The sequence below is a fragment of the Pistacia vera genome, unplaced genomic scaffold, assembly GCF_008641045.1.
Source record: "Pistacia vera cultivar Batoury unplaced genomic scaffold, PisVer_v2 Contig230, whole genome shotgun sequence".
Taxonomy (NCBI): domain Eukaryota; kingdom Viridiplantae; phylum Streptophyta; class Magnoliopsida; order Sapindales; family Anacardiaceae; genus Pistacia; species Pistacia vera.
In genome coordinates, this window is record NW_022196036.1 from 317,772 (window position 1) to 378,952 (window position 61,181).

The following is a 61,181-nucleotide window of genomic DNA, read 5'->3' on the forward strand; positions in this document are numbered from 1 at the left end:
GAAATTTGCCAAGTCGAAGAAAGGAAAACCTACTCGACTCCCAAAACTGGCAAATGCCAGCATAGTGAAAAAATAAAAACTTTGTCTCGTACGCCCCAACATTGCTAGGGTAACTGTGTATTCCCGCCTCAAACGTAGATCGCTTCGAGAGATAGAAAGAATCCTTGTCCTTACTCTTCTTTAGGTAATACGAGCAACCGAGCTTTAGCGCGGTTAGCTCGCCCAAACCATTCTCGCCGCATGCGATATACATAGCCATGACTATCATATATGTGTTCAACGTAAGCTGTAGCGGTGTGACCCCGAAGTGATCAAGGACCGACCTAACAAAAGGGTGGAAAGGTATCAACGCTCCACTCTTAAAAATGTTCTCGAAGATCGCAGCCATCTCTTCTGGTGGATTCCGAGCTGTGTACGTCCTATGTTGGTAGACCTCTACACTGAGAGTGTATTGGTCTACAGTTTTTTGAATTTCCTCTGCGGTGGCTATCGATAGAATCTCCTAAGAGGGACCCACTAGAGCATCCTACATTGGCGAGCAGGTTCCCTCATCTATCCTAGTCGTTGAAAGGTCCATTCTTCTACGGTCTGAAAAAAGCGACATGCAGGAATCACTCAATCGTCATATACTGTTTCGTACGATGATGTGGAGGAAAAAGTAAATGCTTCTCCCTTAAACCCTAGAAAAACCCTAAAAGAATCCTTAGGAGCCACCCCCCAATGACTCAAACCCTAGGAGACAGCTTATTCTCCGATCAACCACCAGCAAACATTCACCATTATCGCATAACCTTCTCCAAAAAACAGAAAAAGGAAAGTGATAAAAGAATCATCCTTACCTCTTAAGTATGAAAATTGATCCTCCTGCTCTGAACGTCAAATGCGCACCAGTCTGAAAGACGAAAAATCGAGGCTCACAAAAGCTTCTTGTTCTCTCTGAAGAGGTGAGTATTGTGACATTGCTTAAGGTGAGCCTGGGGTTTTATAGTGAAGGAAGTAGCACTTGGTTTTCCCGGAGTCAAACGACGTTTGAACGAAAATTGTCTCTCACCGTTGATCGTGACCACATGTCGTCAATCAATGGGAAAGAGTAACCGTCACACTTCGAGAAACCAAATCGTTGTTTCTCTCCATTGTAATACTCAAGCGACGGCTCGCTTCTCTCCTCCACATTAAATGCGCTGACATCCGCATTTAATGTTCTGATAGGGAATGTCGTTTCAGCATGATTCGCATTTAATGCACATGGCTGGCACTTATTGCACATAGGACACGTCTATCAGAGCAAAAGGTGTTTCATTAATGTATCCACTGCCAAAGCTCAGCGGATAACATCTAAAGAGGTCGTTAGATAAAACACTCTCCATCATGTGTCAGTCGTGAAGCGACGTGACTCTTTGCCTTCAACAAAAAATACGCTAAGTATAATCAAGTCGTGAACCTCGGTCAAGACCGGAATCATTGCTATGGCATTGAATACGGTCTAGTATAGGTCGCAGACCTTACGAAGAAAGACCATTTCAGGTCGCCTATCTGGAAATGTTTCGCGACCTCTTTGTAACCAAGTCGGATCGACCAGCGGTCACTCAGCACATCAAATCAAGGCATGATTTTTGTAGTTTTCAAGGTTCGATCCTCAAGAACTAGGGGACTTCTATTATGCCTAAGAAAGTAGGGCTGATGCCGAGCCTTGTCAACATGGGTGGTTAGAGCTTGAAAAGGTTCTACAACCACTCAGATACAGCCATGTCGCTTGATGACGTGAGCAGCATGCTCCTACCAATGTAGTGGGTATGCACCAGGTTGGCGAGAGGCTAGAAAATGTCCACATGTCCAATCCCTGCACAGGTCAAGGAAATCACTCGGGCAGGTGAGTAATGGGACGCAGAGAAGGATTTGCACGGCATCTGCCCCACTCACAAATTTAGTAATCATTACATTAATTCATCCCACTATAAATAGAAGGCTCCTCTCCCGTTTGTGGGATTAGCGAATTTTTCTCTGAAATAGCATACATTCTCTCTCTCTCTCTCTCTCTCTCTCTCTCTCTCTCTCTCTCCCTATTGTATTTCTTAAGCTATAAATCAGCTCGTTGAACGTGGCCTGATTTCACTCATTAATACAATATTAGTGGACGTAGGATTCGCTTGTTTAAGCATCTGAACCACTTTAAACATTGTTCTTCATCTCTTACTCAACCCAATACCCCCTTATACACATGTGATCTCTGAGTCCACTCAGCATTTCCCGCGTGCGATTAGTTGGTGTCAAAATCAAGCATCAACAATTCCCATCCGGGGACACCATGTAAGCACGCAGACAAGCCATGTGTCTCATGATTAGTCGAATACACATGTACTTATTTCACTCACGACCTACAATGATGACCCAATCCAGTACTTAAGAAAGCAAGAGCTCAGGCCTTGATTTTTTTATAGAATTATTTACAGTACAAGATGGCCTTACAACTAAGGATTGAGACCTTGTAACAAACATTTTGATTTTAGAAAAACTCTCGAACCTTAAAAAAGCTTTTCGATATCTGCTCAACTCAAATTTTTGGGTAGGCTTTGATCTGATTTGGTTGTATTTTACCTTTTATAATTGCTAGGCCAATTGCCAGATAATATGGATGTTGTAAACTAAGTCTAATTGCACGAACCCAAACACCAATTACTCAAACACAAATAGACAATATAGAATCAAGAATCAACACAACAATATACCATGGTTTACTTGTTCAATACGAACAAGCTACGTCCACGTTGAGCTCCAGAATATGGAGACTCGCTGCACTATGATTAAAGCCTCAAGATTACAGATTACAATCAAACCCCTCTCATAGCAATCAACACAATCATTAACTCACCTTTTCCCCTTTTACACCGCAAACCTGAAAATCACTAGAGAACTCACTATCCTTGAAGGAACTCATAACCCTCAACAAGACTCTAGACAGATTCACACAAGAAGAACAAATCGAGTGACAAACCCTAACAACCAGGTTACAATCGTGTTTCACAGAGAGAAGAAAAACTGAGACTTATGCTAAATGACAAAACAGAGGTTCTTTTATACCATTGACTGCTGAGTGAACTAGAGCTGTCAGATCATGCATTCATCGAAGGGTTGTGCTTAATTTGAGTTTACTGAACAAAACGGCAGCATTTCACTTGACTTTAAACAGTGTTGCAGACTTCACCATTTAACAATGGATTATATATTTGTTCCATTTCGTTCAAATACATATAGTTTTTTGACTGACTTAACTCTAACAATTCTCAAGCTAATGTAAACAAAACCATCATGTAATTTTCTCATTGTTTGTGTTTTCATGGTCATATTCCCGCAACCTTGTAATTTTCATCTGCATTTGTTTATTACTAAGTGACAAAGAGATGAAGTATAAAGTTCCTTATGCGACATTGAGTCCTTTTAGTACAAACTCTTCCACGCTTTTCCATTTGATCTTAGAGACTCTTTTCATGGAGAAAAATTTGCTGCCCTTCATTTTTTTGTTATCATCCCCCAGTTTGCTACATGGAAATCTTGCTCTCACTTCAGGGACCAATGATGGGTCTGAGAACAATGGGGATATGTTGAAGTTCGACCAAGTAACACATTCTTCAATCTTTCTATTTACAAATTCTTTTCTTGCTGTTAATTAAAGTTATTATTATTCATATGATTACTGTTGCAATGCAGAAGCTCACATGTTTTGGTGGCTTTATAAAAGTCCATACAGAGTTGAAGATCCATCCAAGCCATGGCCAATACTATTATGGCTCCAAGGCCCAGTGAGTAATATATATATATATGGTCATGGAACAATTAAAATCACAATATGATTAAACCTTGAATCTAAACTGATTCTGATATCTTATTTCAGCGCAGCTCTGGTGTTGGGTTGGGAAATTTCATAGAAATGGGACCATTAGATGGCCATTTGAAGCCTAAAAATTTTGCATGGCTCAAGAAAGCAGATCTTTTATTTGTGGTAAATATTTGTCACTTCATTTCTTTAATTTTTTACTGAATCATATCAACAATTTAAGTAAATCTTTTTCCTGATTTAAACGGAATTCAGGATAGTCCAGTGGGAGTAGGATTTAGCTATGTGGAGGACAAGAAATTGCTTGTTAAAACTGATGAAGAGGCAGCCTCTGACTTAACTATCTTGCTGAAGGAACTCTTCAATGAAAATGAGACCCTTCAGAGAAGTCCCTTGTTCATTTTCGGAGAGTCATATGGAGGACGATTTGCAGTTACTCTGGGAGTATCAGCACTAAGAGCCATTGAAGCTGGAGAATTGAAAATTCAACTTGGGGGTAACATTATGTTTTCAGTAAATTTATCTAGATTGTTAATTTTCGTTCTTCTGTTCAGGAAAGAACTTAGATAATACATACTGGAGTGATTTAACAATATTTAATTATGTGATTATGTATCTGCACACAGCCGTTGCTTTGGGTGATAGCTGGATTTCTCCTGAAGATTTTGTGGTATGTTCTTTCTTTGTCAGAAAATTTCGAAGTGCAATTTTTTATATGTGAATTTATGTCTTGATATGCAGTTTACATGGGCACCTTTTCTCAAAGACGTGTCAAGAATGGACAACAATGGCCTGATAAAATCAAACAGGTTCGGATTAAAGTTGTCATCTATAAGATTAAGTACACTAAAAAGCAAAATCAAATTAATTTAACATCATCCATTTTGCAAGAACAGATTAGCTCTAAGGATTAAGCACCAGCTTGCAGAAGGTAAATATGAAAACGCGACCACATCGTGGATTGCACTCGAGAATGTAATTTTCAGGCACAGTACCTATGTGGTATCTTTCGATCTCTCAAGCAAGAAAATATGTAAATGCACACAATGGTTACATAATTTTTAGTTACATTGTATCAACTGGAGTTTCAGGACCTGTATAACTTCTTACATGATCTTGGAAATGACCTGATTATCGATGGAATGACATCCAAGGAATTCAAAGGACTTGGAGTATATAGATACTCAAAATATCTTAGCAGCAAGAAATTATCAACAACTGATATGAAGAACCTGTTGACCTTGATAGCTTGATGAATGGACCTATCAAAAAAAAGTTTAAGATTATTCCTGAACACGTATTGTAAGTTTCTGCTACTAAAATGGTAAAAGAAGAGTTTGTATCAATTGATTGTCACCACTTTCCTGAACTGTGTTTGGATTACTCTACAATTTCATTTTTTTTTTTTTTTTTCTTCCTGATATTACCTGTTGTATTGCAGATGGAAAGAAGAAGAACTGTTAGTTTTTCCACCCATGATTGGTGATTTCATGAAACCAAGAATCAAACAGGTGGTGTTAAATTATTTTTGTATCGATTCTGCTAATTAAAATTAATATTCTGGGTTCAATTAACTTAGATCTTACTTTAAAGGTGGAAGAGCTCCTGGCCAAGGGAATTAATGTGACGATATACAATGGACAGGTAACGTTTTTCACAATCTGGAGTTAAAGGAAAACATTGAATTATTTTATTTTCTTTACAGGACCGTCCCGACCCTCCATATTCTTAAGATCTGGGTGCTCCTAAGTAATTAGGCGGCCAAGACAGATTCTGTGGGATAGGGAGGATCCAAACGGGTGCTGTCACAATCACAACCTGAAACTGAAATGGTTTGGTTGAATTTTATGATAGCTTGATGTGATATGCTCAACCAAAGGAGCTGAAGCTTGGGTTCAGAAGCTCAAGTATGGCACTCATTTCCTTTTTTCAGAATAAAATTTTGTTCTCATTTTAGTGTTATGTTGTCAATAAATTGGTTCTTCTACTTCAGGTTGGATGGCCTGGAAGATTTTTTAGCTTGAAACGTTTTCCTTTATACTGCGGAAATGATGAATCAATCACCAAAGGATTTGTCACTTCATACAAGAATTTGTTTTTCTATTGGATTCTTGGATCTGGTCACTTCGTGAGTACTCTATCAGAAGGTCTTTAATGGTCTAATTTACCTTCAGTTTTTGGTGTTAAATCAATTGATTTCCTCAGGTTCCGGCAGAGCAGCCCTGTGTTTCTCTACAAATGGTGGGGAACATAACTCGGTCTCCAAATTATTAGTCTTAAACATAAAATGCAGAAATACCATCACTAGAGACATTGCAACGCAGAGTTAAATAGCTTTGAATTATTTACAGCGACTCAAAAGATTCTTGAACGTTAAAAGCATTTGTCACCTTAATTGTTTATTAGAAAACATATATCTCTGTATAAAATGGAATTTGTACTATGTAAATGAGTTTTAAAGATTTGTTGCAGTCGTGTTTATGATTAGTGAACAGTGTCTTTGTCATTATTAACTCACTTCCAAAAACTCAACAACTATAGGGTGTCACATGCTTAATCTTCTAATAGATGGGATTCAATAGATCTCACTTTCCAAAACTAACTCAAAGAAAAAGAATGTCCAACCACATATATACATCATAACAATCCAACAATTATATGATGTGAGATAAATTTAACTTCTAACAGTCACCTTTTATTAGAGCTGGTAAAACCAGTGTTGACACGCCAACCTGACATGAACATGACACAATTTAAACGGGTTGAGTTGACACAAATAATATTTGGGTCGGGTTCGAGTTTGAACACTAAACATGATTACTGTTGGGGCCAAAAAATGGCTTGGGCCCTATCAAGCCCGAATGCGAAACACCTTCTATCTGGCCCAAAGCCAAGGCACAATCCTGGTTGGATCCACGATAAGATATGCATAATGGGCTAGCTCATTTCATGAATCAGGCTATTCGTAGATTGGGCCTGACCACTAAAGCCTAAATCCGATTAGGCCTCGTCATCAATTTATATGGGGCCAAGCCCATCAATACAAATCATTCTCAGAATCCAAAGTTTATTCCGACTCTAAAGCCATCTACTTCTTATTTTAGTACAGTCCTGATATTCCTAGAAGACCCATCAATATCCTAATTCCTCTAAGATCCTGGATCTTACATTGAATAGGATTCTAACTCCTTCAAAGGTAGGAAATCAAGGATTTTCCTATTCACTAAATCTCTATTACCATGGACTCATAATCCTACTAGGATTTGAAGATCCTACAACCTCTCATGAGGCATTCAACCTTACACCTAAAAATCCCCCTATTCTCACTCTTGAGAGCTATACATCGCCGCCGTAGTTCTAATCTTCGACTAAACTATTGGTAACCCTCTTTCTCCCTTATCCTCACTAAATTAGCCTCTTTCAATCGGAGATGAGCGTCAAAGTGCCTAAGGCAAACGCCACCCTAGGTGTTTCCCATTCGCCTCATGCTTGTTTCTTTATGTGTGTAGGTGCAACGAATTGCTAGTGACCTCAATTTCACGGGATTAGATACCCTTTTTCGTAACCGTAGATTTCACCATCTACAGTTGGAGTTGAGGGTTCTCAACCCACAAATACGTTTATGACACACGAGCCCATTTATAACATGCGAACTCATTAATTATTACTAATAAGAGCTTGAAAATACACATTTAGTTAGTGATTTATGGGGATTAATTGTGCGAAATTAGGCTTAATTTGATAAAGTTGCTTAATATTTTCATAATTGTCTTTTACGGGATCACGTGTGTTTTTGAGTGTTTTTCAGGCTACTAGTGCATAAATGTTATGCTCAAATGAAGAATCATGTCGACAACGGAATGAGTGACGAGTGGAAACAAACGGATCAAGAATCGGAGTTGAATTGAAGAAGTTACAGAAGTTAAAGTAAAGAGAAGATTCTAGATTACGTTCCAACTTGAGCATACCTCGGTCTTTTGAGAATATTTTCAGCTGTAGAACTCAGATTAAGATAATTCTTTAACTGTTGGAAATCTGATTCAAAGGGCTACATTTCATATGTTTACCACTTCTCCAAATTTTATCGTTATCGAGTTCAAAAATCATCATCTCTGAAGAACAGTGGAATGATGCGGGAACAAGAAGAGATTACTGTGCTGCAGCACAGTGCCGTGGCATAGTCACAACAATTAAGAATTTGTTATCTGTTTGAAGGTAGAAAAATATGGTTAAGAGTCCTAAACTAAATAGAATATAAAAAAATAAAACCCTAACCCTTGTGGGATATAAATATAAGTCTTTTAGCATTATTTGGGGATTCTTTTAGGGAGAAGAAGAAGAGATAAATCTGCATAGAAGAGAAGTAACAAAAGTTCTGGAGCTTTGATTGACAATATAGAGAAGTATTTCTTGTTCTTTTCCTTATAAACTCATGATGATTGTTTTAATAAAGATGATTGTTTCTTTCATGTTTATTATGAACTAAATTTATTCTCTAGGGCTAAGATGTAGCCCAATCTCTTGATTATGTATTGATTTTTGCTTGTTAATTTTTATTAAGAATTCTTCTTAAGTTTTACTATTATACCTAATGCTTTTGATTCTTAAGGGCCCAAGAATTGAATGAACTAATGGACTAGGTTGAGATCGAGAGATGACACTTAGTTGGTCTACGGTAGTAAAACTATAAGTTGAGAGAACGCTAGAGATAGGTTACCGCAACTTGTGAGATTCTGGTAAACTCCATAGAGCGTAATGATCTTCAATTGCTTAAATCTGATTAGAGATAATTCGAGTTAGTAATTAAGAGTTAATTCGATAATTGTTCGAGAGAAATTTATTGGAAAAGAATGGGTTTGACTTGTAGGAAGAGCTTAATAAAATTAGCATAAGAGATCGATACATATGAATAAGAGTTGGTGTGAAGTCTATGCCTTAGGTCTAGTTATCTTGTGTTTACCCAAAGGTTTATTTTAATTGTCCTCTATTTAGTTCTCTTTTTAATTTCAATTGTTAATTTAGTTTAGATCTTCCTTGATACAATTTGGATTGATCAAATAGTAATAGGATAGTTTAATTGGTAATTGATAATAGTAATTCCCTTGGGTTCGATATCCGTATTTATACATTTTATTACTTGCACGATTTCATACACTTGCAAAAATCTACAACAAGTTTTTAGCGCCGTTGCCAGGGAATTAGTTTTTTCAATATCATTACGAACTATTTAGTTGCTAGTTTGATTTGTTTTATCTTTGTTCTGAAGTTAATTTTATTTATTTATTATTATTATTTTCATTTTTGTTTCTCTTATTTTGTCGTGGGTGTTTTTTGTTTTAGATCCTGGAGAGCTTACGTTCAAAAGGTCGTGGTGATCTTAATCCTTTCAATTCTAAGATAGAGAGAACAGCTAAACAGTTGAGAAAGGAAAAGAGGCAAGCTAACATAGAAAAAGCAGTATCTGATAAGGGAAGTATAAATCAAGACATGAGTAATCCAGAAAATGAGGAAGTCCTAGAGGGCAATGGAATTACAGGAGGGTTAGTGGTTCAACGAGCATTGAAGGACTACTTTAGTCCTACTGTTGGAGGGTGCTATTCCAGCATCAAGAGGCCACCAATTCAAGCAAATACGTTTGAAATAAAGCCAACAATTATTCAACCGATACAACATGCGGTTCAATTTGCGGGGTTACCTAATGATGATCCCAACCTGCATATCGCTAACTTTCTAGAGCTCTGCGACACATTCAAACACAATGGAGTATCCGATGATGCGATTAGGCTTAGACTTTTCTCATTCTCTCTTTGGGATAAAGCTAAAACTTTGTTGATTTGTTTGCCGTCAGGAAGTATTACTACATGGAATGAGTTAGTTCAAGCATTCCTTACGAAATACTTCCCATCTGTCAAGTCTACTAAAATGAGGAGTGATATCACAAATTTTTCCAACAAGATATAGAGTCACTCTATGAAGCTTGGGAGAGATTTAAGGATCTCTTACAGAGGTGTCCTCGTCATGGGCTGCCAATATGGTCGCAGATACAAGTGATGATTAGTGTTGCAAGTGGGGGAGCTTTGAATAACAAAACACTGGAGGAGGCTTATAATCTTATTGAAGTGATAACTACATGAGGCCTTCCGAGAGAAATTCAATGAGGAAAGCAATGGGAGTGCACGAAGTTGATGGTTACACCGCATTGGCTACTCAACTCTCCATCATTCAAAAGTAATTGGGAGTTGCCCTAAAGGTAAATGCTATGAATCATCTTCCCTAACTTGTGAACTTTGTGCAAGAAATCATTTATCGAAGGATTTTCAAAAAGGAAATCTATTTGCTCAAACGGAACAAGCTAACTATATCAACAACTTTCAACGAGGGCAAGGGAATCCATATTCTAGTACATACACTTCAGCATGGCACAATCATCCGAATTTTTCGTGGAGTAACGATAATGAGCATAAACGACCACTGGGTTTTCAACCTTAAGAGAAGAGATATAATATGGAGAATGTGCTCACTAAGTTCGTGGAGGAGTCACGAAAAAGATTTGACAAGAATGAATCCCAACTCCAAAATTATGAAGTGTTGTTACAAAACCAATCCGCTTCCATCAGAAATCTTGAAACTCAAATAGGGCAAATCCACAATATTTTAGCAGGAAGAGTTCAAGGAACATTGCCAAGCGATACCAAGAAGAACCCGAAGGAGAGAGTCAATGCTGTCATACTGAGAAGTGGTAAGGAATTGAAGGAAGTAAGGAAGGAAGAAGAAACAAAGGAAAAACTCGAAGAAGAAAAAGAGGGTAGAAGCAAGTGTGCCGCAACACAAGGACAGAAAATGTCAAAAATGTCCAGGCTTTGATAAACAATGACTTGACACTCTCGTATCCTCACAAAGTGCAAAAATAGAGATTGGATAAGCAATTCGGTAAGTTTATGGACATGTTTAGATATTTACACATTAACATTCCTTTTGTAGACATATTGGAGCAAATGCCAAAGTACGCGAAGTTTCTGAAGGAGATTATCACCAAAAAGAGGAGATTTGAAGAACATGAGACGGTGATGCTTACAAAAGAGTGCAACGCGTTGCTATTGAAGAAATTACCACCAAAGCTCAAAGATCTAGGAAGTTTCACAATTCCTTGCACAATAGGTAATGTTCATTTTGATAAAGTTTTATGTGACTTAGGAGCTAGTGTTAACCTCATGCCATTTTCAATTTATAAGAAACTAGGCCTATGGGGAAGTAAAACCAACCACAGTCCATCTTCAATTAGCTGATAGGTCTATAAAATACCCCAAAGGAGTAGTAGAGGATGTATTGATAAAGGTAGATAAGTTGATTTTCCCGGTGGATTTCATTGTTCTTGACATGGAAGAAGATCAGGAAGAACCTCTAATTCTAAGAAGACCCTTTCTAGCTACGAGTAAAACTTTAATAGATGTTCACCAGGGGAAGCTAATCTTAAGAGTAGAGGATGAACAAGTAGAGTTTAATGTGTTTGATGCCATGAAGTAGCCATCCGAGGGAGACACTTGTTTTCAAATTAATGCCTTGATAATGTCATTGCCAAAACCATGGAAGAAAATTACCCAAGCTCCCCCTTACAGAATTGTCTAGTTCACGCGAGGACAAATGAAGATGAAGCGGATGGAGAAGAGTTAAAAGGGTGTTTAAGTTTCTTAAACTCTCTACCATCAATGAGATCCCCACCCACTAAGAAGTTCTTTGAGATTAATGCGATAGAAAGTCACTCCAACTCATCAACAAAGGAGCCTTTGCAACTTGAACTCAAACAACTGCCATCTTACTTAAGGTATACATTTTTAGAAGATTCAAAGTTTTATCCTATTATTATTAATGCTTCTTTGAGTGACGTAGAGGAAGAAAGGCTATTAAGGGTGCTACGGACATACAAGACAACTATCGAATGTACAATTACGAACATCAAAGGTATAAGCCCCTCAATTTTCATGTACAAGATTTTAATGAAAGAAAGTTACAAGCCAACGGTGCAACCACAAAGAAGACTCAATACAGCAATGTAAGAAGTGGTGAAGAAAGAGGTTTTAAAGTTGTTGGATGCAGGAATCATTTACCCAATTTCAGATAGTGCATGGGTAAGTCCGGTCCAAGTTGTACCAAAGAATGGAGGAATGATCGTGGTGCAAAACGACAACAATGAACTCATTCCAACAAGAAAGGTTACAGGGTGGCAAAAGTGCATTGATTTTTGGAAGCTTAACTCTGTGACACGCAAAGATCACTTCCCACTTTCATTCATTGATCAAATGCTAGAGAGATTAGCAGGCCACGCATTCTATTGTTTCCTAGATGGATACTCAGGATACAATCAGATTGCAATAGCACCGGAAGACCAAAAAAAGACCACATTCACATGCCCATATGGAACATTTGCATACCGAAGGATGCCGTTTGGACTATGCAACACACCAGTCACTTTTCAACGTTGCATGATGTCCATCTTCTTGGATATGGTGGAGAACTCTATCGAGATTTTTATGGACGACTTCTCTATGGTAAGTAATTCCTTCGATGCTTGTTTATCTAACCTTTCTTTAGTTTTGTAGAGATGTGTGGAGACTAATCTAGTACTAAATGGGAGAAGTGTCACTTCATGGTACAAGAAGGAATTGTACTAGGCCATAGAATCTCTATCAATGGGATCGAGGTGGATCGAGCAAAGGGGTCATCGAGAAGTTACCACCCCCAAATTCTGTGAAAGTTATCTGAAGCTTCCTTGGACACGTAGGCTTCTATAAAAGATTTGTCCAGGATTTTTCTAAAATCTCTAAACCTCTTTGTGATCTATTAGCTAAGGATACACCTTTTAATTTTATTAAAGAGTGTTTAGAAGCATTTGAGTGCCTAAAAGCTAAATTTATATATGCTCCTATAATTGTTGTGCCCGATTGGAAATTACCTTTTGAATTAATGTGTGATGCTAGTGACTATGCAATAGGAGCTGTATTAGGGCAACCAAAAGGTAGAATTTTACATGTTATTTACTAGCTAGTAAGACATTGAAAGGACCACAACTGAATTATGCTACGATAGAGAAAGAATTTTTAGTTGTTATTTTTGCAATTGACAAGTTCCATTCTTATTTGCTAGGTACAAAGGTCATTGTACATATCGACCATTCAGCTTTGAAATGCCTTCTAGCAAAGAATGATTCCAAGACAAGATTGCTTATATGGGTGTTACTTTTTCAAGAGTTCGACTTGGAAATCCTAGACAAGAAAGGAACCGAGAATCAAGTAGCGGACCATCTATCTCGATTGAAAAGAAGGGAAGAAGATCAAAATGACGAAAAGCCAATCAATAAACATTTCCCAAATGAGCAACTATTTGATGTGCAAGATGGACCTTGGTTTGCCAACATCGCCAATTACTTAGCAAAAAAGGTGCTACCTCTCGGAATGACACACCAAGGGAGGAAGAATTTTTTCTCTGACTTGAAACACTACTTTTGGGAGGATCCATTCTTGTACAAGTAATGTGCGGACCAAATGGTCAAGAGATGTGTGCCAGAAGAAGAGGTGGAGAATATACTTCAACATTACCATTCTCTTAAGGTTGGAGGGCATTTTGGAGCAACACGAACGGCCGCTAAAGTTTTTCAATCAGGATTTTTCTGGCCCACTCTCTTTAAAGATGCATATAATTATGTTTGAGCTTGTGATATGTGTCAAAGGGCTGGGAATATTTCTTGTAAAAATGAAATGTCTTTTAGCAACATTTTAGAAGTGGAAATATTTGATGTATGGGGAATAGATTTCATGGGATCGTTTCCATCTTCTTTTTCTAACCGCTTCATTCTTGTGGCTGTAAATTACGTCTCAAAATGGGTGGAAACTGTGGCACTACCGACCAACGATGCTCGTGTTGTAGTCAAGTTCATAAAGAAAAGCATCTTCACAAGATTCGGCCCGCCTAGAGTTATCATCAGTGATGGAGGAGCTCACTTTTATAACCAACAATTCGAGGCATTATTAAGTAAGTATGGAGTTACACATCGAGTTGCAACACCATATCATCCGCAAATAAGTGGGCAAGTGGAGGTATCTAACAAGGAGTTGAAGAGAATCCTAGAGAAAACTATGAATGCCTCTCAGAAAGATTGGTCCACCAAATTGGATGATGCACTATAAGCATATAGAACGACTTTCAAAATGCCAATAAGGATGTCGCCATATAGGTTAGTTGTAACGCTCCACTTGAGGTATGTACTTAAGATTTGCTATATTGCTTAAGTGTTCATTGATTCAGCTTTAATTGAGTCTGGTTATTGTTAATAATATTTAGTTGGCCTTGGTTGAGTGGTTGCCTTGCAATTTGTAAAACTTGGCGAAGTTTTATATTACAGACTTCGTCGCGGCGATGAAGCCCTGCAACCTACGGTGTAGGTTCTGTAATTTTTCGCCGCGACTAAGGGCTTGACAAAAAGTGTATTGAGTTTCTAGAGAATTCTTCCTTTGGGGCACAATGACCATTCTACCCCTAATTAGTAGGAAAAGTGGGGAGTAAAATATAAAGAAATTTCATGGAGAATAGGTTAGTGTGGGGGTGTGAGTGAAATGAATCAAGGGATATAGATGAAATTTTCAAAGAAGAGCAAAGGCAAAGTTGGGAAGTGATGGTTATCTTGTGAGTTAAAAAGGGTTAAGTGAAATAAACCCTCCATTTCATTCATTTCCACCGCCATAACCATTCTCTAAATTCTCTCAAGTTTCCTTTTAACTTTCCAATATTTCTAAGGAGTTTTAGGGAGCTTTTGGGGTAATTTTAGTAGAGTTTGAATCTAAAGCATCTTAAGGTAAGGATTCTTGCTTTGGATGTGAGTTTGTTTATAGTTATATTGAAGTTTTATGTGGTTGTTATTGTTCTTGTTGTTGTTTTGAGTTGTTGTAGAGAGAAGACAAGACAACAAGGGAAAGGAAAAGTACTAAAGAAGTCACTTTTTCACAAGGAAAGTAAATCCAAAACAAGTGGAGAATTAAGAACTCATTTGAGTAGAGATTTATGTATGTATGTGTATATCTTATGTTCATTGAGAAATTGAGATGAGATGAGATGAGATTATAGTTATTAATGAGTATTGAATGTATTGGAATATGAGAAGTGTTGAGATTTTATGGTGTTGAGTTGAGTTTGATTGAAGTTGAAGGGAGTTTGAGTAAACTCTATAGAAGTGTTTGTTTCATTGACAGGAAATTAGAATTTATGAGAGAGTTTTCTCCCATATTGGGAAGGTTCAAGAGAAGAGAATAGTTATTGTTAACATAGAGTTTTATATGCACATGAGTTGTATGATGAAATGCTCAAGAGAAGTATGAGTAAGAGTAGAAACCCTTAATTATTACTACATGGCATAATCGCATTTCATTAGTGCATTAATGAGCATGAGTCATCCATATGCATTAATTATGCATTAGAGAAAGAGTAGAAAAAGAGTAGAGAACTTTGAGTGTGAGCTTTAGTAAAGAGAAAGAGAGATTGAGCACTAGAGAATAAAAGAGAGAAAAGAGCATAGAGTAGGTTATGCGATGGGGAACCCGTGAGTAATGGGTAGAGTATTCCCGCATGTACGCCGCATTGAGAGAGCGGCATGAGTATGAGAAAGAGAAGTGGTGTAGCCCGTAAGAGTGCATGCGGATGAGGGCTATACCCGAGAGAGAGATTATATACTCACATGGCCAAGGGTTTCGAATCCATGCATAACCAAATTCGATCGACTAGAATGTGTATAAGTCACATAGAGCGGGAACGAGTCCCGGCCATGCCTCCAGTAAGATGAGGTCGTGACTTACTAAATAGAGTTAGTAGAAAAGAATTATGAGAAAGAGAAAATAGAGAGAAGTATAAGAGAGAGAGTAAATGAGAATCGTAAGGAAAGAATTAGAGACAGAGTTACGGGGATGGATGAGTAGAGGATTTACTTACTGAGCATTAGTTGTGCTCACCCCGTTGTTTTCTATGTTTTTGCAGGACCTAGGTGAGGATACAGTCGTAAGGGTGTCGGCAAGCGAAGAGATATGACTACACTGTCCACCATGTTTTTTATCACTTTTGTACATGATACAATTTTTGTGTAAGGAATATCCATATACATATATATGCTTAATGAAAGAAAATTTTGGGCCCAACTATTTATGTTATTTTCGATGTGTTTTCATTATGTATCTTTTATGAGTACATGAGTAGGGAGTGGCTATTACATTAGTATATGGAAAAGCATGTCACCTGCCGGTTGAGCTTGAGCATAGGTCATATTAGGCTAAATTTTGATCCAAAGGCGGTAGGTGCGAAGAGATTGTTGCAACTCAATGAGATAGAGGAATTTCGCCACAAAGCATATGAAAGTGCTCGGATTTATAAAGAGAAGACCAAACTTTGGCATGATAAGCACATAGTGAAAAATGAGTTCAAAATAAGAGAAAAAGTTTTGTTATTCAACTCGAGACTTAGACTTCTCCTAGGAAAGTTACGATCAAGATGGTTCGGACCATTCATTGTAAGTAAGATTTTTCCGCATGGGGCCATCGAAGTTCATCATTCGGTGAAAGGGACGTTCAAAGTCAACGGACAAAGATTGAAACTCTATATTGAGCATGAATCGGAAGAAGAAAGAGTTTTGATTTTTCTCCACGAACCAAAGTGAACATAAAAAGGCGTAAAGCTAAGGACATTAACTAAGCGCTTCGTGGGAGGCAACCCATGTTTTCAATTACTTTCATTTTTCATGCATTTTTTCTTTCAAAAAAAAAAAAAAACAGGGGGTATGCCGCGACACGAAATGGGCAAAGGTGAGTGTGCTGTAGCACAATCGCGAATCACCCATACAAACTAGAAAATAGAAAAAAAAATTCCTCTCTCCCTACCCTTTAACCTCTCTCACCTCAAAATTCATTCTTGTTTCCAAATCCCATTCTCATTCTACGTTCTCTTCATCTTTTACAAGGATTTCAAGTGGGAATTCAAGAAAATCTTCTTGGTAGAGTTAGGGTTGCAAAATTAGGGATTTCCAAGTTCAAGAGAAATTGGTGGAATTGTTGAGCAAGATTGTCTCTTTCCAGCACAAGTAAGTATTCCTATACTCCATATTCACAAATTTGGCTTCCTATTACTTGATTTTGCAAGATTGTTTGGTGATTTTGGGTGCAATTTCGTTGGTTGAGAAAATTTTAGTATAAGGGTGATTTGCAATGCTATTGTGTGGATTTTAGATCATACATTGTCATTAGTTGGTGTTGTTGATTAGATTTGGTGTTGACTTTGATTGGAATTAGTTTGTTGAGGAAAAGATTGGTGTTTAAGGGGGATAAGTTCAATCTTATTTGAAGAATTGGGTGATTGTTTAATAGTGGATTGTGGCAGTTCGTTTTTCGTTGAAAACAGAAGAAAAAAAAAATTTCATGGCTCCAAAAATAGCTCCCAAGCGAAAAGCGAGAGGTGGGCAAGGTAGTCAAGTGAATGATCCTAAGTTTGTGAGTGGAAAAGCTAAGGAAAGGTTTGAAGATGCTCAACAAAAAGAGAGGGGTTTTATACAAGAAAGGGGCATGGATTTTGATGATGATGACGTAGAAGAAATAATTGACATAATCAAGAAATTGGGGTGGCATAAATTCACTCAAACTCCCCCATCAGTCAAGGAAAAGAGGTAAAATTTGATGCTGAGACAATTAACCGATATTATGGATTGCCACCAGTCGAAGAGGATGAATACGAGGAGTACTTGAAAAATGCCAATTATGACAAGGTAATTAGGAGAATGACAAAGGGACAAGATGAGTGGGTCATGGTGGGTGATCCATATAAGAAATTTTTGCAGGAAATCTTCGCATGTCCACTCGTGTGTGGCAATATTTCATGGACACAAGATTATGCCAACAACTCACAATAGTACTATGGATCGAGTGAGAGCAATCTTGATTTATTGTATCATGACAAAGAAGCAGATGAATGTGGATAACATAATTGTGTCTCAAATGTTATCTTGTGCCAACAATCTTAACACGAGCTACTCCTTCCCGCAACTCGTCACGGGACTATGTCGTCAAACGGAAGTTCCTCATACTTCGAGAGAAAAGGTGATTCACCCTGGCATTTGTTTGACTAATAAGTACATGAACAAACTCTCAATAGGACAGAAAAAGCTAACCGGATCAATGGGTGCTTCATCCTCAAAAGCTCCACAAGAGGAAAGAGATGAGAGTTTGCATGATAAGGTGGAAGCCATACACAATTATCAACATCAACAAACCAAATGGATGAATGCTCAATTTCAAGTCCTCTTCAACATGCAACGAGGTCAAATGGAGCAAACAGGGTGTGACACTTCAAGGTACAAATTGAGCGAGATGATTTATCACCCGAGTGAGGCTGATGAAGAAGACGATAAGGAGGTGTTCGATGAAAGTATGGAGGAATAATCAATGAGAGGATCTCTAGTTGGAAAAGGAAAATTGATGTGTTGCCTTCCATGTTATTTCCTTCGCTTTATGTACTTTTATTTTTGTGTTGTTTAGATACTTATATGTTTGTTTGTTTGATGTAGGTTTTATGTGGATTGTCGTTTAAGGTTTTAGGTTGTGACAGATTTAGTGTGGTTTGACATGTTAATCATTTTTGTTTCACCCATAAGTTTCGTTTTGCACACTAAATTGGCCAAGCATGGAACATAGTTTGTTTTCTTTTGGATTAGATTCCTGATGACTATTGGATACAACAAACAATATGCACGTCTTCACAAGATTATCTCCACATAAATGTTGCGCAAAAAGGTAGTGTAGTTGTTCTCTCTGCACATTGAGGACAATGATAATCTCTAATGTTGAGGGTAAGGAATATTTTCTTATGGTCAAATTTAGTTTCATTCGATGGACATCATTGAATATCTTTTGCTTTGAATTATCTCTTTAAAAGCTTTTGGGTGAAATTGTTTTACGTGTGTTGCTCATACATAAGTCAATGATAAGACCATGATAGAGAATTTGTAATATTGAGATTTTATTAACTTTTGCGTAATGGAAAGATGATAGTAGATGACAATTGTACTTAGTTATGACTCTCTTGGAAATGGGTTTGATTGGTTGAATAATTCGGAAACTTAGAGACATTTTATGTGTGTTTTTATGGGCAATAATTTTTTGTGAAAATTGGGCATAAACTCTAGAACTCATTTGATAACCACTTGAGGCGAAATCCTAGAATCCACATTGCTTAGGATATGATTTAGGCAATTTTTTTTGGAATGATTGAGCCTTTCAAGCCAACCTATAATACTTTATCCCTCGTTAACTCTTTGAGCCTATTATTATACAATTGGTAAGCCTTATTCTTTTTTTTTTTTTTTTGTTCTTCTTCTTATAAACCTACTATATATCACCTTGACGATGAAGTCTAAAACATTTTTCGACCCATCTTATTGTGAGAGACTTAATTTAGGGTGACCTTATAAGAAAAATTCATGAAAAGAAGTGTGGTAGAAGAAAATAAATATATCTTTTAGACCATAACCCGAGTATGTACAATGAGATAGATTGGGGGTTGTAAAAAAAAAAATTAAAAAAAAAAATTGCAGAAAAATAGGAAAAAGTAGCTGGAGAGAAGAACTTGAAATGAGGTACATTACATGAGGGTTTATGCTAATGTTGGAAGGAAGAGTTCAATCAATGTGAAAGGGTAGAGGGTGAATGAGAAGGGAAGCAAGAAAGAGATTGTTCATGGTCATTTACTATAAAATATTAAGTCTCTTACATTTTGTTAAAAATTCCTTTCCGTTCTTTCATAAACCATTACCCTAGCTAAACGTTACAACCATGAAAAAGGCCTAATGATCCAAGGTAGTGATTGGAGTCTATATTAGTGGAGAGTGGTTTGAAAAGTGAGTCTATGGAGTTTGATTGCACATTTATTTTATTTTCGTACTTTGCCTATGGAAGCTACGCATAAAATCATCTGGGTTTTTGGAGGAATGGTTTGTGAATGATTATAAGAGAGTCAGTAACAAAAATGTAGTTGAAATTCACTTGTTCTTTGCATTTGCGTGTTGTTAATTATTCGATTTGTTCAAGTTGACACAATTTTTGAGACGATTATATGTATGGACACTAACATGTTTGTTTGAGTCTTTAGTTTTGAGTCTATGTGAGGTTAGGTTTGGATGTTTGTGGGTATCATCATTGGAAACCCTCACGAGACTACAACTCGTCCAACTAGGGCCACCTAGGGGTTTAAAGGCTTGTTGCATATGCTAAATGCAACTGTGACAATCTACAGAAGTAATTCAGGATAATTTAGATATAGATTTTATTTTGTCTGTATCTCAAGCTAAAAGGGCTTGTTTTATCGCTTAGCTTGCTAGGGGCTAGCAAGAAGCTGGTTGGGGGTTGTGATAAGAGCTTGAATGTACACATTTAGTTAGAGGTTTATGGGGATTAATTGTGGGAAATTAGGCTTAATTTGATAAAGTTGCTTAATATTTTCATAATTGTCTTTTACGGGGTCACGGGTGTTTTTGAGTGTTTTTCAGGCTACTAGTGCATAAATGTTATATCGGATAAAGAATCATGTTGGCAACGGAATGAGTGACGAGTGGAAACAAACGGATCAAGAATCGAAGTTGAATTGAAGAAGTTATGGAAGTTAAAGTAAAGAGAAGATTCTAGATTACGTTCCAGCTTGAGCATACCTCGGTCTTTTGAGAATATCTTAAGCTGTAGAACTTAGATTAAGACGATTCTTTAACTATTGGAAATCTGACTCAAAGGGCTACATTTCATATGTTTACCACTTCTCCAAATTTTATCGTTATCAAGTTCAAAAATCATCATCTCTGAAGAACAGTGGAATGATATGGGAACAAAAAGAGATTACTGTGCCGCAGCACAGTGCCGCAGCACAGTGCCGCGGCACACTCTGGCCAGTAGCTACTATGCCGCAGCACAGTGCTATGGCACAGTCACGACAATTAAGAATTTGTTATCCGTTTTTAGGTAGGAAAATAGGGTTAAGAGTTATAAACCAAATAGAATATAAAAAAATAAAACCCTAACCCTTATGGGATATAAATAGAAGTCTTTTAGCATTATTTGGGGATTCTTTTGGGGAGAAGAAGAGGAGATAAATCTGCATAGAAGAGAAGTAACAGAAGTTCTAGAGTTTTGATTCACAATATAGAGAAGTTTTTCTTGTTCTTTTCCTTATAAACTCATGATGATTGTTTTAATAAAGATGATTGTTTCTTTCATGTTTATTATGAACTAAATTTATTCTCTAAGGCTAAGATGTAGCCCAATCTCTTGATTATGTATTCATTTTTACTTGTTAATTTTTATTAAGAATTCTTCCTAAGTTTTACTATCATACCTAAAGCTTTTGATTCTTAAGGGCCCAAGAATTGAATGAACTAATGGACTAGGTTAAGATCGAGAGATGACACTTAGTTGGTCTACGGTAGTAAAACTATAAGTTGAGAGAACGCTAGAGATAGGTTACCGCAACTTGTGAGGTTCTGGTAAACTCCATAGAGCGTAATGATCTTCAATTGCTTAAATCTGATTAGAAATAATTCGGGTTAGTAATTAGGAGTTAATTCGATAATTGTTCGAGAGAAATTTATTGGAAAAGAATGGGGTTTGACCTGCAGGAAGAGCTTAATAAAATTAACATAAGAGATCGATACATATAAATAAGAGTTGATGTAAAGCATATGCCCTAGGTCTAGTCATCTTGTGTTTACCCAAAGGTTTATTTTAATTATTCTCTGTTCAGTTCTCTTTTTAATTTCAATTGTTAATTTAGTTTAGATTTTCCTTGATACAATTTGGATTGATCAAATAGCAATAGGATAGTTTAATTGGTTATTGATAATAGTAATTCCCTTAGGTTCGATATCCATATTTATACACTTTATTACTTGTATGATTTCGTACACTTGCGAAAATCTACAACAGTTACAATTTAAAGAATGTGTCTTACAATGTTATTTTCTTATTGTTATTAATGGCTCACAAGAATTATCTTATGGTTTTTACAGTCTTGTATGTTGGCTAAAATGTGAAACTTTTCACCATTTCAAGTTGAAATGGATCACAATTTCTTCGATGAGTTTTAACTTAGGATGCATTTAACGTGGCACTTGTGCTGAACATTGTTGTTAACTTTTTAAGACTTTTAGATTCGGATTTGTTTTTTAAAGATTGGGTTAACATTATTGTTAGGAAAATATATAAAACAACATTGAAAAGTTGTAGTTTGTTTATTTATTTTGTATTTTGACTTTAATTTTAAGCATATTATCATCGATTATGTTTATTTAATTTTTTGTTTTATTGTGTATGGTAATGGTTATTACAATTTAGTTAAAATTTAAATAAATTGTATTTGTGTCAAATAATACTTTAAATGTGTCATAGAGGGATTGAATTTGTCAGTTGTAAACAAGATAAAATTGTCAATTGTTAAATGGGCCAAACTATATTAAACTTGTTTAAAATTGGTCAAATTATTAAAATATGATGAATGGGTCCATACGTTTATGACACGAATAATAAATGGGTGGGGTTAGGGTTGGGATCTTTGGCACTATTAATTAAAGAGTAAACAACATGTTCCCACCCAAGGTTTGACGAAATCCCAAGTTAGTACCACTGATTTTATTTATTCTAGATTCTCACCCTTTAAGTGACGGAAAAAAGTTTGATGTAACGGTAAAGGGGTAAATTGGTCATTTTACATGGGCGATGCACGTTAGCAGACCACCGCCTCTAACAATCCTCCGACGCACATTAGCAGCCGTCGTTCCCGATGTTTTTCGCTCTTTTCCGGAGATTCTTCCACCCAAAATAACCCTTGTCACCACCATCCTCCCCTCTACAAAACCATACCATTCACAACCCCTCATCACTCGCCGATCTCCGGCCACGGCAACGAGAAACGGCCGATGAACACGAACTCTCGGCTGGCGAATGACGATGAAGCGGTTGCTAGGGACATAGGGGTTTTATAGATTTGGGGACGGCGGTTGCATTGGTGGTGTCCAATTGGATTTTCATCGCCGAAATTGATCGGAATCCGGTGAAGAACACCAAAACCCTAAGCCTAACGGTGCCGGCGTTGGAGGGGCAAATGAGTCGGGAACCAGAGGGGTTTTGGACGACGGACTACGGGGAATGTGATGGAGGTGACCAGGGGGTTCAGCGTCGTCAGAAACAGCCCAGATCGGGCTGTTTCTGGCGAGGGTGTATAGTGACCGAGGGTGTTTTTGATATAATTTGAAAATAAAATGGTAAGTTTTGTAATTCTACTAATTTAGGGGTTAAAAATAATTTATTAATTTAAGGTTAAAGGCATTATGGTAATTGCACCCTCTAAACCCTAAATGAAACCAGTGGTACTAACTTGGGATTTCATCAAACCTTGGGTGGGAATATGTTGTTTACTCTTAATTAAATGGGTCAAGTGAAGATTGAGACATATTTGACACAACACGCCACCCGATTTGCCTCCCTTACCGTTTAAGTTTTATGCTAATTAATGAAGAGTAATACTATACTTACATTATCATATTATTCCTTATCATTTAATATGTATTTATTAAATTGATTTTTTATAGTAATTCATCTAATCATAATCTAACAAATCACTTTACTGAAAAAACTCTGTATAAAAGTTTTATAAGTATAATATTATTCATTAATGAATCATTGCCCTCATCACCTAAGGAAGATCAATGGGAACCTAAAGAGATCATAGGGGAAAAAGATGGTCATCGATATGAATCGTCATTGCTAGTCATGGGAATAAAGTGATGATATCCAGTAGGGGAAATAAGGTTCTCATTGCCCATGCGGGTAATGAGGTGCTCATGGCCAAGATGCAACAAAGGCTCAGCGCTAAAAAGGGTAACAATTAGGTACTCATCACCTGTGGCCTATGGGGTAATAAAGTGGTCATTATAGAGGAAATAAGGTGCTCATCAGTCATCACCATAAGGCCAACAACGTGGGATAATAAGGTGTTGATTGCAACTAGAGGTGTTAGGGTGGTCCAATAAGAAAGGTTCATCACCAAGAGGACTTATGGCCTAATTAAGGACAGTCATCACCTAAGATGGCCAACCCACCCATCGCCTAAAGGTTAATGACAATAACAAAAATTTTGGAAGTTGTATTGCATAGTGAAAGAATTACAAGCCTAGACATTTTTACTCCTCTAAACAGCAATAAAATTCTTTGTCTAATTTAATTTAATTTTTTATTAATTTGGGTCATCATAAATTTTGGGTTTGTTTGTTTAATTATTTTTATACTATCCTATCCCTATCCTACTCAAATTAATATCCGCTTTGAATAGGTTGGATTTTAATATTTGTTCTGTTTCATTCAATGTATAAACAACTAAATTATTTACTTATATGTTGACTTGTTCTCAACCTAATGCTAAAAAAGTCTTTCTGTAATCTTCTCCTTGTATGTGTTTCCATGGTCATATTCATCTATGCTCCTAGTCCTCGTAATTCTCACATGCATTTTTTATTTATTAGATAGCGACAATTAAAATGGTGAAATTTCTTATGCTACCTTATGTTCAAGTTACATGAACTCTGCTACGCCATTTTCACTTTATCACAAAGCTGGAATTACAATGGAGAAACACTTACTGATCTTCCTATTTTTATTCACTTCTAGCATCCTCCGTGGATATCTTGCTCTTACTGCCGGAACCGAAGACGGGTCTGAACAATGGGGATATGTTGAAGTTCGTCCGAGTATGCCAATATTTGCTAACACTTTCTTCAATGTTTCTACTTATAAATACTGTTCTCGCTGCTGTTACTGCTTTTTTTAAGGCTTCTATAATTACTTTTGCAATGCAGAGGTTCACCTCTTTTGGTGGCTTTATAAGAGTCCATACAGAGTTGAAGATCCATACAAGCCGTGGCCGATACTACTATGGCTCCAAGGAGGCCCTGTGAGTAGAATTAATTGACATGAAACATGTGTTTATATTTGTTTAATATAATCTGATTTCCGATATCTCAATTCAGGGCGCCTCAGGTGTTGGATTTGGAAATTTCATGGAAATAGGACCTTTGGATGGCAATTTGCAGCCCCGAAATTATACATGGCTCAAGAAAGCTGATCTTTTATTTGTGGTAACCAAACTCATTTTTAAAATTGAACACTTTTTAAATGAAAGAATTGTATTTGGATTCTAAATCAAACAGGTTCAATTCTGTTTTTCTTGGTGAATGAAAATTGATTTGACTGCAGCAAGTTGAGTCAATCTCTATCTTATTCGAATGATGTTCAGGATAATCCAGTGGGAGCAGGTTTTAGTTACATGGAAGACGAGAACTTGGTGGCGCGAACTGATGAGCAGGCAGCCACTGACTTGACTAACTTGTTTAAGGAGGTTTTCAATGGAAATGAAGCCCTCCAGAAAAGTCCTCTGTACATTTTTGCAGAGTCATATGGAGGAAAATATGCAGTTACTGTTGGGGTATCAGCTTTAAGAGCCATTGAAGCCAGAGAATTGAAGCTTCTACTTGCAGGTAACATTGAGTTGCTATTTAATTAGCACCATCTGACATTACATAACATTTTAAAGTAGTAATTATCTTCTTGTTTTTACAGGAGTTGCATTGGGAGATAGCTGGATTTCTCCTGAAGACTTTGTAGTATGTTAAAATCTTTCTTGCGTCTAAAATTGAGTAGAATTTCCAATGACTAATGCTTATTACACCAATGGATAAATGCAGGCCCAATATGCACCACTTCTCAAAGACCTGTCGCGAATGAACGACAAGGGCTTGAATGAATCAAACAGGTTCAGGATTTTTGTTTTTTGTTGCGAACTAATGTCAATAAAAGGTGACGCTGAACGAATTTAATGTAACCAATTTTGCAAGAACAGTTTCGTTTTAAAAATTAAGCAGCAGCTTGCGGAAGGCAAATATGAGAATGCAACATATACATGGTTTGATCTGAACGAGGTTATTTCAAACTACAGTAACAATGTGGTATGTTTTCGTCTCTCAAAACAATGCACACCAGCTCATAAGTACACAAAATTTTACAGATTTTTTAGTGACAAAATGTTATTTGGACTTACAGAACTTCTATGACTTCTTACTTGATGATTCAACTGACCCCATTATGGGAACAACAACAGAGGAAAACAAAGGACTTGGAATTGATATACATTCCAAATATCACAGCACCAAGAAATTTTCAACAGCTGATGCTGGAGCTCAGCCTGTTGACCTCGACAAATTGATGAATGGACCTATCAAAAAGAAGTTGAAGATTATTCCTGAAAATGTAACGTAAGTATTATCAGCATGTACTACCAGTTTCTTCAAATAAACTTCGATGATTCTGTAACTTATATATCCATCACTGTATTGCAGATGGGGAGGTCAAGGTGGTTTAGTTTATGAAGGCCTGATTGGTGAAATAATGAAACCAAGAATCAAAGAGGTGGATGAGCTTTTAGCCAAGGGCGTTAATGTGACAGTATACAATGGACAGGTAAGTGTTTTATGTTTAGATCATAAACATTGATTTATTTTAATTTAACAATATTGAAAATTGATATGTTATGGCTGGTATTTATGATAGGTTGATCTGATATGCTCAACCAAAGGAGCAGAAGCCTGGATTCAAAAGCTAGAGTATAACCCTTAATTAAAAAATAAGATTGTGATTTACTTGAGTTGGTTTTGTTGTTTAATTTGATTCTACATTAATTTCAGGTGGGGTGGGAGTGGGATGAAAGATTTTTTAAGCTTGGAACGAACTCCATTATACTGTGGAAGTGATACTTCAACCACCAAAGGATTTGTTGCTTCATACACTAATTTCCCCTTCTACTGGATTCTTGGAGCTGGCCACTATGTAAGTAGAGTATTAATTTATTTTATCTACAACTCTATAATTCCAGTAACAATTATAATTTCCCCCTGCAGGTTCCAGTACAGCAGCCCTGTGTTTCTCTAGAAATGGTTGGGAACGTTACTCGCTCGCCAATTTAGTCACAGTATTGAACTTTTGTGTTCATTAGAAATAATGTCTCTCTCCAGAAACGGAATTATCAATTATATAAATATTTAATAACTGAGATGACAAGGTTTGTTTTCTTGTTCATATGTTGAGTAAAGAATTTTTTTTAGGAAATATAATTACTACTATATATTAATTAAAAAAAAATGATATCCTTACAACAAAATGACATCATTCAGAAAAAAAAACGGAAAAAGAGAAAGAGAGAGAGAGAAATCATGAAAATTAAGGATAAAAATTGTCTTTGTATACTCTTTTTATATGTGTCTTTGTAAAATTAATATTGTTCATTAATTAAATGGGTGAGGTTTCTTAAATAAACTTTCCTATATTTTATTTATTTAATCATATACTATCAAAATTTACGTTTTTAATGGATTTTTAACAATAATTAAAATAATGTCTAGTCAGTTTACACACAAAATTTTACATTGGAGTCTGGAGATGTAGTATTATTTGTTTGTTTCTAAATTTTTGTGAGCTAAAATTTTCAATATATTAATATGATATTAAAATAGTTTATTAATAGTTGACAAAATGGTTTAACTATAAAGCGCCTCCAATTCAATTACCTTGCATCTTCTGTGATGCTTCTTCTCTATAAGCACGCGTGCCTTCACCCATTGAAAACCGACCACGTGCATTTTATGAAACAAAGAAGAAAGGAAACCGTCCTCCGAGCGCAAACAGAAAAGCGGAAGTAAAGTTACATTTGTTCCAAAAATTTCTGGTCCAAGAAGTTTAGAAACAAAAGTTGTGGTCCAGGAAGTTTAAAAAGAATCATTGAAGTCCTTAAATCAACTCCCTCAAGCTTCAACTGTTGTTATACACTTATATGCTCAACCTATTGAATATACATTGTTACCCCCTCAAAAACTAGTAATATAAATTATTTTTGTCCCTCTTCTCAAGATATGTTCTTTTATTGGATTCATACTATTTTAAAATCGTCTCATGTTAATTCAAATTTTGAGTATAATTTTGTTATTTAACAAAATACATTTCCTATAGAATCAAATATATCAATTATCATTATGTCATTATCTATACGATGATTCTCTTTGATCAAATCAAAATTTTTAACTTCATTTTTATTTGCTTTAAATATTTGATCTCTTACCTTGATGATCTATCCTTATGTTTTTTGTGATGAAGAATAGAATAGTAATATAGTATGATACGAATATTCTTATCCATTTACAAATTGACCCCGTTAAATTATCAATTGGGTTGGAAATTGATTTTACTATTTTAGGGACTTTAGTGATAAATTTCAAAACTTATTAGACCCAAAAAACTGTAGTCTTTGGGGGAAAACTACTTCGATGAAATTACTCCGAACGTAATCGGACACGCATCAAAACCATAATACATTTCTTCTTCTAACAAAATTTAAAAATAAAAATAAAAAACCGAGACAGAGAGTCGGCAACTCGCGATCCAACCCTTCGTGTTATCACTCATAATTTTAGGGTTTCTGCGATTCGCTTGATCAAATAATCGGCCAATCACGATCGCCTTTGAGCTATGTTCAAGTTCTGGTATTTCTTCTTTAATTTCGTTCGTTTTCGTCTATTTATTAGGTTTTGTTTTTCGATAATCGGTTCATTCACTTTGTTATATACAAAAATTTCGATTTCTAGTGCTCCACTTTGATGCTATGGCTTTAATTTCAATTGCTTTAGGAATTTTACTCCTATCTCCGATTGTAAACATCAACAGATATGTTCTTATAATTATTTGTCCGTGTGTGAGTGTTTTTTTTTTTTTTTTAATTTACTGTTTTGTTAAATTTGGATAGTTTGAGTTAATATGTTATTGATACATGTAAAACGAAATTTGGAATGTCCTGCGGTTTATTTATTTAAAGATTATTATTGTGGACAACTAAGTGTTTCTGTTACTGGCATTTAAGGACTTGTGAGATAGTTGTATTGGAAATTGTGACAACGGATAGTCGAATTGTGAAGCTGTTCTATCAAATGGTGTATCTGACATTGAATTCGGGTGTCTTAAAGTTTGCTTTTGTTGCAAAAGCATAATCTAGTACCAGTTGCTGCTATTGATTTTTTTATTATGACATGAATTTTGAGCCTTGCTTTGTATGGCTATGTGTTTTTTTATATATTTACTGAGCCTTTTACTGGAGTTGGAATGCAGGAATATTAGATCTTTTCGAGAATCATAAGTCACTTTCATGTCTTACTAGTTCAGAGACTGACCCAAGATATTTCATGGAATTGAACATCGAGAAAGTTGTTTACTGAAACTTGATTATGTGTAGTACTATCTTGTGTGTTCTAATTTTTATGCCATGCTCATACATTGATATCTAAAGTTTATGTGGTATTTATGCAGAAGTTAAATTTCTTTTGCTGGCTTTGAAATGTCGATTTTGTGTTCATAACTTCTCTAAAGATGTTTCTGCAGATAATTTATTTATCAAGGATGAATCAGAGTTGAGATGTTTGTTTGTTTGAATTCAGATAATTCAGATCTTTTGCATTACATATATAGCTTTGGACTGAACATGTCTGCTTACAGGGGTTCACAGGAGCAACAAGCTCAACCACGTCCACAAGATGGTTCTCCACAGTCTTGGTACCCTCCATCTGTAGTCTCCCCAAGTTCTTCCCGCCCTTCAACATCTAGTCTCAGCTCTTCTGGCAGTTTCAATCCAACAAGGCCTGCAGAGCGGCCACAGTCCCCGTCACATGTTTCGCCGGCTGAAGCTGCCAGCATTATTGCTCTCTTGAAGGACAAAAGGTGAGGCATCTGATTTCTTTAACTTCTTAAGCTCATTATATTGGTAGTGCATTGGAATTTTTCCCTTTTCCTCTCAATGAAAATTGTTTGTCGTGGGAAAGTACTGATGAACCCTATGATTGTTAACTAAATATTTTTTTATTGTTAATTATTTAGAACTTTCTTTTTGGTTTACAATTTGAGTAAGGGAAGTCATGATTGCATTTTGCGTCTTATTTTCCTTTACTTGATATCAGAAATGAAAGTAAAAGTATTTAATACATAGTCAAAATGTAAGGAACAAAGTGCGGGAAACTAAACCATTGTGACAATAGGGATATACCTATGAAGTATTTTCCAGTGTATGTTGCTTAATTTCATTGTTCAGTCTTGCCTATTCATGGAAGTGATTTTGAAGATACTTGCTATACATTGGACTCTATTGAACATTTGCCTTGCAAATAAATTTAGAAATTTCTCAATGTGGAAAAGACCATCAAATTATCTATCTTATTCATGCTATGTTTATCATCTGCTTCTGATCATGTTGACCTATGCATGTGCACATTTTTCTTTCTACGTGTATTTGTGACTGTTCTTGTTTCAGAGATGTTATTTTATGCTGTTGTAGTCTCTTTAAAATATTTATTTGCTGAAGTCTTGACTGTCATTTTCATGATTTTATTTAAAATTTTATTTGTATGATGATTTTCTGTGTTCTTCGGATGATTCAAGAAAAATTTTTAGATGCTTGTAGTGCTCGACTTATTGATATAGAAAATTTTTCATTTAAATTCATAACTGCCTTCTCTAATGAGTTTCTTGTTTTTGGTTAAAATTTATTTTAGCATTGATGAGTTACGGAGGCTTTTGTCTGACAAGGATGCCTACCACCAATTTTTACTTGCAATTGATCAAGTAAAAATTCAAAACAAAGTGAGTTGCAGATTTTGCTCTTCTTTATTCCATGGGAGTTTCTGAGCTAATAATTTAAACATATTGCTTTCTTATCTTTGCTCTATGTGTGCAAAAGATTCTATCTTCTCTTTACTTATCTCTGAAAGAGTAATTGTTTGGCCATGATAGGTTGATAAGTATTTGGTTTTATAGTAAGATAGAAAGACCTGACCGCTATTTGTCACTACTTTGACATCATGATATTGTGGCAAGGCTCTATAGATGAGTTGCTGATGCATGTCACGTTATCACTGGCATTCCATGAACGACGCATCAAGGTGTAGGAGAAATTAGGACTTCAGGCTTTTGAATTTATTTTTTTAAACCATCTGCGCATCAATTTGACCACTAGTTTCTTTCTATTTTATATGACTATCAACTCTTGAAAATAAAATTCCAGAAAAGTGAGCTCTATTCACTTGAAAATTAATATTCTAGAAAAGTGAGCCTTCTTATTTCTTTGTTTTTAAGAATTTGATATGGCACAGACAATAAAATTGCATGCACTGTGCTATTTGTACTAGTATAGTTAAGTTTAAGTAGCCAGAGCTGTGAGTCCATCGTTTATGGTGGCAATTTTTTGACTAACTAATAAAATGCTGAATAGGTATAGATATGTATAAAAAAGCATGGAATGCCAAGATCAGCTTCCATATCGTACTAGTCTTGTGATTGCATGCCTTAATGTATACACTCATACACATAACAGTCATGTGCTCACTCATTTGTCATATCAAAAAGATGCTTGTCGTGGTTTCCATTCTAACATCATCACACATGATCTGCTATGTCCGTTTTTCTTATTTGTTGCAAAACAGATAGGGTACTAGTGATGGGGTGTTTTTTTCCCCAATATATCTCATTTTGTCGTTGGCTTGGGTCTGACAAGCTTTTCCTGTTTCTAACCATTTATTGTGGGTTGTTGTTTTCTTCGTAATTATATCAGATAAGGGATGAACTACAGATGGAAACATTGCAGCTTGCTAGTGAGTTATTACTTCCTTTTTTCTTTTTCTTTTTTTCTGTAAATATATCAATTTAGTGTTGGATGTAATGGTATAAATCCGCTGGCAATTTCTAAATTTTTATTTTATTAAATCAGGGGAGAACTTAGAGAAGGAACCACGCATCATGGAGCTTAAAAATCAAGTGAGACACTGAGCCATCATTCATACTCTTGTTGATTGATTTATTTATTAATATTATTTTTTCTTTTTTCTTTTTTTGGGTATGACAATAGTAACTTTTTCCTCCTTTTTTGTGGTTACAGAGCAGAATTATCCGGACAACAGAATTGGCTGCTGCTCAGGAGAAATTGCATGAACTCGAGAAACAGAAAGAAGAGCTTTTGAAGTTCTACTCCCCTGGATCCCTTCTCCACAGGCTTCAAGGTGATAAGACGAATAAATTAATAATTCCTCTTGAATGCTAGATGCATGGATGGAACGGAACATTATGAAGATGATTTAAACTTTTATTTTTTTTGCAGAAGCAATGGATAAGACGGAGGAGGAATCTGAGATGCTGCACGCTCAGCTCCTCAATAAAGAAATAGATACCAGCGCTTTTGTGCAAAAGTACAAGAAGCTTCGGACAACTTACCACCGGCGAGCCCTTGTCCATCTTGCAGCTAAAACATCCTCTTTTGGTTGACCTGTGGAAAGAGTTGACTATCTAATATATACATAAATACCGAGAATGCAGTTTGTTTCATTGTATGAAATCCAACTATTAGATATAGTTTATTTTTCTACTTGTATCATTTCGTGAAACCTTTGTGATATAGTCTCTTTTTTCTTTGGTTTTCAAAATGTCTGCCTAATTTATAAGGTGGCTTTGTTCATGTTATCATGTTATTTTGTATTGAAATAAAAATTAATTCTTCACGCCATCTTTTTTATAATGTGTAATGTGTAAGAAACTACAGCCACCTATAAAATGCCATCATGTTATATGGGTGTTTCCACCTACCGGTAGAACCTGGAATGCTCAACATTAAGTCGAACCCAAGAACTTAATTTTGAACTTCGTTCTCTGTTCTTACCAGTCGATTTCCAGTACTTTGTTTAACTAAATGAAACTGAAATCACAATAACATTCTATTCAAAGCAAGTATGTAATCCATTAAAACTGATCAGCACACTGTCACTTCCATACTTAAAAATGTGTAAGAAATTACAGCCACCTATATCTTCCTGTAGTTCACCATTTTTCTACAACTATTATAATATCTTCCTTAAACAAAAGTTACAAAACCAGATAGAGAGATCACTGTGTTTTACAACAATTTAATCTATATTGCTAATATAGAAGGAAAAAAAATGCCTCCGTAAAATGAATATAATCATTCCTCCAAGCGAGCTAGTTCTTTCTCCCACTTCAGACCAAACATCTGCCGACCAAAGGGAACGATTAGGTTATACCTGAAAACCTGCAGTTCATATATTTTTATGTTAACACTTGTCAAAGTCATAACAATTTTTTATAACACAATCTCATGGTCTAACTCACCCATGAAATTAAGAGGAAATATGATCAAGCATAACTTTGAAATTAATTAGAACCCTTCCTTTAAAAACACGAAAACCATCATAAATCTTCTTTAAGAAGGATTTAAAAAAAAAAAAAAAAAAAAAAAAAAAACCTACTCAGCCTAAAGTTTCTTAATAATTTCTATCTGGAAGTTCATGCTTATTTTCCAAACAAAGATGAGTCAGCTTGTATTAAACGAAACCTGATATAACAGAGATTTATCCTCAAGGGAAAATCATTAACAAAACAAAGTTATATGCGACATCACATATGCTTTGCAACCCACCTTATCATTGATATCACGCAATTGCCTTTGCAATGCCTCAGCTGACTCTGCCCATCGGGTGTGATCACCATTGCCCTTAATTGCCCATGCTTTCTTGAGGGCTACTCGCCATGCAGATACTAGACTCCTTATTTCCTTGTTAAGTTCAACCCACTCCGGTGCACATCCATTTTTAGAGAGGATTCGATACAAGGTATCCTCTGCCGGGTCTGCATGAGGATTGCTTCCAAGATTAAGTGGTTTACCTTTTCCTGGTAAGTTCTCGAACTGCCCTTCTTCCATAGAATGCCATATTCTTTGCTCCACAACATTTATTATATCTGTTTCTGATCTGTCCCATTAACAACCCATCACTATATATCATAACCAAACCACATAGGATTTAAGAACAAAAAATGCTTACAATAACTAAAGCTTGTTATTTTTTCCCTACTTCATAGAATCTGACTAAGATAAACAAAATGATTTTCAGACTGAAAACAACATTTCAATACTTTCCAGAAAACATCAAAAATTTCTTTAAAAGAAAGGCTCTCAGATGAATTTTCAGAAAGCACTTCTATTTAAAACTGTCTTGAGGTGCTTACAAATAAAATGCCTTTATTCAAATTTCAAAAGCTTCTAGAAGACACTTGTATTATTTGAATTTCAGGTACTTTTGCAAACTACAGTTCTACTAGATTTTCAGCTTCTTTCAATAATGGATTCCATCCGAATTCAAAAGCCTTTTCAGTGAAGCTCATACTCTTATCAATACAATATTTTTTCCACAACAAACTAGCAAAGCATTAGTAATCACACAATGTTTCGATAAAGCAAAACGATACTTCAGTAGTATTCAATATATTATTAACTAGTTCTTCTGTGACATGTTACAGTAGCAATTCCCCTTCAATACTTTCAAGCTTTTCCGGTTCTCATACCGGTTGATAGAGAAACATATAAAATAACAAAATGAGTCACCAAATAGCACTTCCAATCGAATTTCTCTTGTGGTTTCATCTGATTTCAAAGCTTTAGTAAAATTATTTTTCATTCAAATAAATTACAACTACATATACAGAAATCAATTTCAGAAATGAAACTCACACATTCAAATTCAAATTCAGCACACTATTAAAATAAATATATATTAACTCAAACGGACCGGACGGAGTTACGCTGGCCACGGAGTTCAGGAGGGAGTTTACGGTCATTGACGGCGTCTATTACCCCTGACAGACGTTCACTCATCTTCGAATTCTCCGTCTTAGACGATGAAGAGGACGCCCACCTTCCATGCCGACTCCAGATCTCAGCCGTTGACCTTCGAGTTATCGATGACGAAACTGCTCTCGCCAGCCGACTCGACATGGCTCACCCCGAGCTTCAACTCTGGAAGGTTTCTTCATGAATGTGGTCTGGCTGCTTCAATCTTCTCGCACTCGCTAACTTGGACACGTGTTGTAGAAATATGTTACCACGTGGCAAGTGGAGGTTCATTTGTTGGACGGATACATGCAGTTATGAGTTAACTGAGTTAGCAATTTTTTATTTATTGAATAATATCCCGTTTTCCAATTTTTCTTCGATAATATTACACTCAGTATGTTTTTATACAAATTATGATTAAATAAAAGTTTATTTTAAATTTAAAATCACTTAACTATCTTTTATCACGTAAATTTATAAGAGAAAATTTATATAAAAAGATTATATAATATTTCTTATTTTTCTTCCTAGTAAGAGCTAGATAAGTATTTTTATATATTTTTTTTTTTTTACAAAACAAAATATTTACAAAGAAGAAGAGAGAAATTTCAAATAAAAAATTATAATTCAACATTTTTATCATAAAATTTTAAATAAAAATAATATTAAAATAATAATTTTAGACAAACACTTACCAGTCAAACAAATAAATGATAATATTGAGTTGAGGGCAAGGTTGGACACTCCTGTTAAAAAAATAAATAAATGGATGGTAATCACTACAACATTAATGTTTTATCTTATGTAAGTGATAAATTTCTTTTTTAGTTTTATTTTAGATTTTTAAGATAATAATTTTGGACAAACATGTTAACGGTATTTTCATTTCATACCATTTTTTAATCATTTTTAATATTAAAAAAAATTCTCAAAATTATAATAAAAAAAAAAAACACCCTAATTTCTCAAGGTTATACCATAATAAAACTGGAAAATCTTATAATATACAGCATCAACTTTCAGAATGATAAGAAACAAAAACATGTAAAAGGAGAAAAATAATCCCAAGAAAACTAGTAATTGTTTCCTTCGGGTTCATCATCAGCTTCATCGTCTGGTTTTTCACACATAGGAGAAGTAAAATAAAAGGGTTGCATCGTATAAGTAACAATGTCTCTATAAATGGAGGAGGGTTGCATGAGTTTGACTCCTGACTTTCCGCCATTGAAGTCTGTGAATATGTTGCAGGTGGGGTGGGGCGATGACACCAATCTCACCCAGCAAAATTCTGTCTTCAGCTCCTTATTTTTGTAAGTGTATTTATCCACACTCATTTCGAATTGCCCTTCTTCATCAGTCTCATCGCTTCTGTAATACATCACTCTGCTTCTCTTATCCATGCATGTCAGGGATACCTTAGCACCTGCAATTCACGGAATCAGCTTTTAAGCCTAATTTATAACTTTCATATACGCAAACATTCGCACTGTATATGTAGAAGATAATTATATTACCTTTGAGGTGATTGGCGTCGTTAACCCATTCGGTGTAGCCCTTGGAGCAGTCCTGGCACAATACTTTACCACTTATTTTTATAACCCCGCCTGTGTTTTCTCCATAGCTATCATAACCCACTGCAAAATTTGTGCATACCATAAAAAATGCTGTTGCTATTAGCACAACCTTCGCCACCGTGCCTGACATCTCTTTCTTCTTCTTATGATTTACAATTCAATACTTTCTCTGAAAATTCAAAGACTGCTTCTTTATATATAAAACCAACAATTCATCAAATAATGGGTGGCAGGGCACTACTTAGACGTGCAAACCATTCTCAATTTTTTTTAAGTCTCAGAATATGCTGTGAGTTGACTATTTGTTACAACTTATTCTGTGCTCCTAATAATATTTGTTTACTCCAGACAAACCCATCAAAAATCTTCTTGATTAATTAATTTGTACATGGTTTCTCCAATCGTATATTATGATATAATATAAGAGTAATGCTATACTTACAAAAATCTTACAAAAATCTCTATACAAAGTGAGTTTGATTTTTGTTTCATTCTTCTATTTATTTTTTGTCACCTCACTTTGTATGAAAATCTTTGTAATATTTCTTATATAGAGTATATTATATAATATCCTTAAGAATACAACTTCATGCACTAATATTATACCCTAAAAGAGAAAAATTACGGCAAATTTGCAGAACTGGGAATAGTATTCTTTTCTGTTTTGATTATGCTACAACCAACAACAATTTTGTTTTTCTGCGGGCTTAATTGGTTACAATAATTACTTTCTCCTTATCACAAATACATGTACATAGATTTAATTTTAATATGCATTGTAATAATTTGCTCATCAATATAGATTTTATTTTGTTAATTTTTAAGAAAAAAAAACAATTAATGTGTTTTGAAGCCAACTTAAAAAAAAAAAAAAAAAAAAAAAAAAAAAAAAAAAAAAAAACAGATCTTCTAGTTAGAAGGTTAATCTTGGAATTAACATAAATATATTTGGATAGGGGCTAATAAATATCTGATTGGGTGCATGTGCATATAGTAGTGTTCATGATGTAAACCAAATTGAGCAGCTATGATGCCTTCCAAATTTATGAACCGTTAAAACGGATAGTGATTTTTAGTCCCCACTTTTTTTTATCACTAGCCTCTACTTTTTAATTTTTTTTATTTTATTTTGATAAATTTAACCTTAAATAAAATTATTATTGAGGATAATATAAATTCTAAGTACACTCATATTTCATTTTGTAATTTCCTTGTATTTATTCCTTCCTATAACATTTAAAACTCATAGTTTATCTTTTTAAATTGCTTTAAGAAAAACATAAAAAGGTAATCGTTTTTCACTTCTCCATCGTATTTAATTTTTTCATTAAATGCAAATAATACTTTTCGTATCCTCGTCTTTCTTTTTTCTTCAGAGTGATCCACTTCAAATATGTTTGCTCTTCTTGAACTTGAAGTTATAATCTAATCCAATTTAAAAAAAAATAATAATAAAAAAAAAAAGACAAAACTATCAATTTAACAAATTATCTCACTTAGGGTGAAGTTTCTTGGAGTAATTGAAGTTCTTTTAGGAATAATATCTTTGTGCATAGAGAAAATATAGAAAATCTATTGAACCCTTGTGTGTTTTGATGTGCCAAAACTAGTAAAATAATTGTATAAGTGATAAGAGCTTGAAAGCTTATATTTTGTTAGTGATTTAATTGGATTAATTATGGAAAAATGTGTTTAAATTGTGGAATTTGAATTAATTCTTTCATAAATACCTTTTACGGGATTATGGATGTATTTTGCGTATTTTCAGGTTCAAACAAATATTTGAAGGGAAAAGAATGATGTCGATGGAATTCATGACGCATAGGAATAAATGGTACAAGAATCGAAGTTGAAACGAAAAAGTTGTGACACGTCGAAATTACAACATAAAATCTGAAAATCCTTCAAGATAAGCATGCTTCGATGTTTCTGTCATAACTTGAGTTGTAGATATCAGAATTCAACAATTTTGGTGGCGTTGGAAAGCTTATTTAGAGAGCTACAATGTTTGTGTTGACGACTTTACCAAATTCTGAAGATCACAAACTCATTGGATAGAAAGAACGATCATCGCAACGACTGTTCTTACCACCGCGACAATAGGTCACGGGCCTATTAGGCTAATGCATTATCCTAATCCGAATCTAAATGGGTTAAGGCATTTAACTTTTTCCTAAGTAAGATAAAAACCCTAGCACTATAAATAAGGGTCTTTAAGTAGTTTTTAGGGAGATTAGAGAAGGAGAAAAGGACGGCTACTATTTTGGAAATCGGAATTCTTGCAGTTCTCGTTCACCAATTAGAGAAGTGTTTTTATTTTTCTTTCTTAAACTCATGTTATTGAATACAATGATGGTTCTTATTATTGCAACTATGAACTAAATCTCTTTTCTAGGGCTAAAGATGTAGTCCAATTTATGAATATGTGTTGACGTTATCTTTATGGATTTCTTATTGAGCATTAATTCTAAGTTTATTACTGTGTGTAATGCTTTCAATTCTTAAGGATCCGAGGGTTGAATGATATCATAGGTTGGGTTGAGATCGAGAGATGAAACCTGATTTATCTAAGGTAATAAAACCATAGATTGAGCGAACGCTAGAGATAGGTAATCACGATCTGTGAGGCTCTGGTAAATTCTATAGAACATAATGATCTCTTAACTCCTAAATCCAACTTAAAGTTATTTTGGGTTGTTGCTTAAGGGTTAATTCGCTAATTGTTTGAGAGAAAGTTAGTGGAATATCAGGGAATTTGGCCTTTAGAATAAGCTTAATTAGGATAACAACAATTGTCAATGCATAAGATTAAATTGGTGTGAAATATGTGCCCTAGGTTTAGTCATATTGATCTTTACACCAAAGTACTTATAAAATTCTGCTTTTGTTTAGTTTTTAATTTGATTTCTTTTTCATTAAATTCATTCATAAAATTATATTTCATCAAATAGCAATAAAATAGACTAGTTTGGTACTTAGTAGGTAGTTCTCTTGGGATTCGACACTCGTTTACTCGAGCTTTATTACTTGCATGATTTCGTATACTTGCGAATAGCCTATCAATAAGAACTAACAAAATTCTAAGGCATAACATAAGTCATGAAAAAAAAATAAAACTACAGAAAATGGGCTCAGAACTCCCATTCCTGAAGCATGAACGACTATTTTTCTACCATTTAAGCTGTTCCAGGCATGAACGACACCATTCCACCAAGTGTTCATCATTCTGACCAAACTGAGAAAACTTCCAAACAAGTCATTTCATACAGAACGCCCCGTTCATGCAAGCCATTCATCATTATGTCAAAACTGGAGCCTTTTAAGATTTGAAGCGAAACCCCCGTTCCAAGAGAATGAACAATCGTTCGTCTGTCCTCCAAGTCGTTCCAAGAAAGAACGGCCTCGTTCCTTCAAGCCGTTCATCATTATATCCAAACAAAGAAAACTTTCAAGCAAGCCTTTTCGTTCAGAATGCCATTCATTCAAATCGTTCATTGTTCTGTCAAACCTGAAGCATTTGAAGATTTGAAGCGGAACACTCATTTCAAAATAATGAACGGTGTTCGTCGGTCCTCAAAGCCGTGCCAAGCAAGAACGACTCCGTTCTCTCAAGTCGTTCATCATTCTGCCAAGTTTGAAGAAATTGAAGATCAAGGATGGAATGCTCGTTCAAGTATTAAGAACGCTCGTTCCTAATATGCACAAGCAAATCCAAGTCAAAACGACCTCGATCCATCAAGCCGTTACTCATTTTGCCAAATTTTGGAAAATTGGAGGTTCGGAGTGGAACGCTCGTTCATCATGATGGAATGTCCATTTCTCAAGTCTTCAAGTCGTCTCAAGAAGTAACGTCATTGTTCCAACTGCTCGTTCATCATTCTGGAATTTTGGCAAAATTGTATATTCAAAGTGGAACAGTCGTTCCTAGATAATGAACGATCATTTTGAAGAATGGAACACCTGATGCCAAATCCATAATTCAAATTTTATGACCATTTGAGGCAGGAACACCCGTTCCTCTATGTTTCGCTACAAATGCTTACTTCTGCAAAATGGTTTTATATTGACTCCAAAATCTTCCCCAACTGCTCCATTTGACTCCAAATCATTTATGTAAAACCCTGTTCTAATTTCAATAATTATTGCATATATTTTTTTATGGTTTTGTTTATAAGAAGGGACTTTTTTTTTAGATTTGTAAATTTTTTTTAGGAGTAAAAACGAAATAATGAGAGTTACTAGGTTTGCATGTAACAAAAGGGAGAAAATAGTGCTCTTTGCAAGAAAAAGCTAACTTGGGGGGTGATAATCCTAGGATTATACTATTTTTCTGTACTTTTTGATAGGATTTTGGATACTTCTTAAGTCGTTTTGTGCCTGAATTGCAACTTAAATTCATATATTTTACATTTCAGGCCAAAACATGCAGTTGGAGTAAAACCAAGCAAAATTGAGTTTCTGGACCCAGAATCAAGAGAAATTTAGGAATCGGGGAAATTTTGATGCGTAGTGGAAGCACTATGAAGCTTGTTCCTATCGGAGATCATGAAAATCAAAGATTCAAGCAAAGAAGCAAGCGGAGGGCAGTTTCATAATTTCAGAATAGATGAGCATGCGGCGAAGATAATTCTCTGCCGCGGCAAGCTAGCCTCCGGTTAGATGGTTCGGCGAGATTTCAATTCGATGTCGCGGCGAAGTTTATTCTTTGCTGCGGCAAAAACTGCAATTCTTCTGTTTATTAAAACGTTGCGTTTTAAATGTATTGCATGAGAATCCTAGGTTTTTGGCCAACTATTTAAGAGAGCCTTAGCTCATTTTAGAGGGAGTTCAGATTTGGAGAGAATAAGAGGAAGAAATTGGAGGTTGGAGCAATTTTGGGTCTTCATATAGGGAAAATTCCATTCTCTTCTTACTGTTTTGGTATGTTGAATTCTTTACTTACAATTTATTGTCCGAATTTCTTAAATTTAAATATGAACTAATCCACTTTTGGGTTAGGGTTTTGACCTAACTTTGATTACAATGGTTTAATCTATTTTAGATGTTGTTTTTATGTTCTATTGCATTGGATTTTGTATTTATTCTTGTTCTTAATGAAATTGAATTAAATGTTGAGCATGATGAGACTAAGAAATAATTCATGTGTTAGCCTCTTAGAGTAAATACCATAGTTTAATGAACGCTAAAGATAGGTCCTGAGATCTATAAAATCACTTTAGGGTTCCATTTAGCTTAAAATATTTTGAACTATTAATCTTCATTTTGTTGGGTGCGGAAGCTTAATAGGGATAAGTAGGAAAATATAACTCGAGAAGGTATGTTTTACAACTTAGGGAATTCGATTTGTAATCCTTGCATGTGAGTCTAATAGCAACATCAACCACAGATTGAATCAGGGTAACTTAGTGAAGTCAAACCCTAACCTCTTTGTCTTGAATTGATATTTTCTTAATTTCTTAGAATTTTAATTTATGTTATTGATTTTTTGTTAATTTATGTTTTTGTCTCCCGCAAATCCGAAAATCTTTATTTTCTTCAACTAGTTACAAAACTAGGAAAAATCGTACTTAACATGCAATCCTCGTGGGAACAATACTCTATTCATCATTTTATTACTTTTTGAGACTAGTGCACTTATTACACATATGCATGTTTGTGAAATCATGCATCACGAGATTATAATAAGAATAAGATAATTTCAAAGACAGTTATATAATTTCAAAAAACTTTTGTATACAAAAATTGGTATGTTCACCTAAATGAGAGAAAAGAGAGGAAAAACCAAGAAGAAGAAAGGGAGAAGAAGAAGTCAAGAGGAGAAGAGAAAAGAAAAAGAAAAGAGAGAAAGGAAGAAGAAGAAAAGAAAATGAGAAAAGAAGGAAGAGTGGATTTCAACCGAGAGGTAGAGTAAGAGTGAAGTGAAATAGAATGGAGGAGGAGAAAAATTAGTAGATTGTTCAAATCTAAGTTTGAGTACAGAAAAAAGGAGTGCTTGAGGCTTCAATTTTAGTTTGGCTGAGTTGATTTAGTAAGTGGTTTCACCAAAAACTCTTTAAAACTCAATCCTTGGTTGCATGTTAAATCTGGGTTTCAATTATGATGTTTCACGTGGTATTGCTTTTGTTTTGGCTCTAAGTGTATGATTATATGTTGTATTATATATGTGTGTGTGTGTGTGTGTGTCTATGTGTTTGTGTGTCTGTGTGGTTTTTGTATTCTCTCTCTCTCTCTCTCTATATATATATATGTGTGTGTATGTGTGTGTGTGTGTGTGTGTGTGTTTTCTTGCATGTCTCGGCTGCTTGGTGTTTTGGGTTGTATTGCATTTGCTTTGGCTCTAAGTGTGTGATTGTGTGTGTGTGTGTGTGTGTGTTCTTGCATGTCTCGGTTGCTTTGTGTTTTGGGTGGTATTGCATTTGTTTTGACTCTAAGTGTGTAATTATATGTTGTATTTTGTGTGTGTGTGTGTGTGTGTTCTTTACATTTCTCTGCTACTTTGTGTTTTGGGTGGTATTGCATTTGTTTTGGCTCTAAGTGTATGATTATGTGTTGTATTCAATATGTGTGTGTGTGTCTATGCATCTGTGTATCTATGCGTCTTGTGGAATTAAAGTCTACAATGATGGTAGGATGTGAATTTCTCCCATGACTAGGACTATGCAAAACCGGGTACCCGAATCGGTTTTGCCATTTTCTGACCCAACCCAAATATTCGGGTACCCCAATTAGTATACCTGGTAACTGAACCAATTTTTAGGTTCGATTACCGGGTACCCAGTTTTCGAACCAAATTTGTTTCTCTAAATTGCCTTAAATTTTTACATTGCAAAATAATTCTACTTCTAGAATTCATTAAGTTGATTTAACATACACCAAACATCAAATTTCTTACATTATAACTACTACAAACAAATGCAGTTCATAATTTGCAGAAGAAAAAAAAGAGTTATTAAAGTTTTTTTCATTTATTCCACCAAAAAGTGCATAGAAAATTAGAAATAAAAAAAGTCTTATACATTTATTCCACCAAACATAACACTGCAGCACAGCAAATGCCCACAAAATGCCCAACAGACTTCCACCCAAAAACTAGCATAACTACCATCAGAATCAACACTGCAATTTATTAAAGATGACAAATATAAGTAATTAAAACCCAGCAAAATTTACTCATCATTATAAGCAATTCAATTAACTCAAAATAAATCAAAAGTGAACTTTGAAGTTAGCCGTGACTGTGACATTTTGTTTCACTGGAAATACAAATATTAAACTAAATATGAAAAAAAAAAATTGGTAAATAACAAAAACTACAAGAAGAAAGTGGTTGAAATTCAGAAAATGAAGAAACATTAGTAAGCTAATTAGGCCATTCAAGACAATATTCCCAAGTAAAGAAAGAAGGGTAGACAACTCTTAGTCCTAGTCACTCAAAACTTAAAAAAAAAAAAAAAAATTAAATCATCCAACTAGACAATGAAATAAAAACCAATCTACTGCGAATGGTAATAAAATAAGATGCTAAAATTACAAAGAGATGAGGAAACAAAGTGCAAACTGGAGTTTCACCAAACCAAGAATTATCCCAACACAAAGTGCATAAATTATGGAGAAGAGGTTTCAATAAACCAAAATGTACTGATAACAGTAGAGATTGTTACAGGTACATTTTGGTTTACAGAGACCTTCCCTTCATAGGCCATAGTAGAGGAAGAAGAAGGTTACAACAATTTTATAGCCTTTGTGAGTTAAAATTTTGTTGGTAAAAAATTTGTGAGGAAAAACTCCAAAATTGTGTGTTTGTACTTGTTTACGTCAGTTGGTCAAATCTATTAGTCTAAGGGAGAAAAAAAATTAAACTTGGTCGTTTATGTTTTTTGTCAAATTGGAAGGAGGCGAGATGGGACAACATAAGAGCAGTGATTGGGTGTTGCTAGGACCAGAGTTATAAGTGGTGTAGATCAGATAATGGTTGGTTTAAGATATACACTGACCATGTGATGTTTTTTGTCAATTTGACCTTTGAAATGTGGGAAGGGTTTGATTGGTTGGTGTGTTGTGGATTTTGAAAGAGTTTTAATAATGGATAATTTGTTGACTCAAAAGGGCAAATCTAAAGTGATCAAATTACCTCTCTCCAAATTTATTCAAAAATTTACTCTTCATTTTTGGTTTTTTTTTTTTTTTTAATTTTACAAATTTAAATCCATCCCTAATGAAAAATATTATAATCGTGTTACACTCTCATTTTCAACCTCTCATTATATATATGTGTGTGTGGTTTTTCTCATAAAGTTAAATGATATATGAAATGAGTAATCGAAGCAAAATAGGTAATATAGAGGGGAGGCAAAATTGGGTAACTTGAACAATGAAAAATCTGTATTTTTTTGTGTATAATCTTTGCTAGTCTGTTTTGTATATCTCGGCTAGGTTGGATATTAGGTAAGGAAAAATGCATTTTTGTTTGGTTCTAAATAATAAGTTTTGTCTCCTTTGCATGGTACAATTATATATAAAAGAAAAATGGCTTCATATTTATAAATAAATGTGGGTTGCTGGATTTAGGATTTTGTGTGATTTGTGATTTAAGTGAGATGCTTTGCTTGATAAATACCCCTGCATGTTTTTTGCTAGACTATGTTTGGGAAGAGCTTGATTTGAGATCTAAGTGAAATGTTTTGTTTGATAATGCCTTGCATGTTTGGCTGAGCTAATTTTTCATTGGCTATGTATTAGATCTAGTTCCAAAGGAATGAGTTTTCATGTTGCATGTTATTTAAATATATGTATATGGCTTTCTTATGAAATTAGATGTTGATGATAATGCTTAATTTGGGGTGTAGTTGGCACTATAGAGAGGAGTTGGGTTCGACTTAGGTTGAAGAGTGGAGAAAATTTTATATAGTGCAGATTTTTAGTGACGGGAAATGTTGATGTTGGCTTGTTGAATATTGAATGGATATATATTTATCTAGAATGAGACTTTATCATTTAAATTAACTATTCTTTTTACTTATATACATATATAGGTGTGTATAAAGGTGTATTTGGTGGTTTCTTCTTTAAAATGGGATGTTGGTTTAATTTGGAGATAGTTTGCCAATTAAAGAGTAAGTGGAGAGTTTTTAGACATGTTAGAAAAAAAAAGCCTAACCCTTCCTTAAGCTTGCATGTCGCAATATTTGTTTGATTTTGGCATTTACCCTTATTAATTTGCATTATGAATTCCTTTAACTTGTTTATTTAAATCACATCCTATCACGTTGCTTTTGAATGTACCATTGTGGAATTTGCCTTAATTTTGGAAATATTACTTTTGGGAGGATCCATTCTTATATAAACAATGTACTAATCAAGTGATAAGAAGATGTGCACTAGATGAAGAAACAAAGATGTGATTTTGACAGTGGCGAACATTATTCACCACTGTCATTCGTTGGAAGTTGGAGGACATTTTGGAGCAACAAAGATGGGCGCCAAAGTGCTACAATCAGGATTTTTTCTAGCCCTCTCTTTTTAAAGATGTTTATCATTATGTTATGAGTTGTAATGCATGCCAAATGGCTAGGAATATTTTTAGGAAAAATGAAATGCCTTTTAATAATATTTTAGAAATTGAATTGTTTGATGTTTGGGGTATAGATTTCATGGGACCTTTCCCTTCATCTTTTTCTAACCGTTATATTCTTGAAGTTGTAGATTATGTCTCAAAATGGGTGGAAGTTGTAGCATTACCTACTAATGATGCTAGAGTGGTAGTCAAGTCCATAAAGAATAATATTTTTACGAGGTTTGGCACACCGAGAGAAATTAAAAATGATGGAGGTTCACACTTTTGCAACCGACAATTCAAAACATTATTGAGCAAATATGGAGTTACACATAGAATAGCTATGCCATACCATATGCAAACAAGTGGCCAAATGGAAGTGTCCAATAGGGAGCTAAAGCGAATCTTAGAAAAAATGGCAAATACATCACAGAAAGATTGGTCGCTTAAGCTTTATGACACATTTTGGGCATATAGAATGACATTTAAAACACCAATAGGGATGTCACCCTATAGGTTGGTCTACGAGAACGCATGCCACCTTTCGGTAGAATTGGAGCATCAGTCTTATTAGGCAATGAAGTTTTTAAACTTCAATCCAAAGGCAACGGGAGAAAAAAGATTGTTACAACTCAATGAGATGGAAGAATCCTGCCACAATGGATATGAAACCTGAGACGTTCGAGTCAACAAGTGCTTCAGAGGAAGAAGCAATGAGACAAGAGATGCGAAACTTGAATCGTTTGTTTCTTCTTGATAGGTGTGTTGCAAGATCCGTTGTTCTTCTTATGTCTTATAGTTGATGTCGCAGATAAGTTGTCACACTGCCATGTCGATAGGTTAGAAGATGTTGGTTCTCAAGTAATTGAGCAAATACCTTCCCTTAGCAAGCCTGTTAGTAAACGGTCCCGTATACGCAGCGGAAACAAAAATTATAATATAACAGGATCGTTTACATGAGCCAAGATCAAGGGTATGATTTTACAATTTATATTAAATAAAATCTGCAGAAATATTCAACATGAGTTAAGAGAAACAAACGCACGTTTGGAGGCTCCACCACGATTGTCTTTGAACGTTTTGCTACCGATCCAAGTGTAGGATCGAACCCACGTAGTCCACACGAAGACAACCTCAAAAGAACCAAAGAGGGATTTGCTAGATCCTCTTTGGCTTCAAGATTCAAAGAAAAGAAATCATTGAAATTGATTTAGGCTGAAAAAGTTACTGCCGTGGGAGTGTCATATATGGGGCTGTGTGTGTTTTTATTTTTCAAAGAAAAATCTGTATTATTAAATTAACACACTTTTCTTTTTATAGTAAAACAATTTGCCCTAATCCCATACAGAAAGGCTTGGCTTCAACCCAACGCCTCATGTTCCAAACACTCCCAATTTGATTTATTTTAATTTCCATTATACTCAATTAAAATCAATTAATATATATAATTAACATTTAACAATAATGATAATTATTTAAATATGTCGAACACACATTTAAACGTAATTTCACTTATTTAATTTTTTCTAACAAATTAAATAAAGGCTACGACCTCAGCAAATTTAATTGCACTATGAAATTACCAAAATACCATTTCGCCTTAAAAACAAAAACCCATTCTTTCTTCTTGGATCTTAAATTGTCTTCTATGTGTGTGACTCATAGGCTCCTCATCATATCAGTAGTGTATATATCGCGATTAACACCAATTAATCGTCTCCTAATACACAGATCAAGATTGGCCCTAGCAAGGCATCATGGCCACCCGATAGATTCGATTCAGCAAAGTAGCGACCTGTCAACGATATAGTTACCGTGCATTCGATCCTTTCATCATACGTTATCTTGACGGACGAAGGCATAGAAATAGTGTCAACCTTCGGTTACTCTCGATATTATTTATCAGTTTCTAGACCAATGACTCGTATTATGAACTGATAGAGCACACACTCAATCCCCTGTGGCCACAGTTTTAGTGTCATTGCCATATATTGATTGCGCCGTGAGATAATTTTCTCCCATAGCCGGGAGTGATGAATCCTCTGTCAATCCCCTATAGTCTTGATACACTCTTTGATGTAGCCAATCACCACCATATTGACAGCTCTGAAAAAAATTACGTTAGGCTAGTGTCAACTACACCAATCGGTGCACAAGACGCTCCGATGATCTCAATTTAAGGATCACATGCACCACCATTCGTTAGAGGATTTGTTCCATAGACACTGGGGTTACCATCCATTGAAATCCTTTGGTGGGTCAGTCCATATGACTTGCTGTGGTGTAATCGCCTACAGCAAGCACCCATGTGTTGCAACGGTTGTCACCAAACAACCTTGACAGGTGAGATCAGTCACTGCCTTTCGACAGGGTCGTTCAACACTATGATAGCCTTATAATATTATCTATCCCTTACTCTACAAAATACTGGGGCTACGGAGTTTCTAGAATGACCACCATATGTGCTCATAGGGTTCTCACTATCAAGATTTGAAACACTTGTTACCCTCGTCATGGTTCTACCATTCTAAGTACATATATCAACATATTACAATAATATGATTACGCGTATAGATAAATCTTTTATTGATCAATGAATATTATTACAAAGAGTCAATTCTACAATAATTAATGGCTCTAGGGCATTTACTCTAACAAAGCCAACATAAAGGGATTCCCTTATTTTCTTGGTGGGGGAAAAACCTTTTTCAACTGTGTTCCTAGAAGCACTCTTATTTACAGAGAAGACCAAGAAATGACACGATAAGCACATTGTGAGAAAGGAAATTTGAGTGAGGGAGAAAGTATTATTGTTCAACTCGAGATTAAGACTCTTTCTGGGAAAGTTGCGATCGAGATGGTCTGAATCGTTTGTAGTAAGTAAAGTGATTCCACATGGAGCTATAGAAGTGAGTCATCTAATAAAGGGGACATTCAAGGTAAACGGGCAACAATTGAAACCCTACATAGAGAATGGCATAGAAGATGAAATGGTATCGATCTTTCTTCATGAACCAAAGTGAAGACATTAAGGCGTCAAGCTTTGGACGTTAACTAAGTGCTTATTAAGAGGCAACCCAAGTTTCTTTTTATTTTGTTTTTTTTTTATCATTATGTTGAGTTTTATTCTAAGTTTTGTTTGATTTGTGTTTATTTATGTTATATAGGTTCATTTTGTTTAGTTTGGCATGGAAGGCGTCCGAGACATGAAGTTTTAAAGTGGAAACACCATGCCGCGGCACAAATCAAAGCATGCCTCAACCAGAACCATGAAGGCAAAGTATGCCACGGCACAAGCAAATTTGTGTCGCAGCCAACCTGGTTTTGGAATTTTTAATTCCACAAACATGAGTTGTGTCGTGACACATGTAACCTATGTCGCGGCTCAATGTGAAAAGCAAGTACACATGCCACGGCACATGTAACCCATGTCGCGACCCAACGTAACAAGCCAATACACATGTCGTGGCACAATATACTCATATCGCAGCACGCATTCAAAAATTGAAGAAATAGCAAATAGAAACAACGCATGCCGCAGCACGCGTTCGAAAAAAAAGACTCTCTTTTAATTTATTCAGACTAAGACTTTTATTCTTAGAACTCTAACACTCTTTGCTCTCCAAACTCTTTCCTTTTTACAAACTCACTCCTTCACTTAGATTGAACATCGTCCCAACACATTTTTACTACAAGTAACTCAATTTCTCCTCCTTTTCAACAGGATTCAGTGTCCAAATCAAGAGAATCAATCAATTGGTGGTGCTAGAGTTTGAAATCGGGGATTTTTGGAAATTAGGAGGTAAAGTCTTTCTCTTCAACAAATTGATTGATTAACTGCACTAGTTAAGTAATTTTGTCTCTTGTCTATTCGATTGTGTGAATTTATTGAGGAGATAAAGCCTATTTGATAGAATCAACATGTTTAGTGATTAAATTTGAAGTGAGAGACGAGTTGTTGCAAGTTTGGGTAATTGGTGGCGGCTTATATTTGGTTGTGCAGATTGTTGGTTGACATTGGTGATTTTGCATATAATATAGTATTTTGGTGATTGTTATTGGGTGAGTTTGTGTTGTATGCATCAATTTTTTAATGTGAAGAGTTATTGTGTTTTGGTTGTTGAAAACGCAATGGGTCTTAAAAGATCAAGGAGTGAAGGAAGTAAGAAAGGAAAGAGTGTGACAGGAGGTAGGTTTGACAATAATCGATTTGTGAGTATGCAAGCCAAAGAGAGATATGAGGAACAAGCCCAAAGAATGAGAGGTTTTGTTGAGGAGCGCAGAATGTATTTTGGTGATACAGAGGTGTATGGAATTACGAAAGCAATTGAAGCACTAGAATGGTCCCAATTTTCTAAGGAACCAAAACCAGTTGTTGCGCCCATTGTGATAGAATCTTATGCCAATGCATCGAAGAGTTACAATGGACGGACTATGGTTAGGGGACAGGAAATTAGATTTGATGCCATGACAATTAATAAATTTTAAGGATTGTCGAATGTGGGTGATGATGTTTATGCTGAGTATTTGCAACATGTGAACCATGATGAGGTCATTAGGACATTAGCACGGAGCGAAGCAAGTTAGGTAATCACTTGTGGGGAATATAAAAAGTTTGATGGAAAGTACCTTTACGAGTTTGCTCGAACATGGCAATACTTTGTCTAATGGTGATGTAACTCATGTATTCCCCACAAGTGATTACTCATTAAACTTGTAAAGGTACTTTCCATCAAACTTGTATTCCCTACAAGTGATTACCCAACTTGCTTCGCTCTATGCTAATGTCCTAATTACCTCATCATGGTTCACATGTTGCAAATATTTGGCATAGGCATCATCATCCACATTCAACAATCCATAAAATTTATTAATCGTCATGGAATCGAACCTAATTTCCTTTCCCCTTACCATAGTCCGTCCATTGTAACTCTTCGGTGTATTGGCATAAAAATCCATCACAATGGGCGCAACAACCAGTTTTGGTTACTTAGAAAATTGGGACCATTCTAGTGCTTCAATTGCTTTCATAATTCCATACACCTCTGTTTTCGTAATTCCATACACCTCTGTATCACCAAAATACATCTTGCACTCCTCAACAAAACCTCTCATTCTTTGGGCTTGTTCCTCATATCTCTCTTCGGCTTGCATACTCACAAATTGATTATTATCAAACATGCCTCCTATCACACTCTTTTCTTTCGTACTTCCTTCACTCCTTGATCTTTTAAGACCCATTGTGTTTTCAACAACCAAAACACAATAACTCTTCACTTTACAAAATTGATGCACACAACACAAACTCATCTAATAACAATCACCAAAATACTATATTATATGCAAAATCACCAATGTCTCAACCAACAATCTGCACAACCAAATATACCAATTACCCAAACTCGCAACAACTCGTCTCTCATTTCAAATTTAATCACTAAACACGTTGAGTCTATCAAATAGCCTTTATCTCCTCAATAAATTCACACAATCGAATAGATAAGAGACAAAATTACTTAACTAGTGCAGTTAATCAATCAATTTGTTAAAGAGAAAGAATTTACCTCCTAATTTCGAAAAAATCCTCAATTTCAAACCCTAGCGCTGCCAATTGATTGATTCTCTTGATTTGGACACTGAATCCTGTTGAAAATGAGGAGAAATTGAGTTATTTGTAGCAAAAATGTGTTGGGACGATATTCAGTCTAAGTGAAAGAGTGAGATTTGTAAAAAGGAAAGAGTTTGGAGAGCAAAGGATGTTAGAGTTCTAAGAATAAAACTCGGGTCTTGAAAAATTAAAAGAGGGTTTTTTTTTTTTTTTTTTCGAACGCATGCCGCAACATGAGCAGATTGTGTGGCGGCATGCATTGTTTCTGTTTACTGTTTCTTCAATTTTTGAACGCATGTCGTGACATGTGTGCTAGCTTGTTACATTGGGTTGCGGCATTGGGGAAAAGTTCCTACCATTATTGGTGAAGAAAATAGGCTAAGAGGCAACCAAAAGGCCGATGGCAATGAAAGAAAATGAAAGGAGATCAAGAAAAGAAGGTTTGAGGGCAGTTTGGTAAAAACACCCTTTGCTTCTATGTTAGAATCCATATGTCACCAACGATACTCATTTAAGGGTGGGAATCTGAAATTTATTAAAACAATGGTAATAACCTTGGATTTCGCTAAACCTTGGGTGGGAACATATCGTTTACTCTTTAAAAAATAATAAATACCATTGATACATAAATTCTAGGCGAATCATTACGGAAATCTTAAGTAATATTTATCCTAACATTAATCAACATACAAATAGGAACCCCAATTCTACTAATACACACCAATCCCTTTGATTATAAGACACAATTACACCACGTATATAAATCCACACCTTAATTTCCTTGTTAATTACTAAACCATGAAGCTCAATCAAAATAATCTCCTTTAAACCAACCCGAGCACCGTCACCATCGTCCCTGAAGACCTCGACCACCTTTGGTTACTCTGCAATCTCATCACCCCCATGATGTCATCCTCTTTAAAACCACCCGCAAAGTCTCCAACTTCACCAAAAGCAAGGGCTCCACTCAAGTTAGACTTTGACCCGAGATCAAAATCACAAATATCAAATACGAAAAAGACTCCCCAATCATGCGAGTCAAAGGCAAGACCATCTCAGAAAATCCACACGTCGTCGTTGGCCCATTCCACACCGTCGAGATTGGAAACAACAAACAGTTTATTCTCACCAAGAAAATCTAGGATTTCGAATCTTTTTGTTCTTTACGTAGACAATTAAAGAAAACCCCCAACACAGACCTCACCACGATTCTCATGCAAAAAACAACTCACGTGTACATAGTTGGAAAAATGAGAACGACACTTGGTGAAAACATTGATGGAAATATTTTATTCGAAACGTTTTCCATGCTTTTGTTAAGCATATTGATTTCGAAGTGGTGAATTGTGTTATGATCGGGAGTCCTAGTAAGATAAAGTATGATTTTCGGAAATTGAGGATGAAAGCGATGGAACATAACAAGTCACACATGGCGTTGGTCAATATTGGAGAGGAATTTGTGGATTTAAGTGAGGTTTTGCAGGAGGTTAGGGTCAGAAGCAGATCCAGAAATTTCTGTTAGGGTAAGTCAAAATAAAAACTAATTGCACATTAATATTTTTGTCCATTAATATTTATGTTAGGGTGGGCAAAAATCCAGAAATTGTACATATTAATATTTTTTAAAAAAATAAGGGTGGGCCAACTAAGACTACATCCACCCCTGGTTGTGGTGATAAACTTGATTAAAGATACGAAAGCAGTGATGGAGATTCAAGTTTTTAAGGAGTTTTCGGAGATGTTATCAGGGAATTTGGAGAAGGCGTGTTATGGGCCGAAGAATGTGGATGTGGTACATGAGTTTAGGGTGATTAAGATGCTTTTGATTAGTGAGGATTTGGTGAAGAGTGCGGAGATTGAGAGGAGGCGTAAGTATGTGGAGTTGGTTAAATCAGTGAAGAGTGTTAGAGGGAAGGCACTTGTGTATTTGTCTAAGCATGTTTTCGATGAACAGTCGACAACTTTGACTAGAATTGCAACTAGACCTAGCAATATACGACCCGTACCCATGGGTAAACGGGTACCTGCACCTAATGGGCAAGTACGGGTATCCTTCCAAAAGACCCGTTTCATTCAAAGCGACACGTATCCGACCCGCCCATGAAATTTGCAGGTGGGTCGGGTAATACCTGTGGGTACCCACAATAGAATTTAAAAAAAAAAAATTTAAAATACAATTTTTTATTAATAAATATTCAAAATCCAAATAAGTAATAATTTACAAAAACAAAACAAACCTTAAAGACTAAAGTCAAACTCAAAACGCAACTCTCACTCTCTCAGACTACAGTCACAGACTCACAGTACACACTCAACTCTTTGCTCTCACACAGTAGCATCATGCTCACGACTCCCTCACAGCTCACTCACGCAGGACATAGCCACGGTTAGAGCTCACTGTCGCCGATGAATGGCAGCTCCCAAACCCAGGAGTACACACTCAACTCTCTTCTCTTACACAGCAGCAGCATGCTCACGACTCACTCAGTACTCACTCACGCAAGACGCAGCCACGATTAGAGCTCACTGTCGTCGACGAACGGCAGCTCCCAAACCTAGGAGTACATACTCAACTCTCTTCTCTCATGCAGCAGCAACACGCTCACGGCTCCCTCACAGCTCACTCACGCAGGACGCAGCCTTGGTTAGAGCTTATTGTCACTGACGAATGGTGGCTCCCAAACCCAGAAGTACACACTTAACTCTCTTCTCTAATGCAGCAGTAACACGCTCACGGCTCCCTCACAGCTCACTCACGCAAAGCGCAGCCATGGTTAGAGCTCACTATCGTCGACGAACGGCAGCTCCCAAACCCAGGCCGTCGTTGACGAAATAGCAGCAGTTGTAGCTCTCCTATCACTGTCATTCTGCTTCGACGACTATCATCTCAGTCTCAACTCTCTCGCGCTCACTCACGCCGACGAACAGTGGCTCCCAAACCCAGCCGCCGCCGACGATGAAATACCAGTAACTGTAGCTTACCTCTCACTCTCATTCTGCTCCGACGTGACTCTCAGTTCAATCTGAACTCTCTCACCCTGTCACGCCGACGAACAGTAGCTTTTGCTCTCTTCTCACTCTCATTCTCTCTCACTCCAACGTCGCCTAACTCTCAGCAGCAATCGTCACTCTCAAAGGTAAACGCTTTCACCAAGTTAGCAAATGCTTTAGGCAAACAAGACAATACATTTAACTACCATTATTTGCACCATGAAAATTGAGTTTTGATGCATTATTTGCATTGTGACTTGTGAGCATTGAGTTTTTTGTATGATTTCAAATTTCTATTAATGTTAGAATCATTATTTGCATTGTGATTTGTGAGCATTGATGTAACACCTGCTCTCTACTACTATTCTCATAGTTCATACTATGTAAAATATAGATATGTATATCATATGAAAGATAGTAGGCTCAAATTTTTTCTTTACTCATAAAATATAATTCTTTACAAATACAAAATACTATGTATTAAAAACTTTCTAATTAATACAAAATATCATAGCTGGTGGACACTGGTGCCAATACTCTCCGCTCCTTGACGTCCATCTGACCGCTGCTCCTCTTTCATGCAAAACAGAGAAGAACAACGGGGTGAGCACAACAATCCTTAGTAAGTAAATCCTCTACTACATGTCCCCGCAACTCACTCTTTGGTTCTTTCCTTACATACCGTTCTTCTATTTCTATTTTTCACTGTTTTTCTCTTTCTTTCTAATATTTTTATTCTCCTTTAACTCCGTTCTGCTCTTTTTATTCTTTCTTTCTCTTTGTTCTTATTCTCTGTTCTTTTTCTCTTATTCTTACTCACCAGGAAGGACAATCATGGTTCTCTCTTCTTCTCATCATACTCACTATGAAGGAAAATCATGGTTCTCGCCTGTATAAGCTCTACATGCAATTAATACAAAAGAACTGCATGTTTCTTTCTTCTACTCTCTAATTCTTTCCTTACAATTCTCGTTTACTCTCTCTCTCTTATACTTCATCTATTTTCTCTTTCTCATAACTCTTTTCTATTAACTCTTTTTAGTAGTCACGGCCTCATCTTACCGGAGAGACGGCTGAGACTCGCTCCCGCTCTACATGACTTCTCCTCATTCTAGCCGATCGGACTTGGTTATGCATGGATTCAGAACCTTTGGCCATTTGGGTGTACAATCTCTCTCTTAGGTACTTGGGTATAGCCCTCATCCGCATGCACTCTCACAAGCTACACCACTTCTCTTTCTCATACTCATGCCGCTTAATGCGGCGTACATGTGGGAATACTCTACCCATTACTCACGGGTTCCCCATCGCATAACCTACCCTATGCTCTTATCTCTCTTTTATTCTTTCTCATGTTTGCTCATCTGTTTCTCAATATAGCTTAACTCTTAGCTTTTCTCATCTCTGTTCTTTCTATTTCTATTCTTTCTCATTCTTACTTATTGGAATGTCACGACCTCATCTGACCGGAGGCATGGCTGGGCGTTAGCACTCTACATAACTTCCGCTCATTTCTCTATCGATCGGGTTTGGTCATGCATGGATTAGGAACCTTTGGCCATGTGAGTGTATTCTCTCTCTCTCTGAATGTCACGGCCCTATCTTACTGGAGGCACGGCTGGAACCTCATGTTCCACTTTGCGTGACGGTCACGACCTCATCTAACCAGAGGCATGGCCGGGGATCACAAAGCACCTACTCTCGTGACTTTACTCATCACTCACAGGTTCCCCATCGCACAACTTACTCTATTCTCTTCTTTAACTCTTGTGCACAAGATCTCTACTCTTTCTCTAGCTACTCATCATAATGTAGCTTAACTCTTAGAGTACTTCTCTAATCTTCCTCAACTTTTTCTCAAGTTCTTTCTCAATGCACACTTAATGCATATGGATGGTTCATGCTCATTAATGCACTTAAGAAATGCCAATATGCAATGTTGCAATAATTAAGGTTCATAACTCATTCTCATGCTTCTCTTAGGCATTTCATCAAACAACTCATGTGCATATCAAACTTCTTATCCAACTACAACTCTATTTCTCTCTTTGACCATCCAAAATTGGAAGTAAACTCCCTTCCATGGGCATAATCCCTTCCATGGAAGAACACTCCCAAAATATATACTCAATTTCATCTAACTTCATCTCAACTCATCACACATCTACACTCCTTATAAAGGATAAGTATCCAACAAACTCAACATGAGTACTTATCTCAATTTATTTTCTCAACAAGTAGACATATATCTCTACTCAATTTCTCAATAACATACATGTTTATCTCTACTCAAAAAAATTCTCAAATCTCAACTTGGGTTGGGATTTACTTACCTCATATTTGAGTAGTCTCCACTAAAGCTCTCTACTCTTGTTGGACCATAGCTTTCCCTTATTTCCTAAGCATAAACTTAGTAAGAACTTAACCCTTACATAAATAAAACTCATCTCTAGAGTAGGGATTCTTACCTCTTCTTGCTTAGGATCACTTCTTTGTCAAATTCCAACTCAAACTCTCAAAAATCCCTTGGAAGATTGAGTGAGGAATTGAGAGAAAATGGGAGATGAAGAGATGGTGGAGGAAGGGAAAAATGAAGGGGTTTAGAGAACTAAACCCTTATTAGCTCATATAATATACACTCTTTCCCATTTTGCCCTTACTTTTTCTTAAAAATTCCACCTTTATCCTTTAATTCTTTACAAACTCACCCCCATTCTACACTATTCTCCATGAAAATTTCCTTGCATTTTACTCCCCATTTTTCCTGCCAATTAGGGGTAGAATGGTCATTTTTCCCTTATGGAGAATTCTCTAGAAACCTCAAGAACTTTTCTGTTGTCTCGTCGCCGCGGCGAAGAACTTCCCGTCACCCCGACGAAACATTCCAGAATCGAGACCGCCAACACAGAACCAACGTCGCCGCGGCGAAGCTTCTTTCTCACCCCGGCGAAGGCTGCAACTCCAAAATCTGCCAAGTCTTGATCAATTCCATAGTAAACACTCAACCAAACCCAAAACATAAACTCAACCAAGGGCCAAACAAACAACATGAATAAGATACAACCTCATTTAGTAATCCTTTAGGCCATACCATAAACAATGGCTACGTATCTCAAGTGGGGCGTTACAATTGAGTTATTGGAGTTGACTGTTGACTGTTGAGTTGGAAAAATCCAGCCATTTGGTAGGGCTAGTTTGCTTGTAAAATATATGGGAGTTTTTTTTTTTTTTTTTTTTTTTTGGATGAATTGTTATGATTGGTTAAGTCTTATGCATATAGTAGTTCCACTCATGGGACTAAGAATTTGAGGTGCCATATGGCAAGTTGTCCTAAACGTATCATTAGTAGTGTAGATCAAATGATGATGGATTGTGATACTAAATTAAGATGTTTCAGGATTTCTCAAAAAAATTATTGTGAGAAGATGGCAATAGGAATCATAAAACATAATTATCCATATTCAATAGTGGAGCATGAAGGAATTAGGGATGTCCACATGTATCTAAATCATGAAGTTAAGCCTTATACTAGGAACACCACTAAGGCAGATTGCTTAAAGATATATTATAGGGAGAAGGAAAAGATTAAGCTTGCTTTAGAGAGGGTTTCGGGTAGAATATGCTTGACTTCTGATATTTGGAGTTCTTGTACTACTGATGGGTATATTTCTTTTAACGGTTCACTATGTTGATGAGAATTGGGAGTTACAAAATAGAATTCTTAATTTTTGCCATATTCCTCCTCCACACTCAGGGGCTCTTTTGTCAGAAATAGTGTATGATTTCTTAAAAGATTGGGGGATTAAAAAGAAAATCTTCTCTCTTACATTAGACAATGCAAGTAATAATGATAAAATGGAAGACATTTTAAAGAGTCAACTTTGTGTGCAAAATGTTTTATTATGTGGTGGTCCTTTTTTTCATGTGCGATGTTGTGCACATATCTTGAATCTCATAGTCCAAGAAAGGTTAAAGGTTAGTAGCGTGACTTTACATAAGATTCGTGAAAGTGTGAAATATGTTAAAGGAAGTGAGGCTAAAAGAATCAAGTTTGGAGAACTTGTTAAAAAAAATTGGCGAGAGAAGCTCAAAAGGATTGCGAATGGATGTTCCCACAAGATGGAATTCCACTTATTTAATGCTTGAAAGTGCGTTAATATACCGTCGTGTGTTTGTTCATTTATCACTAATAGATCCCAATTATAAAAGTTGTCCTTCAGATGAAGAATGGGATAGAGGGGTGAGGATTTGCAAGTTCTTGCAACCATTTTATGACATCACTACTCTTTTTTTCGAGTTCCCAATACCCCACAGCAAACTTGTATCTCAGAAATGTGTGGAGTTCAAGTGCGTTTATACGAAGAGATGAAAAATGAGGATAAAGTTGTTAGTACCATGGCAAGTCAAATAAAAGTAAAGTTTGACAAATAATTGGATTCTTATGGTGTTGTGTTAGCAATTGCAGCAATTTTGGACCCACGTTTCAAGTTTGAGTTTGTTGAGTTTTGTTTCAAAAAAGTTTATGGCCCAATAGTTGCATCAAGAAAGTTGGAGTTGGTCAAGCAAAAGTTGTATAAGCTTTTTACTGCTTATGAGGGTCTCCGTTGCAATGAGGTTCCCTGCGATCCTTGGGTACAGACTAGTAATCCTAATATCCTTAGAGATGATATTTGTGTAAGTCACTACTTCCTAAATATTTTTATATTCTTGTGACTAATAAGGTTTTGTTTACTTTGTAATTTTGCTTTATTAAATTTAAATATTTAAATGGTGCAGGAATTTGACTACTACAATAGTGACTTTAGTGCTACTAAGAAGTCCGAATTGGATACTTATTTGGGAGAGGCATTTGTTCGCATCAAATTTTGCAATTTGGATACCCTGGACCATTAGAAGAAAAATAGTGATCGATACCCGATACTTTCCATGAAGGCCTGTGATGTGATAAGTATATCAATAACAACTATTGCTTCAAAGTCCAGTTTTAGTGTTGGTAGCAAAGTGCTCAGTAAATATCGAAGTTTACTTTTACCGGAAAATACAGAGTCTTTGATATGCACCAAAACATGGATTTCTGGATATGAAGTTAAAGGTAACATTTTAATTTACATTTCACATGTTTTAATATTTTAGTTTGTTAATATATTACGATAGTTAACTTATATTTTGTTAATTGTAGAAGATGAAATTGATGATTTTCAGCTTGATGTGCCATTAAGCCAAGTGCCAATGGAGAAGAAAATTACAGAATCAAGGGCGGCTTCTAACGCCGTCAATGTGTAATAGACTTTGTTTGTTTAGTGTGTTTGGTTGAACAATTCTATATGTTTAATTGTTTAGTGTTTAGTGTTTACTATGTATGTATGTTGAATGTTGAACAATTTTATATGTTTAGTGTTTACTAATTAGTAATCACTATGTATGTTTTGTGTTTAGTGTTTACTAATTCTATATGTGTAGTGTTTACCAATTAGTAATTACTATGTATGTTTAGTGTTTAGTGTTTACTAATTCTATATGGTGAAGTTTGATATAAATGTAAAAAATATTAATAATGAATTAATGATGTTTGGTGAAATCTAATCAAATTTAATTTAATCATCTATTTATTTAATATAATTAACCAAGTTATTCAAGCTTAATAAAGGAATTTTATACCAAGTTTTTAAATCAATACAATTTACATCTTCAAGTATGCAATTTGAATAACAAAAAACAGTGAAAAAATAACAAAAACCTGTAAAAAAAATTTATAGAAAATGCCATTATATGCGGGTGACCCGCAGGTTGACCCGTACCTGCCCGTCATACATATATCGACCCGTGACTCGTGGATACCCGACCCATACCCGCTCGTTTGCCAAGTCTAGTTGCAACGATTCTCAGGTTTCCATTGCCAGATCTTGATGATATGGTGATGTGATTGAAACGTTGTCTAGAGATGTACAATTTAGATCTTTCTAATCTAGGACAGATTTTCCTAAATTAGGATTAGTTTTTTATTTTCCTAGATTTTCTAATTTTGATTAAGACTTTATATTTGGAAGTATAGCTATGTTAGATTCATGTTAAATTAGGAAGTTCAATTTAGGTATTTATTTTCTTATTTTATAATTCCTTGTTCTAATAGTGTTAGGATTTTCTTATTTCTTGTTCTAATAACATTAGTATTAGTTTGTATAAATTGGTTTGTTATCCTACAAACAATAATGACTGGATTTATAGTAAATTTTCTCAAATGGTTTCTTGAGATTCATTGTTCGTGGATATGAACGTGTTCGAGCCGCTAAGCTAGAGTGTATCTAGTGCCTATCCAAATTCCACTGCGTCAATTTCTGATTAAACAAACAACTTGGTTTTCCTTTTTATCATGCTAATCAATTTTTAATTTTCAACTTTCTTTTATCGATTAAATCTTTAATTTATCAAGACAATTATCTTTGTGATTCAAAACATTAATAGTAATAGATAGATGGCCATTGAATCAGGCGGAGACAACATTAAACCTCTACCATCAGACAAAGAATTCTTCTAACAATAGAGTTTCAGGTAGGGGAAAACAAGCCTTAAAATGACCTCAGATATCTGAGCACCAAAGTGCCGCTCAGTATTTTCAATTAACATCTGATGCTTATCGTCTAGCAGCAAATTGAAGACACAGATAAGCACTTTAGTCAATACTTATAATTCCATATTTGCACCAGTAAGATAGAAACCTATGAAAGATCAATCTGTTTTCACCTTAAATACGAAATGCACATTGGAGAAGAACTCTTAAGAAAAACAACCATGAAGCTTGTTCAAAAGAAATCA

General features: G+C 35.6%; 5 protein-coding genes, 1 non-coding gene and 1 pseudogene across 6 annotated transcripts; 4 read left to right on the forward strand and 3 right to left on the reverse strand.

The window, feature by feature from the left end:
- The first annotated feature begins 3,485 nt into the window (after positions 1–3,485).
- Positions 3,486–6,296, forward strand: LOC116131286 (annotated as a pseudogene).
- A 3,455-nt stretch (positions 6,297–9,751) lies between these two features.
- On the reverse strand, positions 9,752–9,857 carry LOC116131328. Its single transcript, XR_004128244.1, has one exon. It is a non-coding gene; the product is annotated as a small nucleolar RNA R71 (small nucleolar RNA).
- Positions 9,858–10,336: 479 nt separating this feature from the next.
- LOC116131196 lies at positions 10,337–14,013 on the forward strand. The gene is made up of 4 exons (XM_031416844.1): positions 10,337–10,637; positions 10,814–10,990; positions 12,974–13,232; positions 13,557–14,013. The coding sequence occupies exons 1-4, from the start codon at positions 10,337–10,339 to the stop codon at positions 14,011–14,013; spliced, it is 1,194 nt and encodes a 397-aa protein (XP_031272704.1).
- A 10,483-nt stretch (positions 14,014–24,496) lies between these two features.
- On the forward strand, positions 24,497–26,988 carry LOC116131309 (serine carboxypeptidase-like 51). Its single transcript, XM_031416975.1, has 12 exons — positions 24,497–24,635; positions 24,744–24,838; positions 24,915–25,022; positions 25,181–25,421; positions 25,504–25,547; positions 25,629–25,696; positions 25,784–25,889; positions 25,984–26,195; positions 26,280–26,400; positions 26,491–26,543; positions 26,625–26,766; positions 26,838–26,988. The coding sequence occupies exons 1-12, from the start codon at positions 24,512–24,514 to the stop codon at positions 26,901–26,903; spliced, it is 1,380 nt and encodes a 459-aa protein (XP_031272835.1). The 5' UTR covers positions 24,497–24,511; the 3' UTR covers positions 26,904–26,988.
- A 1,264-nt stretch (positions 26,989–28,252) lies between these two features.
- On the forward strand, positions 28,253–32,519 carry LOC116131307 (vacuolar protein-sorting-associated protein 37 homolog 1-like). The gene is made up of 7 exons (XM_031416972.1): positions 28,253–28,472; positions 29,476–29,697; positions 30,525–30,612; positions 31,580–31,619; positions 31,736–31,782; positions 31,904–32,024; positions 32,123–32,519. The coding sequence occupies exons 1-7, from the start codon at positions 28,459–28,461 to the stop codon at positions 32,284–32,286; spliced, it is 696 nt and encodes a 231-aa protein (XP_031272832.1). The 5' UTR covers positions 28,253–28,458; the 3' UTR covers positions 32,287–32,519.
- A 231-nt stretch (positions 32,520–32,750) lies between these two features.
- Positions 32,751–34,862, reverse strand: LOC116131284 (dnaJ homolog subfamily C member 28-like). Its single transcript, XM_031416947.1, has 3 exons — positions 34,599–34,862; positions 33,452–33,782; positions 32,751–33,064 (listed from the first exon to the last, which is right to left on the reverse strand). Exons 1-3 carry the CDS (start codon positions 34,802–34,804, stop codon positions 32,978–32,980), a joined length of 624 nt encoding a protein of 207 aa, XP_031272807.1. The 5' UTR covers positions 34,805–34,862; the 3' UTR covers positions 32,751–32,977.
- Positions 34,863–35,715: 853 nt separating this feature from the next.
- On the reverse strand, positions 35,716–36,329 carry LOC116131232 (pistil-specific extensin-like protein). The gene is made up of 2 exons (XM_031416876.1): positions 36,157–36,329; positions 35,716–36,065 (listed from the first exon to the last, which is right to left on the reverse strand). The coding sequence occupies exons 1-2, from the start codon at positions 36,296–36,298 to the stop codon at positions 35,716–35,718; spliced, it is 492 nt and encodes a 163-aa protein (XP_031272736.1). The 5' UTR covers positions 36,299–36,329.
- Between the last annotated feature and the right edge of the window lie 24,852 nt (positions 36,330–61,181).

Coding starts and splice junctions, on each gene's coding strand:
- LOC116131309 (XM_031416975.1), top strand. CDS start 24,512: ATGGAGAAACACTTACTGATCTTCCTATTTTTATTCACTTCTAGCATC. Junction 25,890..25,983: donor CAAACTACAGTAACAATGTG/GTATGTTTTCGT, acceptor TTGGACTTACAG/AACTTCTATGACTTCTTACT. Junction 26,401..26,490: donor TGACAGTATACAATGGACAG/GTAAGTGTTTTA, acceptor TATTTATGATAG/GTTGATCTGATATGCTCAAC.
- LOC116131284 (XM_031416947.1), bottom strand. CDS start 34,804: ATGTCGAGTCGGCTGGCGAGAGCAGTTTCGTCATCGATAACTCGAAGG. Junction 33,783..34,598: donor GGCCAGCGTAACTCCGTCCG/GTCCGTTTGAGT, acceptor TTAATGGGACAG/ATCAGAAACAGATATAATAA. Junction 33,065..33,451: donor TGCGTGATATCAATGATAAG/GTGGGTTGCAAA, acceptor TATGAACTGCAG/GTTTTCAGGTATAACCTAAT.
- LOC116131307 (XM_031416972.1), top strand. Junction 30,613..31,579: donor AAGTAAAAATTCAAAACAAA/GTGAGTTGCAGA, acceptor TAATTATATCAG/ATAAGGGATGAACTACAGAT. Junction 31,620..31,735: donor GGAAACATTGCAGCTTGCTA/GTGAGTTATTAC, acceptor TTATTAAATCAG/GGGAGAACTTAGAGAAGGAA.
- LOC116131232 (XM_031416876.1), bottom strand. CDS start 36,298: ATGGTATGCACAAATTTTGCAGTGGGTTATGATAGCTATGGAGAAAAC. Junction 36,066..36,156: donor CGACGCCAATCACCTCAAAG/GTAATATAATTA, acceptor CGTGAATTGCAG/GTGCTAAGGTATCCCTGACA.
- LOC116131196 (XM_031416844.1), top strand. CDS start 10,337: ATGGAGAATGTGCTCACTAAGTTCGTGGAGGAGTCACGAAAAAGATTT. Junction 10,991..12,973: donor CACAATTCCTTGCACAATAG/GTAATGTTCATT, acceptor CTTATTTGCTAG/GTACAAAGGTCATTGTACAT. Junction 13,233..13,556: donor GATGTGCAAGATGGACCTTG/GTTTGCCAACAT, acceptor TATGTGTCAAAG/GGCTGGGAATATTTCTTGTA.